Below are 72,089 nucleotides of genomic sequence, written 5' to 3'. Positions count from 1 at the left end.
AAAAAAAAAGGTTCTGAAGAACCTAGGGGCAGGACAGGAATAAAGATACAGACATAGAGAATGGACTTGGGAGGGGGAAGAATAAGCTGGTACGGAGTGAGAGAGTGGCATGGACATCTATACACTACCAAATGTAAAATAGATAGCTAGTGGGAAGCAGCAGCATAGCACAGGGAGATCAGCTCGGTGCTTTGTGACCACCTAGATGGGTGGGATAGGGAGGGTGGGAGGGAGACGCAAGAAGGAGGAGATATGGGGATGTATGTATATGTATAACTGATTCACTTTGTTATACAGCAGAAACTAGCTCACCACTGTAAAGCAATTATACTCCAATAAAGATGTTAAAAAATAAAAAGTGGAACAAGACAAGGAAAAAATAAGTAAATAAAGTCTATGTTGTAAAGTTATCCAAATCCAGCCTTCTTAAATAAAATAGTAGGGAAATAATAAAGGGAAAATGAAAAGGAAGTGGTTTGTTAATATATTATACATAAGTTATATACATATTATGTATATCTATATATGAAACACCTCCTTGCAAGAGTCATAATAATGAATATATACCTCAGACAAAGAAGAAAATGTGCATAGAAGCTGCAGCCCTCTTATCCTTAAGCAGCCCTGCGACTGGAGGTTTGCACTTGTGATATTCACAGCTTCCTCCATGACTCGCTGCATTATCATGCTGTCAGGGGCGGAGGTGGCCCAGACCTTGTGGTCTGAGTCCTTAGTGCTCTTTCTTTGGTTGAATTGCTATACTCATCTCTTCACTTTTACTGGGACATGGTTGAGACACTCCAAAGAATTTCTCGCAGTCTAGATACATCCCCCCCATCCCCATTGTGGGAGACAACTCTACTTTCCCTTGATAATTGGGACAACTCACCCCAGACAATGAAGTAACTCCTTTCTTTGACCAATGATTCAGAGCCACAAGAAGCCCCAAATGACAAAGTGGCCTTGGCAGCTTCCCGTTCAATGGAACCTTTGTTGCTCACGCTAGTAGAAGTATTTTCACTTTAGGGGATTGGTAATTCTAAACCAGGGGGACTTGAAGATCCAGAGGTACACAGGAGAAATGTTTTTAGTGGGTTATTAGCAGTCATCATAAGAGGAGTCACTCTCACTGCTTATCCTTGACGCCGAGATCCGTGTTTTCAGGGCTCTATCTGTTCTGGTTCCCAGGCATGCATCCCGTTCTGTAGGATAGCACCCTAGTCTCACAGGGAGCTTTCTCCTGGTTGAGTGTAACTGAGTCCTCAGTAGGGCATTTCCTGATTTCTGTATGATTTCCTGAATGACAGAGTGTGTGGTGTGATTGGGAAGGGACATGTGACCACTGCTGCTCTACTGTGCAGATCATTGCTTCCTTGGTGGGACCCTCTCCCCACTCAGAAATATGCTACCTCCAGAGCTCAGCCTTGACCTCTTCCATTCAGAGACTGGGGGCTCGGCAGCCACAGTGTTGTGGGTAGAATCATGTCCCCCCAAAAAATATGCTCAAGTCTTAACTCCTGGTACCTGTGCAGGTAACCTTATTTGGAAATAAGGTCTTTGCAGATGTGACCAAGTTAAAAGGTGGCTCCTACTCCAGTGACTGGTGTCCTTATGAGACGAGGGAAATTTGAGCCCAGAGGAAGGGACACCATGTGACCATGGAGGCAGAGACTGCTGTGATGCAGCTACAAGATGAGCAAAACCAGGAATGCCAGAAACACCCAAAGCTGGAAGAGGCAAGCAAGGACCCCCCTCCAGAGGGAGGGAGCGTGGCCCTGCAGACACCTTGAATTCTCACTCCGAGCCTCCAGAACTGTGAGCGAATAAATCTCTGTTGTTTTCAGCCACCCAGTTTTTGCTCTGGCAGCCCCGGGAATCTCACAGAGGCAGCTACCTGATTAACCTTGGTGAGAAGAGAGTCCTCTCGCTTTGTTGAGCCCATTTATGGTCTCATCCCCACCGCTGTGGTCACTCTGCAAACTCGCTCACAGAACAGGTGCCGGAGACTTGGGAAGGAAATGAACTGGATTCCGGGGAGCAGGCCACTCCCACCCCCAGTTATGGTGAGACCCCTCTGCAATGGTATTGTTGATGAGTGCTCACAGAGACACGAAAATCCTCACAAGCCCTGTGCACCCTGATGGGTCTTCTACACACTTTTCCCGCAGACCTTGTCACCCGTCCTCCAACCCTGTTCTCTCCATGTTCTGATCATCAGGCTAAACAGTGAGCCCCTGCCCATGAATCCATGCCCATCCATACTTCTGGCCATGACTCCTTCCTGATAAATAAGACAGCCTGTTGAAAGGTTTCAGTTTCTGCCCTTGGTAGGGTTTTCTTTCAGGAACTCTACAGTGAGGATCAGCAAGTGGCAGAAGCTCACCCCTGTCTGGCGACAGCACATGATATGGACCCACATGTGAGCCACGCCCACACTCTCTTACCAATCAGCTTGTTACAGGGACCTCCAGTGTAGACATGGGTGTGGGGTGAGGGGGGGTTTAGCCACACGACATGAGTGATTCTGTTGGGATTGGGGCTGCTGCTGCTGAAGCTGGCTGGAGCTTCCCACCCACATATACACACGATACGTAATAATTGTTTTCAGTCACATGCTGCTTGGGGTTCCATGCTGGGTGTTCTGTACTCATCACGGCCCAGAGAAAGCCAGGAGCTCTCACAGGACCGTGATTATTTGCAGGAGACGGCAGACTTTTTCTCACTTTCCAGGGACCTGTGAGATGACTTCCTGCTGGACATGGTCAAAGGCTCTACACAGTGTCCTTGTTTGTCACAGCTAATTGGAGCTCCACTGGATGGACCAGGCCATATAGGACCCAAGCAACTGGGCAACTTCCTTATGGTCTTGACTTTGCTACATCGTGATCTGAGTCCAACTCCCAATGGGCAACTTTATGGGTTACTTGGTAAATGGATCAGACACAAAACGAAATGTGGCATATTTTTTCTCCAGAATCCAACGGGGCCCTAAAAACGTTGTCTTTTTTGGTGCTGAGTGGTACAATGATTGTCTTCATCATTCAGGGGATATGCTGACAAGTCTTGGACCACTAGAAGATAGGAACGTCTGGAAGGTCCATACCCCTGTAGCCATGGGCTCTATCTCCCATCCTCTGACTTGCTCTCTTTGGGTAACTTATAAGTAATTCAGTATGTCTGAAGGATAGAATCTGCATGAGATATATATAAAATAAACTATATCTATCTCTACCTATATATAGCCACACAGATAAGCAGACTATAAACCAAGGCAAGTATTATATACTGTACTGAAGAGTTTAGAATGTGTTTTGAGGGCAGTGGGGAGCTGTTAAAATTTTTAAATAGGAATTTACATTATCTGGCTTGCGCTTAGTAGGACTTTGCCAGCATAGTATGAAGGAGGGGTGGGGCGTCAAGGCTAGGAAACCAGTTAGTCTGGCTGCTTTGGTCAGCTCTACGAGAGCGGAGGGGGCATGAATCACGGTAGTTCAGTGGGATGAAAGGAAATTAATGGATTCAAGAGATATTAATCATCATTAATTCCCTAGCATTATTCTAAGTATTTGTGGTAGTATGACGAAGAGGGAAGAAAAACCCCTTTATAAAGCTTATGGTAGTGGAAGAGAATGAATAAAATAATTACACAAATTATTGTAAATTATAAATATAGAAAGCTACATAAGAGAGGAGGAGCATCATACTTCAGAAGTATACATGAAGGAACTGGTCACTCTTAGGGAAATCACGGAAGGGGTCCCAGCTGGGGCTGGGTATGTGAGCACATACGAGGAACTGAAAGATCCCAGTGGCAAGGATGCCAGGAGAGGGGGCAGAGAGTCAAGGAAATGAGGCTAGTACGGGAAGGAGGCCAGTTCACAAGGACAATTGAGGGTCTGTTATAAATTTGTTCCTCGTCTTAAAGCCAATTGGAAGTCACCGGAGAGTTTTAAGTAGGGCTATGTGTTGGTTTGCGTTGAAAAAAGATTATTTTCACTCTCATTGCAAAATGGAAGCTGGAGGAGCCCAAGGGCAGATGCCGGGGAGACCAGTTAGCTGGTTATGGCCACCAGGAGAGAGGTGATGTCCCTGGAACATGGAAAGGAGAGTCAGATTCCAGTTACAGGAAGGAAGAGAGCTTATTCTCAAGGAAGAGTTTCAGGAGGTGGGGAGTTTCCTTGCCCGGAATGGAAAAACAATAGTGACAAATAGGAGAAAGAAGAGCTGTGTGGGGTTAGGGACAGGGTACAAGGAACACGAAGCAACCTGGGAATAAAATCCAAGATGGGATAAGGCAGGAGAACCCCTCAAGGGGGTGGTTCTGCCTGACAGGAAGCCCCAGCGGTGGGCTCACTCTGTCATGAGGGTCCTGAGAAACAGTGCTCAAGATGTCTTCTTTGGATGGAGTTAGAGACATCCTTTTAGGCTCCACATCTCAGTGTGTTTTATTTAGTAACTGTAGTTTGTCAACTCTCAACAATATTAACAACAACAACAAAAATCTCCATGTGAAGAAACTAAAATGTGTAAAAGTGAGTGAATGAAAGTTATACATGTGGTAGGGGTGTGATAAAGTCAGAGAGTAAGCTGATGAGAATAAATATGCTCTCTCTATTTTCTTTCTTTTTGTGTTGTGGGAAAGAATATCACAGGATTAAGGAGCTGTGATATTTTGAAGTATAAGCTCCAATTCGAACATGCTGGCATTTACAAACAAAGTTATAGTCTTTGGCATCATAATTCTATTGCTTATTTATTTCCTCTTTACTTTTCAGAGCAGTTTTAAGCTTAGAGAAGAGTGAGCAGAAAGTACAGAGAATTTCCCAGACACCCTCTCCACAAACTCCCCCTACAGCTTCCCCTATTATTAACATCTTGAATTTAAATTAGTATGATATGTTGTTAAAACTGAGGAACTAATACTGAAGCCTTGTTATTAACTGAAGTCCATAATTTACTTTAGGTTTCATTCTGTGTTGTACCTTCTGTGGGTTTTGACGAATACGTCATGTATCCATCATTATGGTATCACAGAATAGTTTCACTGTCCTAAAATTCCCTGTTCTCCACGTATTCCTCCCTCCTTCCCCTCCTCCACAATTGCCTGGCAGCCGTTGATCTTTTTCCTGTCTCCATAGTTTTGCCTTTTCTGGAATGTCATATACTTGGAATTGTACGGTACGTAGATTTTTTTTTTTCTGTACGTGGGCCTCTCACTGTTGTGGCCTCTCCCGTTGCGGAGCACAGGCTCCGGATGCGCAGGCTCAGCGGCCATGGCTCACGGGCCTGGCCACTCTGCGGCATGTGGGATCTTTCCGGACTGGGACACGAACCCGTGTCCCCTGCATCGACAGGCGGACTCTCAACCACTGCACCACCAGGGAAGCCCCAGGTACGTAGATTTTTCAGGTTGGCTTCTTTCACTTAGTAACATGCACTTAAAGTTCCTCCGTGTCTTTTCATGGGCAGATAACTCATTTCTCATAAGCACTAAGTAATATCCCACTGTCTGGAGGTACCACAGTGTTTTTATCCATTCACCTAGTGAAGTTTTTGGCTTCCAGTTTTTGGCAATGATGAATAAAGCTGCTATAAACATTCAGGTGCAGAATTTTATATGGACATAAGTTTTCAAATCCTTCGGGAAAATGCCAAGGGGTGTGAATCCTGGATCATATGGGAAGAATATGTTTAGTTTTATAAGAAACTGTCTTCCAAAGTGGCTGCACCATGCGGCATCCCCACCAGCCATGACCGAGAGTTCCTGTTGCTCCACATCCCTGCCAGCATTTGGTGCTGTCAGTGTTGGATTTTGGTCATTCTAATAGGTGTGGAGCGGTCTCTCAGTGTTGTTTTAATTTGCATTTCCTTAATGACAGAAACTGTCATGTAAAGTGTTTTTTCTCTCTTCATGCCACTTATGATACTCAGAATCATGTTATTTTTCTGCCTGCATCTTCTCACGTGCTTATTTCCATGTGTATGTCTTCTTCAGTGAAGTGTCTGCTCAGATCTTTTGTCCACTTTTTAATTGGGTGGTTTGGTTTCTCACAGCTGAGTTTTAAAGTTCTTTGTTTATTTGGGATACCAGTACTCTATGAGATATATGTTTCGTGAAGATTTTCTCCCAGTCTGTAGCATGTCTTTTCATCCTCTTAACAGTGTCTTGCAGAGCAGAAGTTTTTAATTTTAACAAAGTCCAACTTCTCATTTTTTTCTCTTGTGGACCATGCATTTGATGTTATAATTGTATTTTTAAACATGGTTTAATTTAGTGTTGTTATCTTAATTTATGTTAATTTTGACAGGATTGGCAGTTGTGAGTTTGATTTTTAAAAGTGACAAAATCAGCATTAGAGAGTGGCATGGACATATATACACTACCAAACGTAAAATAGATAGCTAGTGGGAATCAGCCGCATAACACAGGGAGATCCACTCGGTGCTTTGTGACCGCCTAGAGGGGTGGGATAGGGAGGGTGGGAGGGAGGGAGACGCAAGAGGAAAGAGATATGGGAACCTATGTATATGTATAACTGATTCACTTTGTTATATAGCAGAAACTAACACACCATTGTAAAGCAATTATACTCCAATAAAGATGTTAAAAAAAATCAGCATTAGTCGTGAACATATCCCTTTTGCTGTTTTAGTAAATTCACAGTATTTGTTTTTGTTCCTGTTGGTATTGGATGGATCTTTTGCCAAAGATATCAATCATAATCTCCTTTCTACCTTTGCTGTCTGATGCCTTAAATCCTTGTGAGCTGAAGGGAAACACTTGTTGTGTAGAAATTACTGATTTGCATCAGTTTTCTGCATCAGCACAGCCCATTGGTAGTTACAATATATCATCAATAAAGCCATTGTGAAAACTGATATTTTCACTTTCTCAGTTTAAACCTGAGTTATATTGCTCTCCTTTGTCTTCGCCTAGAACCACTACATATTAGGAATTACTAGTTTTTCTTGTTTACAATCCTGTCCTGCTTCGAGGCCATTACAATTGCCCGTCTTTCCACGTGGAGGTCTGCAGGCCCTTCACCTAGACAGCTACGGGGCGCACCACCCCCCATCATTCAGACATCTAATAGAATCTAAAAGGTACTATGTCCTCAAAGTTTCCCAAACAATCATGTAAAATGCCTCATACACTCTGACACTTCAGTGCCTTTCCTTGTTGTTTTCTTTTTCTTCATGCCACTTATGATATTAAGAATCATTTTTATTTTTCTGCCTGCATCTTCCAATAAAATACCATCTCCAAGAGTGCAGGGCTTTCTCTGCTCAGGTAGTGCTTGACAAATGTTTTTCAAATTAACCTGAATAAGCACTGGATGAAACATTTCATCAGATCCCTTCTATTGATCTATCAAACATATTTGCTGTGCCGGCTATTTCAGTCTATTTGGGATAAGGATGTAGTAAAAATAACACTTAAACTTTGATTTTGTTATCAACCGTGTGCATAGGCAAGCAGAGGTTTTTGTCTGATTTACAGAAAAAGGAAGTGTAATACAGAAGGTTTTTTTGTTTTGGAGTAGTTTCCTAATTCTATGCTGCCTCTTTTTTTAAAGCTAGCATGAATGTGAATATGAAAAACAGAATTAAGGAAAATTTATTCCATTGTTGTCCAAAATGTATGAAATGGCCAGCGCAGAAAGCACTACTTTCTATCACCGAGAATCTTGAAGAGGCTGATATCCTATGCCTCACAAGTCAATTACAAGCGAATGGTATAGCAAAGGCTCTGAAACATTCAGCAGAAAGAAAAAAAACACAAAAAACAGTTCAACTTTGCTTAAGCCTGGCTTTCACCAATTCATTTGATCTCTGTTTTACTTAAAACTTATTCCTTGGAACTAGCATTCCAAAGAACACTCTTTGGAAAATGTAGGGTTGTTTTTTTTTTTTTTTTTTGTAATTTTAAAAAATTTGTTTGGAGAACAAATGATAGTCAAAATTTTAGATAATTTTCCAGGCCAATAGCAATTAAAGTTATAGGTAATACTCTTTTGTTATTTGATGTTGTTAGCAAGAATTCACTGTCAAATGTCTGATTATAACTCATGGCAAAGAAAGCCTCTTTATTAGCACATTGAACAAAGGCAAAAAAGTGCAGAGCATAATGTAAATTATTAATTATCCTTGTGATTTCCCCCATCAAAGTGTGAATTGGAGTGAATCTCAATTAGATGCAGCCTTAACTGAAGATCCCTTCTGGAAAACATGCAGATGAATGGGCAACTGTCTCTCATGTAAAAATATGACCTCTTCAAAGAGGCTTTCTCTAGCCTCTCGGTCTTAACTAAACCCCTCCCAAGGCACTGTTCCAACCCTTACCTTATTATTAATATTCTTCTGGAATTCTTAGCATCTGGCAGCATCTCCTATAATTTTGTCTGGTTGTTTCCTTGCTCATTGCCTTCCTCTGAGCCCACCACCTCCACAAAAGTCTCCTGAGGGTGATCTTGTTCACCACATCCCACTCGGCACCTGGAAAATGGCTTGGAATGTACAGCAGAAGCCCAGTAGGTATCTGTGTGCAAACATGAACAGTAATTTATTACTCACAAGCCAATTATATCACAAGTATCATATGATGGATTAAAATGTTCAATCATTCATTTTAACTGGGCAAAGCATAGAAAGAATGAACAGAGCAGACAATCAGGTTTGTTAAATGATTGAATCCCATGTTCACTGATGTTAGTCTACTACTCCAGGACTGAGATGCACTTACTGGCAACACAAAGTGTCGTGTTAGTCATCTCACACTTTTTAACAGTAGAGGTGCATTTCATATTTTAAGGATTTTTGGTCTTTGAGTTTATCATCCATCACCCCAACAACTGTCACCTTGGTTAGACTTACATTGAGGTGATCAGTTTTGAATAGGTTCATTTAGAAAAATTTATTTTGGGGCACTCTAGAGATAGTTGCCTGTTTCGAGCAGACTCAGTTAAGTGGCTTTTAAAATATCAAATAAATATATCTATGAGTCTGCTTCTTTTTTGGCTATAGTCACTAGTTTGGTGTATTTTTTAGATTCCACATATGAGTGATATAATACAGTATTTGTCTTTCTCTGTCTGACTTATTTCACTTAGCACAATGCCCTCCAAAGTGGGGAGAGGGAAGGAAGGAAGGGGAAATACAGGAGGAGAGGAGTAAGAGGTACAAACTGTTAGGTATAAAGTGAGCTACAAGGATGTATTGTACAACATGGGGAATATAGCCGATATTTTATAACAACTATAAATGGAGTGTAACCTTTAAAATTGTGAATCCCTATATTGTACTCCTGGAACTTATATAATATGGTACAGCAACTATCCTTCAATAAAAACATGAAATAAATAGTCCCTAATCTAGGCTGTGTATTCAATGAAAGGAATTACAACAAAAACAAACTTCCCAAAATCTACTTTGAATCACTTAATTCTAAGCACATTTATTAGACAGTTGAAATTTTATCTATTTTAAATTAATCAAAGATGTCAAAATCTAGAGACAAATTCTCCCTCTCTTGATTTCAAGTACGAGCAAGCTTCACTCAATAGGAAGAACTCACTTGTGAACTTGGGGCTCTTTGGGGTCGGGACTCTGGTGTGTAAGCATGTCTGCAAGTATGGGGTGTGTGTGTGTAGGGGGCATTCTTTTTTATAAACAGCACCACTGAGATACATTTTACATACCATAGAATTTACCCATTTAAGGTGTTCAGTCTGATGTTTTTCAGTCTATCCACAGAGACGTGCAACCAGTCAAATTTTAGAATATTTTCATCACCTCAAAAAGAAGCCCCACGCCCTTTAGTTGTCACTCCCCTACCCTCCTATCTCTACCCCACCATTATCACTCAGTAGCCTCACATCTATTGAATCTACTTTATATCTCTATAGATGTTCTGCTCTGGACATTTCTGCCTTGGAGGCATATAATATGTGATCTTCTGTGACTGGCTTCTTTCACTTAACATGTATTTTCAAGTTCCATCCATGTTGAAATATGTATCAGTACTCATCCTTTTTTATGGCCGGATAATATTCCATCATATGGATATACTACTTCTTCTTTATTCATTTGACAATTGATGAACTGTTGGGTTGTTTTTGCCTTTTGACCCTTATGAATAATGTTGCTATAGACATTTGTGTACAAATTTATGTGTGGACATAAGTTTTAATTTCTCTTGGGTATATACCTAGGAGTAGAAATGCTGGGTCATATGGAAACTCTAAATTTATCATTTGAAGAACTGCCAGACGGTTTTCCAAAGCAGCTGCACATTTTACATTCCCACCAGCAGTGTATGAGGGTTCGATTTTCCGTATACTTGTCAAAACACTTGCTATTATCTGACTTTTTAATTCTAGCCATCCAATTAGGTGGAAGTTGTATCTCATTGTGATTTTGATTTGATTTGACTTAATCTGATGCCTGAAAATGTGGAGCATCGTTACACGTGCATATTGGACATTTGTATGTCTTCTTTGGAGAAATGTCTATTCAGATCCTTTGCCAATTTTTTAATTGGGTTGTTTGTCTTTTTATCATTGAGTTGCAAGTGTTCTTTACATATTCTTCATACAAGTCCCTTATCTGATATGTGATTTGCAAATGTTTTCTCTCATTCTGTGGATTGTCTTTTCATTTTCTTGCTTGTGTTCTTTGGAGTACAGATTTTAATTTTGATGAAATTCAGTGTACCTATGTCTTCTTTTATTTGTACTTTCAGTGTCATATCTAAGAATCCTTTGCTAAATCCAAGACCACACAGATTCACCCCATGGTTTCTTCTAAGAGTTTTAAAATGACTACATTTAATTCTTTCATCCATTTTGAGTTAATTGCTCCAGATGCGCAGGCTCAGTGGCCACGGCTCATGGGCCTAGCCACTCCGTGGCATGTGGGATCTTTCCGGAGCAGGGCACGAACCCGCGTCCCCTGCATCGGCAGGCGGACTCTCAACCACTGAGCCACCAGGGAAGCCCAGAGTTAATTTTTGTGTATGTTGTGAGGTAAGTGGCCAGTTTCATCATTTTGCACTTGGCCATACTATTGTCCTAACACTGTTTGTTGAAAAGACGATTCTTTCCCAATTGGAAGGTCTTAATGCTATTGTTGACAATGTATGGGTTTATTTCTGGATTCTCAATTCTATTCCACTGAACTACATGACAATTCTTGCACAGTATCTCACTGTTTTGGTTACTATTGCTCTGTAGTAAGTTTTCAGACCATGAGGTGTGAGTCTTCCGACTTTGTTTTTCTTTCTCAGAATTGTTTGGCTATCCCGGCCCCTTGGAATTCCATATAAATTTGAGGATCAGTTTGGCAATTTCTACAAAGGAGTCGACTGTGATGGGGATAGAAATTGTGTTTCTACTGAATACTCTCCAGCTCAGACACTCCTTCCTTGGTCGCATCCAGTCTGCTAACAAGGCCATCAAAGGCTTGTACCTCATTTCTGTGGCAGGCTCTTTGATCTCTAGCATTTGTTTTTTATTTTTTTCTCAGAACTTCCATCTCACTGCTTACATTACTCATCTGTTTTTACATGTTGTCCATCTTTTCCATTAAAGCACTTAGCATTTTAATCACAATAATTTTAAAACCTTGGTCTGATAATGCCAGTATCCTTGCTCTATCTGACTTGGTTCTGAAGCCTATTCTACCCTTTCAAACTGCCTTTTTTACCTTTTCAAATGTGCTACTTAGGTGAAGGCTGGCCATAATGTCCCGGGTAACAGGAACTGCAGTCAATAAGCCATTAGTGATGTGGTGATGGAGTGTGAGGAGAAGAGAAATATTCTAGGATTAGGTCTCTGCTTTCTGGTGAGTCTGTGCCTCTGGACAGTGGGCTTCACAAGAGATCTCAGTTTTGCCCCCTTCTGACGTGGGCCAGGATGGCTAGAGGGGGCTGGGGTTGAGTGTCTCCTCTCCCCCAGGTCAGGGACGTTTTGGTAAGCTCCAAATAGTTTAGAGTCTGGTAAAATAGTTTCTTCTGAGAGCAGAACTTATTAGGAACAGAGTGTTCTGGTGTTCTCTCTCCTGGAGAAGCACAAGGGAAGTTTTCTCCTATTTTCACTGTGAGAACCTGGTGGAGCTCCTGGAGTGGGAGCCCCGGGTTACTGGGTCCCCACTGGAGCTCTTACCTCTCAGAGCTGGCCTCCATCGATTTGTCAATTACAGTTTAGGATTTCCAACCTAGTACTGGTTCTTTGGAGGTTTCTGCTTCAGTAAGTTGTAAGTTTTCTGTGTTTTCCTGTCTTTCTCTCCAAAGTTTGGGGCAGTGACCTCAGCACTCAGCATTAAAAAAACAAACAAACAAACAAACAAACTTTTTGAAAAATTACTGATGAAAATAGTAGGTGAAAAAGGAACTTGTAAAGCATTTGGGCCAAAGAGCATTACAGAAATGGATCTAAATATCTAACTAGCTACACACTATCATATATCTCAGCCTCCTTTAGAATAGATAAGCCTGTATCAAACTCTATGGAACTTTCAGAACGCAGGAAGCCATAGTGCGTTTACTCTCTCTCTCAGTGGATTCATCCACATATTTATGAAGAACAAGGCTAGATGCTTTTGGACTTTTGGAATGACTCTGGTAAGCCACCTTCCTCCTCCTCATGAACTGACACTAATAACTATGAGAAGATTTTAATTATAATAATAAACTTAACTGAATATCTGGAAAGCCACACCTACAAGGAAATGACAATGTCTTAATCAGGGTCTGTTGGCACAGAGGGTGAACCATGATTTTTATGTGTGAAGCTAACCTCAATAGCCCTGGGTTAGTTTTCTCTTGTTTGAAAGTGATGTAAGAAGAAATAGAAATAGATTACAGTTTGAGAAAATCAAAGAAAAAAGTAAGGACAAATGCTATTTTACTAAGAGGATGTGGATGGTCTTAGGAAATCTGAAGCCAGAAAAATTTTAAATGGTCTATGCTGAAGCTATTCACTAATAAAGGATTTAACTGGTGATGTGAAAGATGAAAACTCAAATTGTATGGAAAGGTACATACTGACCCCAATTTGGAAGGCCAGGGTTGGAAAGCGTTTTTCTGAGAATAATGAGACTGCTGTACCAATAAGCATGTGTTGCCTTGAAACCTCAGAAAATAAAATGGCGAAGGAACTTTGCAAAGTGCTGAATCTGTTTAGCACTACTTTTTTAAGAAGATAAATTTCTAGTACAACCATAATTAGTGAAAATCCCTCGGTGTTTATGGTTATCAGATTTTCTGGTTAAATTAAAATTATTGAGAAACTTGTTTTTAGCAATTCTACATGTTTTGTTTTTAATCATAAAAGTTTCAGTGTAGGTAATATGATTTATTTTTCTTTAAGATTGAAAATATTTCAATTTTTAAACATTATATCTAGTTTGGGAAAAAGAAAATTGGAGCAACTGAAACACTCATACAGTGCCAGTAGGAGTGTAACCTCTTTGAATTTATCTAGCATTCTGCACTGTTACTGTCCACATGTGTATGTCATAACCCACAATTTTACTCCTGGGTGTATACTCAACAGAAATGCACTAAAAACACACAAAGAAATGTTCATAACTCCATTATTATAACCCCATACCCCAATCCAAGTGTCTATGAACTCTAGAATGAGTGAGAACTTTGTTATATATTAGTAAATATGCCATGATGTGATGTGACATGACATAGCATGACACACCATGATAAGGCATGATGTGGTATGCACTGACACAGCATAGCGTGGTATTATAAGATATGATATGATAGTGAAGCAAGAATGGGCACACTACAGTGCCCCTGAACATGAATGAATCTCACAAACGTAATGTTGAGCAAGGGGAACCAGACACAAAAGAATACATGTGTTGGTCTATGTATACAAAGTTCAGAAGCAGGCTGCAGGAACTCTGCAGTGAGAAGCCAGTAGCGTGATCTCCCCTGGCAGTGTTTGGACTCTAAGGGGGCCTCTTAGGTGTTGGAGATTCAATTCATGACTTGGATGGCGGTTACATGTAGCTTTTATTTTGTGATTATTCATGTAATTCATTGCTGTAGATTACATGATATGTTAACTTTAGGTTATGCTGTGGGTTTAAAACAACTATTTTTAAATGATTGGAAGGGTTCCACAAGTATGGAAAAGACTTTCAGGAGGTGAGGTCACAGGGACCCAGAAGGATCCAGATATGATGGACCCTTTGGAGAACTTTGGTTTCCCTCTGAGGAATGAGGGGACCATTGGAGAGCTTTGAGCAGAGGAATGGTCTGCTCTGATTTATATTTTGGGATGATCATTCTGGCTACTGTGATAAAAATATACTGTGGGATGGGATAAGAAGACAGCAATAATGTGAAGAGTGTATGCATTTCAAATTTTGATGCATTTTGGTAAATTGCTCTCTATAGAATCTGCACAAATTAAAAATCTCACAGGCACTTTTCCACTTCATTCCCTGCACAGTGGACTTTAAAACATTGGATTTTGTCCATTTGATGGGAAAAAGTGATATCTTATAGGAGTTTTATTTACATTTCTGATATGATGGATGGGGTTGATCTTATTTTCACATTTTTGAGAGCCACTTGCAGAGCTTTTATCAAAGGTCTTTGCATACCTGTGTCCGTGTTTCTGCTGGTTCACTGATGTGTTTATTGCACATTTGTGCATGTCTATTACATACCAAGGAAATGAAACTTTCTCTGTGATGTGAGCTCGAGCTACTTTTCTTCCTAGGTCATAGGTTCTTAAGTTAAAAGCTCTTCTGCACTAAAATATCATTATTAAAAGTCATAATAATAAAAATATAAAAATAAAAACTCACAGGTTTTCTTCCAGTACTTTTGTGCTTTCTTTTTTTCTTTTCTTTTAAAGCTTAGATCATTGTTCCATTTAGAATTTATTTTGGTATCAAGTATGAGAAAATCATCCAATTGTTCCAAGACCAGCCAAGTGTTAAGGGCAACAGTGCAGACATGGCTGCCCGGTCTGAGTTCTGTCTCTGGCCATTTACTACTCTATGACTTTGGGCAGCCCCTCTATCACTACACCACTTACCTGTCCACTCAGAGTGGATAACAAGACATACCACCTGAGGATGAGGGGCATTCAGGGTGAGCCACCAGGCTCATCACCGTCTTTCTAGGCTACTAGTGAGGGATGCTGTGGGGCAGGTGTCATCATTTCCATCTTGTATGTACCTACCCAGCCAACTCATCTGTAAACCAAGCATGGGCTTTTTCTTCCCATGGCAGCTGATCACATGACAATGGGTATGAGTTGCAGGATAGCTGTTGCCATGGCACTGATGGATGACAGGAAGCTCAAGACACCTGAGCACGCAGCCTGCATGTGCCCCTTAGTCCCACTAGGCTCATACTGGAAAAACCACTAATGTCACACAATGGCTTGTTGCTGGGTCAATCTCATCATATAACTTAGTGACTGATGCAAGGCAGGGAAAGATGGACAATTCCAGATGCATGTAATCCAGTGTCAGGTGTTCTCTCTCTACCAATAGCATACTAGGTATTAGTTCTCAAAAGGTGGCAATTCATCACTGCAGATGACATGGCTTTGCTTCAGACCTCCAGAGGCTTACATTATGATTTGACCATGGTGTTGGCTACAAAATCCACATGGCATCCGTTTCCCACTACTAACATCTCTGACACCATATGATCTGCTGGGTCATATGGCCTGAGTCTTGATTGCACTATAACCTGGACCTGCTACAGTACCATTTCCTGCCTGGGCCCCATTTGAATCTGGGACCCTTTTGCATTGCCTGGTATATGGACAGAAGCAGCATTCTCAAGTATGGGACATGCTGGTCCAAAACCCAAAGAGGCCTACCAAGTGGAGTAATTTCTTGTGGTGGGGGACAAGATGCCATAGCTTGTCCTTTATTTTGGGTAAGATGCCCTGACCACTGAACCCCTAAAAGGTTTCACTGATGTCATATAAAGTTTATCTACCTCACTCTGGGGTGTGTGTGGATTACCAAGGACTCCAACAGTCTAGTCACCTCTTACTAGCCAGATGAGCATGATGTCATAGGGAGCTGATGTCATAGTGAGTTGATGTCCAGATGGTCCAGATCTTTTGGACCATATCATGAGAGTGGGTGGAAGAGATAACATAGCCCAGGTAGAAAACTAAATATATGCTATTGTCAGTTTCATGTGAATGCAGACTTTATGATCTGCTGTTCTAATCAAGATGAGAAAGAGCACATTCATTAAATCGACAGCCTCAAGCCAAGTGCCTGCAGTCATGTTAGCTTGCTCTGACACAGGTATAGGTAGCTCGTGAGGGACTACTGGCCCCTTCCCAGATAGACCTGAATTCCCCAGAGAGTCAGACTGGTGAATTAAATGGAGACACAGCGGGACCATTACCCTGGCATAGTTTAGCGCCTGAGTGTGGCACTAATTTTTGCCATCACCCGTGGGATGATATTTTGATAGGTATTTTCTATCTTGGCTGGAATGGGGGCAGGGTTCAGTTTCAGAGGCTTCTCTTTGGCTTTCTTCCTCTGATATCTCTGACCCCACAGGCCAAAGACCTTATGTGGAGTTTGTACCATCTACCCAATGTGTCTTCCCCAAAAATGTATTAGGGGACTAGAAAATGACAACATGGTGAGTCTACAGACCCAATGGATCCATTGCAAGCTGGACACTAGCCGTGATTCCATCTGTAACCTGATCCCATATGCCCCAACTCTAACTGAAGGGTAATAATGACCCCACACGTCTCCAGGTATAATTGTCAACTCTGAACCTGTGTCCAACAATCCTGGAAGTGATTGGGTATTCCCCTTTACCTGATGTACAGTTACCAAAGGAAATGGCATACATCCTTTAGTGGAAGGTCTGGGGGGTTGACTGCTATGTATACTTGTCATGGTTCTTCAGGATCCTTCCTCCAGGGAACATGGCCTTCTCTTCAGCTAATGGGTCTTGGGTCTAAAAACTGACTCAGGTTCAGGGACTGCACAAGGGGTACTGCTCTGACTTTCCAGCTCGTCCATCCTTGATTTCTTCTGATGATGTGAGCAGTACCCATCTATTTCCCCCATAAGAGTGCTGTGTTCTGTAAACCATCTTCATAATTCTGAAGGTCAGGACTCATTGGCTGCCAATCCAACTTCACCAGTCATGATGATAATTGCATCCACCTGGCTTCTGATATGGACACACTGCCAACTGGCCTCTGCTTGGCAGAGTCTGCCATCCCTGTACTTAGAATCCCTGATTCTGTGATGACGACACCCACCATCGATCTGAAATTTTTGTGGTGCTGGTGCCTCTCCTCCTGCACATTCCTCCTTGTTTTGGTAAAGGGTGAATCTTCCAGACCTTCCCAGTGACCACCCCATTTGGCGGGTGCTCTGTCCTTACAGAGCATATTCATCTCTGCATGTCTACCTCCGTGAGCCCTTCAGTCCCTCCTTCCACAGTCTGCCATGCAATTCCAGCATTTCATCTCACTTAGCATGGGCCATTGATTTTTCCATGCTTCTAGGAAACACCCAAGTGGTGATTTCACACCATCTCCTAAGACTTTGCCAGGATGCTGAACCTTGTATCTCGAAACTGCTTCCCAGTCAACACACTTTCCCTGACGCAAGCTTTTTCCAGGGTCTCCTGATCAAACATTCCTCAGAATCTAGTCCCACACCTTCTCCTCTGACTCCCGCCAGTCCCTATTGGCTGAATCTTATAACTCCTTATCTGACTCACGTCATCTCAGCCGTGACGTATCCCTAATTATGATCTAATGGTCAGAAGGGGTGGAGGTAGCTTTACCAGGAACTAGCCCCTGAAGTTTCTTTAAGTAAGAATGGAGTTCTTGTCCTTAACAGAGAGAAGTGGGACAATTCTGCAGGACAAACATCTCAGAGGAACATGGGAGTTCAAGATTTTCACACACCGACCTAGATGTGCCCAACCCATGTGCCAGGTTCCATTCTTTCTTAATCAGAATTCTAACCTGCATTGGTTGGGAGCTTGACTTTCTTTTGGGCCTGGCTACACTGAAGATTGAGTGCAGTGCCTGTGTGAGGGGCTGAATAATGTCCATCCCTTGAAAAGATGCCCATGTCCTACCTTCAGAACCTGTGAACCCATAAGTCTCCACCACAAAGGGAACTAGGGCTGCAGGTGGAATAAGGTTGTTAATCAGCTGACAACACTTTCGGGGGTCCACCTAGCACATCTCGTGTCCATCACACTGTAACTACGACTGAACCATTTTACTATTTTAAGGGATTTTCCATCTATTCTTTTTTTAAAAGATTTTTTTGATGTAGACCATTTTTAAAGTCTTTATTGAATTTGTTACAATATTTCTTCTCTTTTATGTTTTTGGTTTTTGACCATGAAGCATGTGGGATCTTAGCTCCCAACCAGGGATCAAACCCACACCCCCTGCATTGGAAGGTGAAGTCTTAACCACTGGACCCAAGGGAAGTCCCTCCATCTACTCTTATTTAATATTTTTCACTTATGGATGTTGAGATATGCAAATATCTTTCAGCAAGGTCATACAAAAGCCTTTTTATTGACCTCATCTGCAAACAGTATATTCCTGATACAGTGGAAGAATATTTTTAAAATACTGAGGGAGCATAAAAATCAACTTAAAAATTTGCCTTTCAGAAGTGCAGATACACTAAAGACTTTTTCACATAAATAGCAGGAGAAAGAGTTTCTTAAGGATACATTTTTCTAAGAAAGAAATTTTGAACCCATGAGGAAGGATGGGGCACACGGAGTAATGATGAACAAATAAATCACTATAATGAATGATTCTAACAGAAAAGACAAATGCTGGAAGATCTAAAAAACACTCTCTGAGAGCACTAATAACTGATAACCTGGATGACACATGTAGAAAGGATTAGATTTAAATGGTTCAAAAATACTTTTACTCCTTGATAAAAAGATAGAAGTGTTTATTAAAGTTGGACACTGCTAAGTATGTGATTAATATTTAATGGGAAAAACTAAGAAGCATAGAAAGAGAATGTGTAACAATCCAGTGGAGTAAAAATAAATCAAAATATATCAATAACCGTAATAAATGTAAATATTTAAAAGTTTTCTATTAAATAGGGAGCCCCAGAATACTTTTTAAAAATGATATTTCCTTTATGAATTTTATGAGACACACCTAAAATATGAAAGAAATGTTAAAACAGATGGATAAAGATATGCCAAACAAATATAAACAAGGAAAACAAGAACAGTAATGTTAGTACTAGAAAAAATACAGTCAAAGAGATGAAGCTGAAGACCTCTCTTAGGTCTTACTATAGTCATAAAAAGTCATAAAAGCTTAATTTTGTATGTTCCTAACAATATTATCTCAAAAACGTAAACTAAAAATTGGCAAAATGGTATCAATAAGTGGAAAAAATCTAAAAACCTTAGTTAGATATATTTCTCAGACTATTCTCAGAAACAGATAAATCTAGAAAACTAGACAAAAATTTATGCAAACTTATGAGTTTGATCTGATATTGATCTAACGGATATACACCCAACAATGAAAGAGCACACATTCTTTTTAAGCATACATAGAACTTCCATTTTAAAGAAAGTATATTAATCACAAAGGAAGTTTCAAAAGATACCAAGAAAATTAATGTCAGACTGACTATATACTTGGACCACAATTTAATAAAATTAGAAACTACAAAGTATAGTATAAGAAAGTCTTCCATTAATTTATAAATTTTAAAGCACCTGTCAAGAGCATTCACACATCAAAGAAAAAATTACAATGGAAATAAGAAAATACTTACGTATTAGTCAGGGTTCTGCAGAGAGACTATACTTACAGAAGGAGAGCCAGTGGGGTAGTTTGAAGGCCTGAGAGCCAGGGAGCTATGGTGCAGGTTCCAGTCTGGGTCTGGAGCTTGAGGACCAGGAGTGCTGAGAACAGAGGACTGATGTTCCAGCTGAAACTGTCAGGCAGACAGAGGACGCATTCAGCCTTCCTCTGCATCTTTGTTCTGTTCAGGCCCTCAACGGATTGAATGATGTCCACTTACATTGGACTGAGTCCTCTGAGCTCTATGCTAATCTACTCATTGATTTGATTCATGTGCATATATTCCTATTATCTCAATGGAAACATGTATTAACCAAGATATCAGGACACATCTCAATCCTACCGCTGGCTAAGTTCTTGAGCTGTATGTTCAACCAAATATCTCACTTTTCTGTGACTTTTTGAAAAAATGAAGACTTACAGAGAAATATTTTGAGTTACCTTTGGGAAAATCGTGGTATAAGGTTATTTCTGTTCGCTTACTAATTCACGCATAAACATTTGTTTAGTGCCCATTATATTCCAGACCTTAGGTCATTGACAGATAATCTCATTATAATAACAATTTGTTATTTGTTTTGTTATTCTCTTTGTTACTGAGATATCCATCATCGGTTCACAGCAAGGCTTTCACAGGAAATGTCAGGATGGGTTTTTTCTCTTGCCTCCCCTCCTTGTTCCTTCCTCTTATCTGTCTTCTACGCCCACCACTCCTTTGGTACTTTCTTGACAAGGTCTCTGGTGATCCTCATTTCCCCAAATCCAATAGTCAGTGGTGAGTTCTATGTTTTCAACCTGCTTGACTTATCTGACAGAGTTGGAATGTCTTGAAACAGTTTTTTTTTTTGATACCACATTCTCTTGCGTGTCTTCTAACCTAATTAGCTCTTTTCTATCTTCTTCGATGGCTTTTCCTCTCCACCCAAACCTTCATCTTAAAATCACTCGGTTCAAACCTGAGCTCGATTTCCACCTCTCCATACAGTCTTCTCTTGGGTATTTCATCTATTCCAAGAACTTTTTGACATCATTTTATGCTGATGACTTCCAAATTAGTATTGCCCACCCAGATGTCTCCTCTGAGAAGCAGTTTATACATATTCAACTCTTGATACTTACCTGATATTTCAACATTAACTCCCCGCACGAATCTCAGTTTAAACATGCTCAAAATGGTTTTCTTGATGTGCTCTGAAAATCTGCTCCGTTCCTGGCCTCTTCTACACAGCACCACCCCTCAAATTGCTCAAACCAGAAGTCTATGTGCTTCACCTGCATAGGCTGACAATCAGCACTTGTTGCACATTCTCCTTTAAAGAATATCTTGAAACTTTCACTGCCATCCATCGATTCAATCTACTATTACCTCTGATCCAAATTTCCACAGCAGGTTCTATTTGTTTTTCATGTTTCCACTCTTTATTGGTAACATATGCAAGTTTTGAAGCATAATAATAAACCCATTTACCCCACACCAACCCTCATAACCTACAAATATTAGGGCATGTCCCCTCCTCACAGAGTCAGTGTCATCTTAAGTTGTATCATCTTATTTTTAAACAGTAATTTTATGACACAGGTGACATGTCTAAGCTATATATTGTTTGATCTTGATTGATTTTGTGGACAAATTACACGTCATAAAAGGATGTTATAGTCTTTAAGTGTACAGCACAAATCCTAAGTGTACAGTTCAATAAAATATCACAAATTATCACAACTGTGTAATTAGAACCAGATCAAAATAAGAAACGGCTTTTACATAACTGCCAATCCCCTTCTCATCACCCACTCCCCAAAGTGAACCATATCCGACTACTAACACCACAGATGAACCTCACTTTCAGTTTCATGTAAGTGAAATCACGTGGTGCATATGCTTTGTGCCTTAGTTACACTGATCAACATTCTGTTTGTGAGATTTGTCCATGTAGTTATGTGCAGTTGTAGCCCACATATTCTCATTGTTGTATGGGATTGCACTGTGGGAATGTGCCGCCCTCCAGTTATCCATTCTACTGCTGGTGGTCATTTGAATGGGCTTCAGTTTGGGTGTTAGGAATAGCCCCGCTGTGAACATATCCATGCTTGTGTCTTGGTGCGTATGCCCACATTTCCCTTGGGGCTCTACCTTGGGGAGGAATTCTGGATTGTAAATTTCTGGAAGATAAATGTTTACCTTTGGTGAATACTACTGATGTGTCTGCATAAATAATTCCCACCAGAAGGGTAGACGAGGTTGGTTCCTCCACATCAGCACCCATGCTTCTCTAATTCATTCTGGGAAGGAATGCAAGTGGTATCACCCTGTGGTTTAATTTGCATTTCCCCAATGAAAAATTACACTGAAAATGTTTTAAAATGTACCTAGTCAAGTCTTTTGCCTATTTTTCTAATTGAATTCTTTGCTTTTTTTCTTGTTTATTTATTGATTGTTTTGGAATGTTTTATATGTTATATAAGATTTTTCTATCAGGACACAAATCATAAATCATATGTAAGTATATGTATGTCCATATATATGACTTGATGATAAGAAATTCTTCACATCTTCCAAACAGTTCATTTTCCCTTTTTGCTTAGCACTTGTGAATTTGTCTATTTCCCTTTCTTTTGTTTCTGTTAGTATTTATTTCTCTATTTGCAGCTATATATCTCATATGTAATTACTGAGGTATACTTCACATACCATGCAGCTTTCCCACTTAAAGTATACAGTTCAGTAGTTTTTAGAACACACTCAGAGTTCTGCAACCATCATCAGTTAATTTTAGAGGATTTCCTCAACCAAAGCCATGGGTCTTACCCATTCGTGGTCACTTCTCATAGCCCCTCAACCTTCCTAGCCCTAGTCAACTACCAATATATGGTATTTTCTGGCTGTTTTTTTTCATCAGACTCTGCCATCAGACTCTTTCAGATATGATTGGCCAAAAGTGTGTCACATGCTCATGCCTAAACCCATTGCTGGCAAGGGGGGTGAGTGAGAATGATTGGTTTAAATCAAAGAGGAAGTTTTGTACCTAGCAAAATCAGGGTTCTACTCCCAAGAAAGAAGTGAGGAAAGGGTATCGAGTAGAACCAACAGCAATTGTTACAGTTGTCTACCTACATGCATGCAATCCCATGTAGTACATGTCGTGTATCTCTTTTCCTCAAATAAATACTGATATAATATTTTAAATGTATTTCTTTCTTACCTGGAAGTTTAACTTTTATTTATTACTTTTCTGACCCTTAAAAATATGAGTAATATGAGCCCTTGGGGAAAATAATGCACGTACTAGAACGAACTGGAGCTTTGTAATAAGAGTAGTTTCATTTATGGGCTAGATTCTCAGTTAACAGGTGTGGTTGCTATCCAAGCTCCTCTTTTTCACAGGTCTCTCCCTGGGACCTCTTCTGATTACAGCAGTCATTTTCATATTAAGTCTTCATTAAACATGAAATTTCAGCTGTTAGAATTGAACCTTCCTCCTCCTGACAAGATTGCAAAAAGCTTAGCAGAAACCGTTAGGATCAACATGAACAGACTCATAAAATGGGTAATGAGTTCACATGCACAAGGCAGAAAACTTCAAAAATCTGGAGGCCACTGAAACAGGTTAAATCCCCAGAGTGTCATTGTCAGATACAAAAAAGAATCCAAGAGAAAGCTCTAGATCTTCAGAGAGGCCAGGAAATGTCCATCAGAAACTGGTCCTGTCACGGGGGCTGGCCCCCACTGGCCACTCAAGGGTTAAGACAGACCTCTACAGACTAGAGAAGTAGTAGTAGTGTAGGGGACCCCATAAACGAGGCCTTCTTGACCTTCTCCTTAAGCATATCTCAATGTGCTGTCACACCCAAAAGAAACTCAAATTTGACTCTAAAAACTTGAAAAGTAATATATATTAACTAGTGAAAGATTGACAGAGACAATAACACTGAATAGCATGCAAAGCTTCTTTGAGACTCTCTTCAATACCTCTGTCTTCTCCCACTCTACCTGGGGGCTTCTCCAGTCTCATTCTTCTGGTGACTAAAACCTAAAGAGACCTGTCCGAGAACGTGCTGTTTTCTAAAATCTCACAATCTTCCCACTGCTTCCCTCCCCTCAACCTGCAATTCTCTACTCAGGGTTTCTCAGCTTTAGTACTGTTGACACTTGGGGTCAGATAAGTCTCCTCTGTCAGGGGCTCTCCTGTGCACTGTGGGATGCTTATCAACATTGATGGCCTCCACCCACCTGAAGTCAATAGTGCCCCCTAGTATGGCCACCAAAAGTGAGGGCAGGCTTTGCAGAATTTCCCCTGGGGGACAAAATTGCCCCTAAGAACCACAGTTCTCAGTAATTCATACCTTCTCCTGGGTTTTTAGATCTACTTTCCCTAACATATCCCATTTGTATTCCCATCTCCCAATCTTCCAAGCAAAAACCAAAAAGAAAAAACAACAGCAAAAGCAAAAAAAACCACCCTTTTCTTTTTTTTTTTAAGAATCAACATTGATTCACATGTTTTATTTTATCATACATTCTTCTAGGACCAGGTTTATTTTTCCAGTTTTGTAGAAAATAGATGTCTCAGCCACCACTTACTTAACTGTCCGGTCTTTAAGACTAATCAATATGTTCTCTGGAAAGATTAATAAACCTTACGACTAACTCATTTTCTTAAAATTCTTTAAAACATAGAAATAACTCTCTTTTTCAATCTCAAAAGACAGTATTTCAACAGCAGCCAACACAGTGTTTTAGCAGCCTAAGTTTACCCCCTAAATAAAGCTTTGATTTTATTTTGATAGACCAGTGCTTTTACTATAAAACATTCCTTGAAAGAAGGGAGTGGCATGTAGACATCAATGCAAAACTTGGAATGATTAGGTCATAAACGTTACCAAACCAAACCTGGGTCCATTCACATGTGCACAAGAAAGCCATCTACTGACACCAGGTTTTGATGAAGGAAAGAGCAGAGTTTATTGCAGGGCCAAGCAAGGAGTATGGGCAGCTAATCGTCAAAAGACCTGAACTCCCCATGGCTTTCAAGGAAAGGTTTTTAAAGACAGTGTGAGGGAGGGTGTTGCATGGTGTGTGTTTGGCTCTTGGACATTCTTCTGATTGGCTGGTGATGAGGTAATCGGGAGTCAACATCATCAACCTTCCAGTTTCAACTGGTCTGGTCTCTACTTGCTTGTGGTCAGCATACAGTTAAATTCTTCCACCTGGTGGGGATTTCAGTATCTGAAAAACAGCTCGAGGACATGTCTCAGAGTATTATCTACAGCCCTTGAGGAAGAATTAAATGTCCTTGAATTTGTGTAATGGCTAAACTGTTATTATTTTGTCTTGCTTGACTCTTTTCCTTTGTTTCTGCATCATCTCACTGCTCTGTTTAAATTTATTCTTTGGAACTTGGGGACGGCCTAGGAGGCTAAAGTTTTTCTACAAACAAGAGGCAGGCAGAGGACATGACGGGGGCTTCTGTCCCAGGAACATCCCATAGGGTCCTGCTTGGTTACGAACATGGCACTTACAAAACATAGCTTATGAGAATAGTCCAATTAATAAGTGGTTACTGTTCTGTCCCTCTTTAACACCCTCAAAAATAAAAAAAGAAAAGAAAACATTTCCTTTAAATTTTCCCCTTAAATGTCTCATCAGAACATTCTACTTAGAAGGTCATGGATGCGGGTTTATGCTTACCCTTGTCAGATGGACAGGTGGATGGGAATCAAGGTTAGAAGAAAGCTTGAGACTGACACTAGAGGACCAGTGTGTTCAGATATTCAAAACCAGGGGCCAGGGTAAGAACACCAGATGCAAACTGAAAGGTACAGAATCTTACAGATTCGGAAAAATGGAAGCAAAGAGCAAGATGGAATAAATGAAAAAGATTCAGAGCTAGGTTCTGGGGGAAAAATGTATTGTGTCTGTGGCTTACTCTTTTTGATTCTAGTGTAAGGAGTAGGTACCAGTGGTTCCTTTGTAGAAGACCAGGTGGGAAAAGGCAAAAAAAAAAAAAAAAAAAAAAAAAAAAAGAAAGAAAAAGAAAAAAAAAGAAAAAAAGAAAAAGAAAGCTAAGAGCAGAAAAAGCAGCAGGGAGAAGGTGCAGACAGGCTGGGCCAGAAATCAAATCAGCGAAAGTGCACCAGAGCCTCAATAAGGGTCTTGTTAGGTGTTGTGAAAATATTAGACATTTATACTATTAAGCTTTTATACTTTGGGGATGCTTTACACTTAAAAAGTATTATATAGGTATGTTATAGGTCATAACTGTTAGTATTAATTTCATTTTAGAAGGAAAAAAACTTAGACTCATGGGAGTAGAGCAATTTCTGGCCTCCAGAAGATGGAAAAAGCAAATGAATAGTATAAGAAAAAAATTTAAAAATCAAATAAAATATAGAATATCACAAGGCAATGAACGTTTTAGAGCAATTGCAGAAAAGAAGGATGGCATCGTTTTGAAGAGGGAAATAAGTGTTCCCCAACACCTGGCTTGGAGTATAGGTTACCTGGAGAAGAAGTAAGCCATGGGCTGGAAGCTCATTTAATACTCACCGAACCCCATGAGATACTATCCTCCTCACCTCACAGTTGAGGAAATTGATGAGATTAAACATGTGACTGACATGATGCAAATGTAAAGTGACTGAGCCAGGGCTCAAATCTTTGTCCTCGTCTCTGCCCTTAACCAGGACTACTCATCTCAAGAGGGTTTCTTGTTTACAAATGTCCTGTATTTCTACATTGCATAAACTCGACTCCTTCAAGTGGCAGGGATGATATATTTATTAAGCCTATTATTTTAAAAATTCAGTTGAACATGTATAAAAAGTACACAAATCCCAGGCGCACAGTTCAGTGCATAATACCCAGGTGATCACACTCCTGCCCACATTACCAAGGTAAAGAAACAGAACATGATCAGCACCCCAAACCCACCTCACACCACCTTTCCCTACAACTTCCCTTCCCCTGGGAGGTAGCCACCATCCTGACAGCTAAAATCATAGAAGAGACAAAACAAATAACTTCTACAAAACAAATCATTAAGTGTCTATTCCTTTCACCTGACTTCATTTTTCAACATTCTGTGTGTGAGGTTCATCTATGTTCCTGTTTACATCATTACACTACATAAAGCATATTCTACTTCATGAATATACCTCAATTTATGTATCTACTCTAGTTTGGAAGGACACTTGAAGTCATTTTGGGGCTAAGGCATAGAATTCTTCTATGACCATTCTTATCCTTTGTTTTGGATGAACACTTGTTCCCATTTGATTGGGAAGCAGAACTGCAGAGTGTGTATGTGTGCAGTTTCAGGTAGATTCTGCTAGTTTGCCAAAGTGTTTCCAAAGTACATCAGCTGTATTTCATTTATCTTACTTGCTGTTTAGTTTTTCATTATATGATATGCCATAGTATACTTATTTATTCTACTCCTCATGTGTTTTGGTGCCCAGGTACCACCCTTTCTATCACATGTGTATGTATGGAGCTGATTGGCCAGACCTTTTCTAAAACAGCTGCACAACCGTCGGCATACACGAGTTCCCAGTTGACGGGCATCCTTACCCACCATCTTGGAGGCGATTTATTTCCCTTTATTGCTATACATCCTCATTGATTGTCTGAAGCAATCTACTACAGTGGTTACCAGCATAGACTCTGACACCAGAGTGCTTGGGTTGAATCCAAGTTTTGCCACTTACTTAGTTTTTTAATCACTATCAGTTTCTCATGTAAAAATGGAAATGATGATAGTAAAAATAAGTCACATAGTTACTGGAGTGGCAAGTTAATAGGTTAGAACACTTCCTGGCACACAGTAAATTATGAGATAGGTATGGAATTAAATTTGCTTGTATTCTTCTGATATTATCTCCATATAAATCAATCTCCATATAAATAAACTACAGAGTAGACACTCAGTAATGTGTGTTTAATGTGATTCCACTGCTATGTCGTAATTTATCAAATTATTCTGTAATTCATAAGGATGTAGCAGTCTTACACCACTATCTCTGTGTCTCTCTGCCAACATGGTTCTAGAATAATTTTATTAAATTAGCAAATATTGATTATATCATATAGTAACATCATCGATTATGTTATGTGTTGATTACATAACATGTTCTCATCTCCTAGAGCTGCTATACAAAATTGCCACAAACTGGGTGGCTTAAAACAACAGAAATATATTGTCTTATAATTCTGGAGGACAGAAGTCCTAAATCAAAGTGCCAAAGGCTAACTCTCCTTCTGAAACTCATAGAGTCCTTTGCCTCTTCCTGGGTTCTGGTAGTTTGCTGGCAATCTTTGGAGTTCCTCAGTTTGCAGCTGCCTTAACTCCAGTCTCACAGGTGTTCTCTCTGTCTGTCTTCTCTTCTTGTAAAGACAACAGTCATATTGGATTCAGGTCCACCCTAGTGACTTCATCTTAACTTGACTACATCTCCAAAGAGTCTATTTCAAAATAAGGTCACATTCACATGTACCAGGGCTAGAACTTTAGCATGTCTACGTGTGGGACACGATTCAACCCACAACACACAATTATGTAAATATTTCATGGCAATACCAGTAGAAAATTATGCCTATGCTAATTCTTCCATATATTTTTCTTGATTTTTCTTTCAATGATCCACCAGTTGTATTATACTTGTAATAATTTCTACGAAATGATCTGTTATAGCCAATACAGCCATCCCTCCATCCTAATGGGGGATTGGTTCCAGGACTCTCCCATCACACTAAAATCTATGGATGTTCAAGTTCCTTATATAAAATGGCATAGTAAAGTCAGCCCTCCACATCTGCAGGTTCTGGGTCTGTGAATAGGGAAGGCCAACTGTAATCAGTCCCTTTATTTCCTGAATACTTCCTTTCCAGAGCTTTCTTATCTCCTTTTCCCATTTGTCCTGGTTTTTGTCTAGATCTACTCCATCACTGACATGCAGAGACTTGGTTCACAGTGCTGCTGTGTTAGTGCCTCCTGCATTCTATACCTGACTTTTCCTTGATTTACTTTCACCTTTATTGAAATAAATTCTCTGCTATCTTCCAAAGGGAGAACACATGATGGTCAAATTTTCTAAATCCTTGAATCTTTGAAAATTAATTTATTCTATGTATTTCACAGTTACTTGATAGCTTGGCTAGGTATAAAATTCTTTATGGTAATATTTTTTTTCCTTCAAAATGTGAAGGTAAGTCTTTGCTCTTATCTAACATAGAGGACTTCCTTAACAAGGTACTTCCTTAACAAGGTTAATGGCCTTCTAATTCGTGAACTCTTCCATGGAATTAAATTTTTTCATCTCTCTTTCTGTGGAAGTCATTAGTAAATCCTTTCCTATGTTTTCCATTGCTATATATATATATATATATATATATATATATATATATATATATATATATATATATATAATTATTTATTTTATTTTACTTTTATATTTCTAATTTTAATGACTTTTTCTTACCCTCTGTTCACTTTTCACAGTATACTGCTCTTAGTTTATAGAAGCAATGTCTTTTCTCATCACTGTAAGATTTAGAATTTCTAAATGTCTCTTTTCCTTCTTGTATTATCTCTATTTCCTCCATACTCTTTTATTTTGTTTCAGTTGCATTTTTTCCTTTCTCAGTGAAAACTGTTTGCAAACGTTAAGTGGTACCTGACTTTATATTTGTGAATTATGTGCTCACAAGCTGATGAGAAGTTCCGATGCATGAATAAGACTCGTTGGCTGCTTGACCTCACTATAGAGATAGCAGGTTGGCAGTGTGTTGGGGAGCAGCCATTTCATTTTGGGATCCTGAACACACTTTGATGGAATGGGCTTTATTTAGTTTCTCCAGAGAATGATCCTTCAATCTCTTGACTGGATCTATATGCCTGGGGGATATTTTCTAGTAGCTGAATAGCTAATCATCTTAGAGTGTGTCTTTTTTTTTTTTTTTTTTTTTTTTTTGCTGTACGCAGGCCTCTTACTGTTGTGGCCTCTCCCGTTGCAGAGCACAGGCTCCGGACGTGCAGGCTCAGTGGCCATGGCTCAGGGGCCCAGCCGCTCCGCGGCATGTGGGATCTTCCCGGACCGGGGCACGAACCTGTGTCCCCTGCATCAGCAGGCGGACTCTCAACCACTGCGCCACCAGGGAAGCCCTAGAGTGTGTCTTTAATGTAATATTTATAAGACCACCGTGTTCTCAGGTCCTCAATCTACTTCCTTGTACTTTAAAATAAACTTACATTCTGTTCTCTAGAGATGTGGATGGGGTCATGAGGAGGCTGGTTACATTATCCTGAAGACAGCAGGTGGGGAAGTGTAACTGAGGATGTGGCTGCCCCCCCAACCCCTCCACACACACACAGATGTTCAGCCAGTGCAGCTTTTTGCACCTTTTCTCCTTACCGCCTCACTTCCATGCTACTGATAACTAACAATTCCTGAGATCTCAGAGGTTTTGCCTGGAAAATTAGCTTCCTTCCTTTTGATATCATCCTATACCAGTATTTTATTTGTAGCTTCTTCCTCCCTGCTAAAAAAATGATGATTCTCCGTCCACATTCTTCCATTTTTCATTGGTCTTTTCGGTTGCTATGGATATCAAGATTTTTTTCTAATTTCCCACTATTTTAAGAAGAAGGATATGTAAATACATGTGGCCAATCTGCCATCATTAACCGGAAGACTCAACTAAAGTTTATTTTTTTAATATATATTTTTAATATGACTGGAATGTATTTTAGTTCATGATGTGAGGGAAAGACCTGCATTTTGTTAGTTTGTTTGCTTTATTTCAAATAACTATCCATCTCTACCAGCAGCAATATTGTTGAATAATGCTTTGCTTTCCCAATGATATATGAGGTTTCTCTTAAAATTTTATATGCTTTTTAATATATGTTAGATTCTGCTTCAGAACTTTCTCTGTGTCTTTTTAATAGCATTGCTTTTTTTCTTGATTCTAAAATTATACTTTTTTTTTTTTTTTTGTGGTACATGGGCCTCTCACTGTTGTGGCCTCTCTCATTGTGGAGCACAGGCTCCGGACGCGTAGGCTCAGCGGCCATGGCTCACAGGGTCTAGCCGCTCTGCGGCATGTGGGATCTTCCCAGGCTGGAGCACGAACCCGTGTCCCCTGCATCAGCAGGCGGACTCTCAACCACTGCACCACCAGGGAAGCCCAAAATTATACTTTTTTTAAATTTGAAAAATATAGAAAATTACAACAAAGAATATAAAAACTACCCTCTTCCCACTCCTCTGCATTTATTTTTCCACATATTATAATGCACATATGCACAATTTAAACACAAATTAGAATTTGTTACATATATTATTGAGCAATCTTCCTTAGTCACTTAACACTATATAGTAGACACTTTCTTATTGCATTATATTTTACAACAAGATTTCTAATTGCTTAAGAGTATTTTATCTTATAAATACATCATAATTTGTTTCTTTAAATAGTTTCCAACACTGGCTATTATGTAAATTTTAAGTCATCTGTTTCCAATTCAAAACTGATTCTTCTTTAAATCTGCACTTTTGAATGGCTTGTGAATTAACTTTTCCATCTCTGTTTACTGAACATATTGTTCTTGCTTTTCTTCTGAGCTCTGGAATCTTCTCAATGATGGACCAGTGCATGCTATGTCAGAGACACACTGATTCAGTTTTAGAGCTTTCTTGAATGTATTCCACTGTCTTTTAACCAGCCATCCACACTGGTGTCCTTGTTATACGGCCAGCAATCTTCAGCCTTCGGCCTTTGCAAGGCTGTTTTCTCTCCTGGTCATCACTGGGTTCTTCAGTCTCTGCTCAGATAGTACTTTCTAAATAAGGCTCACCCTGACCACTGGTTAAATTTGCGAACTGTCTCTCTCTCTCTCTCATGACTCTGAATCCTCTTATCCTACTGTACTTTTTGTCTTTTATTCCTATAGCAGTTATCACTTTCAAACATATTATATGATTTTCTTATTTATTCTGCCTTATTTTTTTATCATCCTCTCTGCACACCAGAATGTAACCTCCATGAGAGCATCTTTGTTTAAATCACTGATACATCTGAGTACCTAGAACAGTGTCTGATACATAATAGATGCTTAATAAATCTTTTCTGAATAAATTCATTTTATTCTTTTTTTTTTTTTTTTTGCAGTATGTGGGCCTTTCACTGTTGTGGCCTCTCCCGTTGCGGAGCACAGGCTCTGGACACGCAGGCTCAGCGGCCATGGCTCACAGGCCTAGCCTCTCCACGGCATGTGGGATCTTCCCAGACTGGGGCACGAACCCGTGCAGGTAGACTCTCAACCACTGCACCACCAGGGAAGCCCCTCATTTTATTCTTTATTTTTATTCTTTTATCCAGTTAAGTATTTACTGAGCACCTAGAAAGAGGCCTGTCCTGGGAATAAATTGACATCTGCTACCAATGCTGACTCATAAGGACCTTCCAATTGGGTGGGGGTAGAGAAAGTATGAAACCAGCATCACAGTGGGGTGCACTAGGCGTCCTCATACAAGTACACAGGGTGTTACAGGAGCCGGAGGGCAGGGCTCAAGGGGAGAAAACGCTTGGTGTGTGTGCAGAAGGTGTGCAGTAGGGAGGGTGTGAATGATGTCACTTGTCCTGAGTCTTGCTGGAGTGAGGATGTTCCTACTACGGAAGCAGGTGGGGCAGGGCAGGATGCTCATGGCAGACCACGAAGCACTTACCTAAGGGGTTTGTACTTCCTCTGAAGGTAGCTGAGAAAGATTGAGGGATTTGAAGTTACCGATCAAATATGATTTTTTTTTTTTTTGCAGTACGCGGGCCTCTAACTGTTGTGGCTTCTCCCGTTGCAGAGCACAGGCTCTGGACGCGCAGGCTCAGCGGCCATGGCTCACAGGCCTAGCAGCTCCGCAGCATGTGGGATCTTCCCGGACCGGGGCACAAACCCGTGTCCCCTGCACCGGCAGGCGGACTCTCAACCACTGCGCCACCAGGGAAGCCCATCAAATATGAATTTTAAAAGGTCACTTTGAAGCTGTGTGAAGGATGAATTGGAAAGGAGACAGACTAGAGACAGGAGATCATTTTGCAAGGTATTGCTGTAGCCGAGGCAAGAAATGATAAGGTCCAAACCAAAGTCATAGCAGAGAGCATTGAAAGAAAGGAAAATATTTCATACCAGTTAAAGAATACAGCTGACAGGGCTTCCCAAGCAAGTGATTAGAAAATAGATTAGAGAAAGTAGAGGGGGACAATTCTAGGACATACTCTTGGGTTTTTTATTTTAATAACAAGTTAGATAGTGATGTTTCTCTATAAACATAGGAGATGGGGCCAGAAAACAATAATCAGCATTTTAATATGCTTGTCTTAATGCATATAGTACATGTCCAGGTGAAAGTATCTTATGGGCAGCTAAGAGGGTGTGTCTAAAATTTTAATACAGCAACATTGAACGTAAGTCAGTATTTGGGAAATGTAGCCTGTAGGTGCTGATTGAAGCTATGTCTGAATACAATTACCCAAGGTATATATAAACCATGAGGAAATATAAAAACTCAGAATAAATCTTGAGAATATCAGCAATTAATTGTCAATGAGGAGTGGAGAGCAGAGAAAAAAAGAAGCAACCTAAGAGAATGAGGATCTAGAAAGGAAAGAGAAAAATGAAGAAAGAAGGAAATAAAGCATCAGAGGTAAGGAAAGCTGTCAACTCCCAAGAGGGTCTCCATCCTTTAGGTCGCCCATGACCTTGGGGAGGGTAAATTCCATGAAATGTGGAGAAGACACTAAGGTGCCATCAGTGCTCTTATTTTGTTTTAATTTTAAGTGACTTGAACATTTTTTAATAAAGAGGGAGAAGAAGTAGAACAGCAGAATCAGAAAGGAGTCATGGCCCATCTCGTCCCCATTTTAAAGAAAACATAAAGTCTCAGAGGTGTGAGATGCCTCATCTAAGACCACACAGTCAGACAGCTCAGCTCCCCATCATGTACCTGACCGCTGGCAACTGTATTTGCTCATCTGGTTGGGATTCTGAGAATAAAATACAGCTTCTTGAAACGTCTTTCTTATTCACTTACTTAAATTGTATTTTAGAAACAAATCGTATCAAGGTTAGCGTCATCGTGTATTATTGGAGAGGATGGTCTTGGTACCAGACATTTGTCATAGGATCCTAAACTTTTTCCTGGATCAGCTGTGTGGTTGTGACAGTGAGACATGAAGCAGGTGGCGGAGACACAGATGATCTCCGGCCAATCTGTTGTCTGGAGATCATCGTTTTGCAGTTGATGCCAGGCGTGACCTAAATCCAGTGTGAGATAAGTTTAACTCAAAGCTACTTTTCTGAAGTTTTTGACAAGCCTCTGAGATATTCACCAGCTCTTTCCTCATGGGTCAATGTCAACATAAGGATCCCTTTGATAGCACTGATATGAGTCTGAAGACGCAGCACCAGTGCTTTTTTCTGTCTTTATGAAGTCTTAAGCCCCCGGGCCTCTTCCCGTCCACACACACTGTTGAATTATATCTGAGTAGCTCTCTGCTCCTTTCTTACCCCTGTTTCCTGCTATTCCATGTGCAGCCATTGTCAAGCTGGGTATCTGATTGGCTAAAATTTGAACTTGCACTACAGGTGGTGCTGCAGGTAGCTGAGAATAAAGGTGTTACATTGTACTTCTGTGATGAGGGTGCAACCCAGGCTTCTGTGAGAAGTGAAAGAACACAGTGTCTGCCAAACACTTGACAATGCCGGGTTCCCTTCTACGTGATTGACAAATATCAACTCATACAACCCTTAAGCAACCAGATACGGTGCTACCGTCCCTGGTTGACACAGGGTAGAACAGGGCAGGAGTGATGTGGCGTCAGATCAGCTCTGGGAGTTCATCTCCACGCCAGCCTGTGCTACGTATCAGAAGGAGTTCTGTGCACGTGGTGACTTACTACTGAAATGACCGCTGTATACCTGTTCCTGTTCCTCTCAGGGCACCCTTCATTTTTACCCTCCCGATAAAAATAAAAACACTTTTTTACACTGCTACTGATTAAAATCATCTCTCGTGTGCTCACCCCAACAGAGTTTAGCAAACTATCTCTCTTTAAGTATTTCCACATGGTGAGTGGCATTAATAGCAGTTAGTGATGGATCTAGACCATGATTAGTAAAGCTTCCAAGAAGGCAGCTCTCATGTGAACAATGCAGAAGGTGTGAGGAACTTCAAATTCAGAGTGACAAAACATCCCGCATGCTTAGGTGCTGCTATGTTTTCACTACATGACTGGAGTGTCAAAATTCCAGCTTCTTGTCGGAATATTAATTAGTATTTGAGACTCATTAAGCTGGTTTTAGTGATTTATTTCATTCTGTAATTAGATATTATAATTAGATTATCTCTATCAGATTTTCAACTTTCCTTTAATAAAAAAATGTTCAATAAATACAGATCAAATTATAACACACCATTCGAACTAAGTTATAAATCTTGTTTTGAAATCGTTGAACAATAGCCTAGTGATGGGGTGGTACTTTTGTGTTTATATGAATACATATTTCCTAGGTGGTCAGTGTGTCCCAGTGGTATTTGGGGACCTTTGTTAAGTGACATAACTGCCTCATGGTATTAAATTTTGACCTTCAGAATTCAGAGGAAAATTTATGGAATGGTACCACACACTGCTAGGCTATGTCATTTATAGCCATTCTAAAGAATGGTGCCTTCCCATACAGAAGTAACTCCTTATGGAAGACAGCATAAAATGAGATATATGTAATAAACTGGAAGGAGAACCGGTTAATTATTCTCTGTCCTTTGTTTTTGTTGCTGTACAGTTATGTGGACATGTGTGTATAAGCCATCCCAAAAAGCAGGAGTAGGTAGAGGGATTGTGGCCATTTATAGGAGATATTCAGATAATTCTGCTTAAGAAGAGATTGAATCTCTCTACTTTGCTATAAATTGAGCAAAATGTCAAGGTTGAGTCCATGGATAAGGTAAAGTAAAAATCATGAAACGGAGAGAGAGAGAGAGAATTATTTTGCTCTGCCTCCTGGGACAGCTGTGCACTGGTGTTGCTCTGACCAGTACTGGCTCCGGGGCCTGCGTGCATTCTCTGCCTGGCCCTGCCTCTGGTTCTCGTAGACGCTGCTCTCAGAGCCGCCCCGAGGGAACCCTGAACGTTTTCACTTGCTCTTTAGCGTGGGGAGAGAGGCAGGGTTTGGAGCCAGCAGTGGTTCCCCGTGATTTGGGTCGACTTTCTTGCTAAAGAAATGAATACCGTATTTTCTTAAACATAAATGTGGACATATGGTCTGACACATGCTCTGAAAATGGGACAGAATATTTGAAGTCAGGTCTGTTCCAGTCAATCAGGACATATGGGCACCGTTCAGAGTGATTCTGAATCTGAATTTCTGATTCGTTCGGAAGCCCAGTAGCCCCAGAATCTTTGGCTGCACGACCGACACTGGGGACCCACCACTGCCTGCTTGCTAAGTGCCGCTCTCGGGTCCGGCCTGCCGTTGCAGACAGAGTAAACAAACCCTGCCCTGTGTATTCTTGCCCAGAACCTTCTGCTGATGAAAATATACTGAATTTGATAGAAATTATTATTTTTCCATGTTTTTAGAGGCATCTTATGGGGCTTTCATGTGGGTTAATATTCTCAGCCTTGGGGATTTGGGCAAGAAGTTACCCGTGAAAGCGTGCCCTGCTGTTCGTTTGGCACCAGGAAGGGCCAGAGGGAGAAGCAGAGCCTCCCCACGAGACGGGGGCTCAGGAGTGATGGGTTTGGGGAAACGGGTGAGGAAATTCAGCAGAAAGCATGTGGAGTTAAGGGCCCGCTTGTGATACAAGAAAGAGGGTGAGTGACCCTAAGGAAAGAGGAAAGTCCAGCATTCTGGAACCAAGGAGACAACCAAGGGCTGATGTGTTGCTGGTCTCGAGGGTCTGGTCTGCACACTGCACCTGGAGCAGGACTTGTCCTTGCACCTGAGGAAAGAAGGAAAGGACAGGTGAGGACAGAAGGACCCCTCTCCACTGTGTGCTGATTGAAAGGGGCCGTGGGCCAGACTGACGGTTGCAGCGTCACTAAGAAGGTGTGGGTTCTTCCCGACACCAGTCGGGGTTTGAAGCTGAGTGATGTTGGTTTGGCTGGCACATCATAGGAAATCACTGCTGCCGGGCTAGGGTGTCCGGGGCTCACGTGCACAGTTGTAAGAGACAGGACACCCCCTGGACACCACTGCTGTCTGGACTGAATCCCAGAGAGCGATTTCAATGACTGCAGAGTCTGAACCCTAAAGTTGATATTTTTGAGGCTGTATGTTGCCCTTTTAATTTAATAAAGTATGATAGGTTTTCTTTTTCACCCAGTTTCACCTTTACTTTTTTCTCACAGCCAGCTCTGCAAGGCGGCTGTCCAGCTTCCCTGCGCAGCTCTCCTGGGGAACCTCGTCCACCATGGTTTCCGCTTCTGTCCACGCACAAGGCTGTATCCCTTGATTTATATGTCCCCGCTCCTCTGAGCTTCACCCCCATAACTCCCTATTTTACTCATCTCACTTGGATGTCTAAAAAATGTATTATTTTAATTCAAAATATTTACACAACCCTCTCTACGCACCAGTACTAAGTATGAAATCTCTTACACTCTTGTGGGGGAGAAAGCATTGGATATGATTAAAAACATGAATTTATAATAACACGATTAGATGAGCCCATGCCTCCGTGGAGCTGCCTAAGTCATGACCGGGAGAACCCACTTTATTTCGGGTGGACAGGACGCACTTGGAGAGCAGTGGCATTTAGGCTGAAGTGGAAGAAAGAGAAAGAGAAACCACTCAGTTGGTGAGTAGGCATTCCAGGCCAGGAGGGAGCCTGTGCAAACATCGTTAGGGCTGAGAAAGAGCTGCCAGCTCAGGAATCGCTTGGAAAGGAGAGAGCTGCCCGGAGCGAGCTGAGGTTGGAAAGGTTGGCAGGAGCATGTCACTCAGAGACGCGGTACTGTGTGGGCTCTTGGGTAAGATTTCCTGGACTCAAGATCCCAGTACTGCAATTTAGGCTGAAAAGACTTGGGGAAATGTCCACATTCTCTTGGCGTGTGCTGTCCAGTAGGACAGCCTCTTCCATGTAGGACTGCTCAGCATTTTAAATGGACCAGTGCTGCCCAGGAACTGGATCTTCAGCTGTATTTAATTCTAATTAATTTAACTTTAAAACCTGAGGCTCAGTTCAGTTGTTGGAAAAGTAGTAAATATGTTTAGAACAACTTGGGAATGTGAATCAACTTTTTCAACTGTCAATTTTATGAAATCTAAATACAGATCAACTATTTCTAAGAAACTGGCCTCCAAATTGCAATGTGCCCTGCGTGTAAAATACACCATTCAGGGCTTCCCCCCTGGTGGCGCAGTGGTTGGGAGTCCGCCTGCCGACGCCGGGGACACGGGTTCGCGCCCCGGTCCGGGAAGATCCCACATGCCGCGGAGCGGCTGGGCCCGTGAGCCATGGCCGCTGAGCCTGCGCGTCTGGAGCCTGTGCTCCGCAACGGGAGAGGCCACGGCAGTGAGAGGCCCGCATACTGCAAAAACAAAACAAACAAACAATAAACAAAACAAGCAAACAAAAATACACCCTTCATGTGGAAGACTTCCTGTGGAAAAAGAATGTAAATATCTCATTAATAATTTTTATATGGATTAAGAGTTGAAATGGTATTTATGCATTGGATTAAATGAATAGAATATATTTCAAAAATAAATGTCACCCATTGCATTTTACTGCTGTTAATGTGGCTACTAGAAAATTTTAAACTATGTATGTGGCTCACGTTATACTTCTCACGGGCAGTGGTGATGGAGACCTCAGTTTCCTCATCTCTAAAATGGGGGTGACTGTAGAGCCTGTCTTGCAGGTTTATGTTCGAGATGAAGTAGTGACGCGCGTAAGTGAAGCATCTGGCACAGTGCCTGGCACATAGCAGACGTCTGGAAAATATTAGGCGTCATCATTATTAGAATGAAAGTTCTTACTGCTGATGCTCTAAGTATTCTTCTCATATTCCTCCCTTGCCCTCTCCACATCCACTTCATCTCCAGGACTCATCAATTTTTCCTTGTAAGCATTTCTCTCCACCTCGTAGCATCGCTACCTCCTCTGCTCCAGCGGAAGTCACTCTCATCTCCCACTCAGAAGACCTCAGTTGCTTCCTAAATTGGTCTTCTTGTGCTTTGCCCCAATAATTCTGTATGTTACATCCAGAGACTCTGCTAAAATGAAAATGTAAAACCATTCAGGACCCCTTTGCTCTGGGGTGACATACCCGTGTGTTCCTCACTGCCTTTCTGGCTCCACTGGCCACTGGGCTCTCCGTCTGCTCAGCCAGCCTGGACTTCCCACTTGTTACTAGAAGCTGATCCCACTTTTCTTCTCCTGATTAACACCTGCCTGCCTTTCAGATCTCCACTCAAGTAGACCTTCCCACGAGTTCCTTCCCTGCATCTTGGAGCAGAGGTCTCTCTGCTGGAAGGCTTCCCAGCTCTGGGCTTTTCCTTCCCCGCACTGTCCAGAGGGGGTGATGGCGCCTGAAACCACGGAGCCCCTCCATCAGAGTTTAAGGGGGGGAGATGCCACTGATCCCCAGAAGTGAGTCACCTGGCTGTAGCCTGAGAGCCACTGTCTGAACATCAATTTTTCATTGCCGAGTGATCAATTTGCCAAAAGCCAAACAACTGAAAATCAATTCAACAAATGACCAGTTCACCGAATGGGTTGTTAACCAAGAGATAATTTGCCAATATACTGGGGAATTTCTGCACGTGTCTGTTTTGTTCCTGTAATTTTCTCTATTTCAATCCCAGCCCAGTCTCTAAAACCCTCAAATGTCCCAACCCTTAATCTGGTTATGCCAGTTTGTGGCAGCCACTTTGCCACTGGCACAGGGGCAAGGGCAAGGTGGTGACAGAGAAGTGACAGGATGGGGTGAGGCTGCAGTTAGAGTGAGAACAAGGAAAATCCCCTCCGAGAGTGGGCGGCACACAGGGGTGGGACAGCGGCCATTGGATCTAAGACAACAGTGACCTGGGAAGTCAAAGGGATTGAAGAAGGGTCGGGGGATGGGATGAGTGAATTGATAGATAACTAGTTAATTAATTCACGTAAAACACGTAGAACAGTTCCTGGGTCATAAAGTATTAGCATTAATATGTAAGACTTTAAAATATTACACCTTTATGTTTTTCTAAAGAGCTGCTAATAACTTTGCTATATCAGTTAGAAATGTCTACCTGATTTTTGTGGTTTTGTGCTTGATCTCTTCTTTCTCTGGAAGCTTTTCAGAATTGTCTTATTTGTAAATATACACTTGCAAGTTGTGTCTAGGGATGTGTGTGTGTTTCCTTCATTACACATCTCAGGGTATTTCAATCTGAGATCTTCATCTTCTGTTTTGTTTTTATCTTAGAAAATCTACTGTCATGAGTTCCTCAACTATTTCTCCCTCCAGAGTTTTCTTTCTGAGACATTTCTTTTCGATTTTTAAAGATTTTTCCCCCTTTTTGTTATTTATTTATTCATATTTTTTGGCTGTGTTGGGTCTTCGTTGCTGTGCATGGGATTTCTCTAGTTGCGGCGAGTGGGGGCTACTCTTCGCTGCAGTGTGCAGGCTTCTCCTCTCAGTGGCTTCACTTGTTGCTGAGCACAGGCTCTAGGCATGAGGGCTTCAGTAGCTGTGGCACATGGGCTCGGTAGTTGTGGCACGTGGGTTCAGTAGTTGAGGTGTGCAGGATCTAGAATGTGGGCTCAGTAGTTGTAGTGCATGGGCTTCAGTAGTTGTGGTTTGCAGGCTCTAGGGTGCACGGGCTTCAGTAGTTGTGGCACATGGGTTTAGTTGCTCCATGGCATGTGGGATCTTCCTGGACCAGGGATTGAACCTGTGTCCCCTGCATTGGCAGGCAGATTCCTAACCATTGAGCCACTTGAGCCAATATGAGACATTTCTTATCCAGATGTGCATGCTTCTCTTCCCAACCTTTAAATCTCTTAGCATTATGCTTCTATTCACTTCAGACTTTCCAGCCACCTCTGAGAAGAGTTCTTAAATATCATTTTCCACCTCAGTATATTTTCCATTAGATGCATTATTCCTCCCATGAATTCGATCTATTTTTAAACAAGCATGTTAAGTATAATATACATATAGAAAAGGGAGTGAAACACAAATGAACATTTTGTTTGTAAAACAAACACCCAAAGCTCCATGCAGCCTCCTCTGTAGTAATCTCTCTCCCCGTTACTGGTAGATACCATTTTAACTTCTGTTGTAACAGTTTATTCAATTTTCTTTATATGTTTTTTCTCTTGTTTCTGTATCCCTAAGTAAAATCATCATCATCACTAGGTAAACGTCACCCAGGCACTGTTATAAGCTCTTTACCTGTGTTAATCAAATTACCCTCACAACAAACCTACAAGCTAGCTTCAATTATTCACCTCACTTTACAGATAAAGACGGAGTCTCAAGTATCTTGCACAAAGGTGCCTAGAAAGTAGCAGAGTTGTGAGGCTACTCAAGGGGCTCTTGTTCTGAGCCCCATGGACTCAACTACTATGCTTTCTGCATTCTCATCAGGACATTAGGTGGTCAGCATAGTGGGTGTTGTTGCTTTTTTGTTTTTGTTTTTTTTTTTGTTTTAACTTCTTTTTGCTCAATATTATGTTTGTAAGAATCATCCATGTTTTTATGTATAGGTATAATTTATGTTTCATTTTCCTCTAATGGACACTCAGATTGTTTCCAGCATTCGACTGGTTTGGAAAATGCTGCTGTGAATATTCTGCACATGTGTCTGAGGTACTAATAATGGGATTCTCTAAGGTTTGTACCCAGGACTGAGATTGCTACATCATAGGAGATATCTATCTATCTATTTCTCTCTCACTCTCTCTATCTCTCTATCAAGAAAGGATAGATAGAAAGAGACAGACAGACTGAGAGAAAAAGACGGAACGACAGACTGTATCCAACTGTGCTGTTATCCACCCACACTCACACAGGCAGCATATACAAGGGCTCAGTTCTCCATCTCCTTACCAACATTTGTAATTATTAGATTCCTAAGATTATAGGGTTTGTAAAGATATTTCATGTTGGTTCTAATTTGAATGTCCATGATAACTCATTAGGAGAAGCTCTGTTATATGCTCTTAGTAATCAATGAACATTTTTCTTTTGAGAAGAAATATTTTGCCCAGTTTATATTTTTCCTTTCTGATTTTCAGGATTTCTTTATGTCTTCTAGGTGATGTTTCGTTAGTTATATGTATTGGAAATGTCTTCTCTAATTATGTGCTTTATCTTTTCATACTGTGAATGGTGTCTTTTGGTAAGTAGTAGTTTCTTATTTTACTGCAGATAAATTTATCAATGTTTTCACTTAGAGCGTGTGCTTTGACTGGCTTATTTAAGATATCCTTACTTCTCTAGAAGCAATGAATATATTCTCCCATATAGCATTTTAGTTTTCCTTTCACCCATATTAGGACTTTCATTTATCTTGAAATGATGTGTCTCTGTGTGTTTTTGGTTAATTTTTATATATTTTAAATTTTTTCTGTAAATATTTTTAGAAATACTATTCTTTCTACATTGAATTGAAGTGTAATCTCTGTCATAAATCAACTGTCCACATTTGCATACATTTGTTTCTGAACTCTCTACTCTGTTTTATTGCTATATTTGTCTCTGCCTGCACCAATTTTACCCTTTTGTGATTATTATGCCTTTAATATCAGTCCTGATGCTTGTAGAAGAAACACCCTCATTATCCTTCTTCAAGAACACTTGGCCTCTTTTTGACTTTTGGAAATCCCATGTAAGTGTTGCATTAAGCTTCTGAACACACACACACAAACATACACATGCACCACAACTGTTGGTATTTTAATTGAGAAAATGTTAAATATCAAATAAGTTTGGAGAGTATTAATATCTTTGTTACATGGAAGCTTTCAATTCATGAACATGATATATCTTCATATAATTGGGTCTTTAAAAATGTTATCAATAAATTTTAGAATGATACCTGCTGAATTCCTGCACTTCTCTAGCTCTATTTAGATTTAGAAGGAAATCCAAAAAAAGAGAGGATATATGTGTATGTACAGCTGATTCACTTTGCTGTATGGTATAAACTAACACAATATCATAAAGCAACTATACTCCAATAAAAATTAAATAAATAAATGTGGTTAATATTTTTGTTGATATTTTAGAAAATATATATTTTTCAATTTAATTCATTTTTTTCTTAATAAAATGTAATTGATTTTTATATGGAATTTTATTTCAGCAACTTACTTGCCTAACATTTTAGTTGTTGTAAATTAAGAGATGAATCTTTAGGATTTTCTATGCACACAATCATAGAAAATGTAAATAATAACCTTTATGGTTTTTTCTAATACAGATACCTTCTATTTGTTTTTCCTGACACACTACCTTGGCTAGAATTTCTAGTAAGTTGTTGAACAGAAATGGTGATAAGCAGAAATTTTATTTTATTTCAGATCTCAAATGTACATGCACATTGATTTCACCATTTAGTGTTAGAACAGAAAATCCCCAGGGCAGTGCAACTTCTAGCTACATAGACTCCATACTAAACTCCATACTAACTCCATAATAAAATTAGAAGGAAAGACATACACATTTCCAGGCTAAAAAAACAAAAAACAAAAGAACTATTTACTTCAGGCTCTGCGGTTCTACACAAGATATCTGGCTTTCAACAAAATATATAAAGCATGAAAAATCTAAGAAAAATCCACAAACTGCAAAGAGACAGAATAAGCAACAGAACCATACACAAATCTGATTCAGGTGGTGGAACTATCAGAAAAGAAACATAAAAAATAACTACATTTAATATGTCTCTTTGTAAAAGATGGACAGCGTGCAAGGTGAGGTGGCTGAATTTTAGCAGAGAGATGAAAAGTATAAGAAAAAATATCAAATGACATAAAAACTCACTAACAGAGATGAATAATGCCTTCAACTGACTCATCAGTAGAAGTGACACAGCTGAGGAAAGAATCAGTGAACTCGAGGACAGTTCAATAGGAATTACATAGCTAAGACACACAGAGAAAAAGGAGTGACAAAAACAAATCAGAATGTTCAGGAGCTGTAAGATACTAACAAAAGGCCTAAATATGTGGAATTGAAATTCTAGAGAGTGAAGAGAAGGATAATGGTACAAAAGAAATGTTTTAAGAAAAAAATGGTTGAGAATATTTAAAAATTAATAAAGACACCAAACCACAGATCTAAGGAGCTAAGAAAACACCAACAAGATAATAACCAAAAATAAACCTTCCAGAAGAAAAAAAAACTGAAAAGAGAAACAAATTCATAATCATAGTGTAATATTTAAGCATAATTTTCTCTTTCAATTCTAATTAAACAAGCAGATTATTTAAGTAGGAACATAGAAAATTACTACACACAACAATCATAGAATACATGTTTTCTTTAAAGTGTTTATGAAACTTTTACCAAAACATACCAGTTATTGGACAATTAAGCAAGCCTTATCATATTTTATGTAATTAATACCATACAGAATGCATATAGTAGCCATAGTTTGTTTTATTACTAATTTTAGTCTATTTATTCAGTGCTCTGTAATTTCCTTATGCACCAGAGATACACATGGGATCTGAAATGAAAAAGTTCCATTAGCTTAGAGTTTTCAACTATGCTCACCTTAGTAGTTAATCTCTGGGAGACGGTCCTTCCAGAGCACTACTCACTCCCCCCACTCCAAGAAAAATTCTCACATTCTGTTACTTTATTTGGTGCTCTTTCCCTTTTGAAACAGCCCAATCACCATTTAAGGAGTAAGATCTCCTCACTTCCTTTTGTGGCTTCTTTGTGACATTCCTTCTGGCTCCCTGGAGCCACTGCAGTTAATGTTAATTTAGATCCCTGACCCTGTGCCTTGGGCTTGTACCTAACTGCTTACATCTATGGAGCTTGGCCACTGTCAGCCAGTGTTCTAGTTGGCTAACATCTGAGAGAACTCAGAGATGGTCTCACATAGTCTGTTCCACCCCTAGGTCTCGAACACCACCTCAGGGGTATAAGCAGGTCCTCAGATTCACACAGCCTGTGACAGGACTTCAGGCTCTTCACAATGAGCCCCACGCTGGGGTCATGGTGTATACTTTGCACTGACTTCATTCCCATAGTTTTTACAAGGATATAAGAATCAAAAGATACTCACAAAATGATTAAAATCTATTAGTGACTTAGAACATACTTCCTGGCACTGCTTACCAAGAACCTCCCTTTATTTCCACAAATAGTTTTTGCCTGACTGCCATCAGACTAGGAGAAAATGACCGGAAACTTTGGTGCATGGGTTGCTGTAGAAGATGCAGGCAGTGACTTGGATGCCTGAGCCCTGGTGGGGCCACCTCCATATCACTCAGCCCTTCCCACACTTCCTCGTCTTTTGCAACATTAGGGAGTTATCCCGGTTGGATGTCTCCTGGCAGTACAGCCTTCCCACAGTGATAATAAATGTGGGGTCGATTGCAGGACAGGGTTTATCAGCTCAACCTGGAGCTATCTCCATGTAACCCCTTCCTCCACCAGCGGCAGCTCTGGGTGCCCCAGCTCCCTCTGCCTTTGGTGTGGCCCCCCACAGTGTTCTTGTGATTAACTGCGTCCAAGAATATGTGTGTTTTCCCCCCAGTCACTCCATTCTGTTTTTGTTAGTGGGTGTGCTCAATTGTTCGTAGTTAGTGCTTTCACCTTCTTTATCCAAACTTTAATAGCATCCCAGCAGCCTTCAGACTCTGGGCAGCCTGAGAGGAGCAAGCAGAGCCCACTGTAAACTTAACTCCCACCAGAGCATGTCTGAGCCCCCGTCCCCCCCACTTTCTGATCTACCTGCCCTCTATGTAAACCTACTTTTCTCATAATTTCATCTCTAAATTCAAAGTCATTTTATAGTCTTAGTCAACCACTGCTTGGTGTTTTGAAATGTAGCATTACTTCCTTTGCAGATTTACTCTAAAGCCTGCAGCTCATCCAGAACAGGGGCAAACCCACCATCGGCATTCATCCTCTGCCTCACACCTAGGATGGGACCCCCCTGGACTTCCTGCAGCCCGTCTCTGATGCTCCTTCCCCAAGACCATTTAATCTGGGTTTGAAGTCTACCTCCCTATGGTTCCCCCAACTTCCACCAATCTCCTAAGCTTCAGCATGAGAAAGTGACCATTGCAGAGTGCTTTTCTCATTCTATTGTTATCATGATGCAAGCAGTGCTATTTCCAACGATGGTTTGAGTCCTTTCATCAGAGCTGTCCCATCACTCACAGATCACCTTACCCTCACAGACATGTTCTTATTTTTAGTCAGTTATATGTCATGAAATTTAGATGTATTTATGAACCACCAAAAATTCACTTTTCATTCTTATAAATGACCTTTATTAAATTCTCTGTTCTCTCTCCCTGACGTTTCAATGGAAGAGCTTACGTAGAGCACAGAGGGAAGGCTCCTTTCCTAGTTCTGGGTTCCTAGAGGCTTCCACCCAGGAGGTACAGTCCTGCACAGAACAGTTGAGACAACTTTGTTATGCAGTTGCCTGTGTTACCTGGTCTTCTTCAGGTAACACATTTCTGGTGCATTATTATAAAAATGTCTCTGACTATTGTATTCTCCTTATTAACCTCTTCTCCTTCTTGTAGCCTGTTTAATATGGGCTTGGAGTCCAGAAGGAAATAAGGGGATAAGGAAAGAAGATAGGCACAGCCTCCTGAGAAAGGGTTGGGAGAAGAAGACCCACCCTGTTAAGTATTATCTTACTGTAGACGAATGTCTCCTCCATCACTACACTAAATTCCACGAGGATTTAGCTTGCCATTAGTTCTTCAGTCTCTAACCAGTATTACTCGTAGGAGAAGTCAAAAATATTTGTCACATGAATAAACTGGTATGTCCAGAATTCTTGAGAATTATCATTTGTTAAAGATAAATGTTTTTGTCTCCATGGTAACTAATCCTCTTCTCTCCCTCCACCTCCTTCTACAAAACTTATTTAAGATGTATTACTGGAGTTAGGCTGCACTCTCCCTAATTTTCCAGTTGCAGAATCCCTACAGGATGATATAAAGCCTCCTCTAGATGTAAGAAGTCTACGTGGGGACCCCATAACAGTTTTCTTTCCCTGAAACATATTCTGAGAAAACTATGGCACAAACATTGAATAATGGCTCCTGGACACCTAGAATGTAATTGTTTGGTTCTGACAACTTACACCATTAACCTTAACAAATAAGGGAATATTTCCAACTTTCTAGAAAATTCAGCTAGTTTGATTTTCTTCTATGAAGACATGTTAGTAGAAAAACTAAGAAAGATCAATATTACTACAAACCTGGATTAGGTTGTCATGTGGGCATGCACGGAGAGTCCTTGGCATTGGGTAAACATTTGATAAATGCCAGGCACCTCCTGCTTCTTACCTTGTTTCACTGGATCCACTAGCTGTCTAGAAGTGCTTCTGGGTCCAGAGAGCTAGAGACCCTGGAAAAAATCAGGTAGATAGTGGACCCATTTGGAGGAAATAAAACAGTTAGTCACAGAGAGGCCACACCCACCATATGCCTCTTTACCTGGGATTTCAGTCTCTTAGGAAATCAACTGATAAAATGTGTATTGTGTCATTCAAGGCAAGTTCCCTGGCTAATAAAGGTCCCTGATCAGCCATGATTGAATTGTATAAGGAACCTTGGGCTAAGTTTATCCTTCTGGAACCTCCCTAAATGGCAGGCGAATTAGGGTGGGTTTGCAGGCAGTTCCCCATGGTACCCTGGTGGACTTTGGCTTTTATAAATTAACCCAGTAAGTTTCATGAAAGCCAAGAGTTACTGAGATAAGTTCTAATTCTGTTCATGTTTGATTCCTTTTTGAAAAAAAAAATACATACCCTTTATGCTGGAAATACTGTTAACATCCACACAGCCCAAACTTGTCTTTTTATAGATGTAGAAACTAGGCTACAGAGGTCGATGTACCGGCTCTAGTTTATGGCTAACCAGAAGCAAAGGAGAGTTGGAACAACAAGACACCTGGCTTGTCCTCACTGCTGGATCCACCCCATATGCGGCCTCAGGGCCATGGTGAGGGAACCCCCTAATACAAAGACATTGTGTCCCATAAATTTGTTTGGAAGCTGATGGCTTGGTATTTAGGAAAAGAGTATCCCATGAGCACCATGTTACAAATGGTAAACACATCCCACTGTCTGTCACCAAAAGCTCATCTCACCTGAAATGTGGCCAAAGTAGAATCAGGATGCTGAAGTACAGTAAGACTGGCAAGGATCTCGTGCAGTACATTGTTCTGCAAGCTGGGTTTTCCAGGGAGCCCAAGATTTATTACTTTAATTCTAAATTATATTTTCAAATTTCTTTCCTTCAACAGAGATGTTTTGAGTTCCTACTGTGTGCTCACCACTCCTGTCCTGTGATGCAGGGGTGAACCTCACAGATGTCACCTTCCAACATGGAGGGCAGAAAGTAAACTGGGTTATATACAATATGTTAGAAACTGAAAAGTGCTGTGAGAAAAAATAAAACAGGAAGAGGGTGTGGGGCTGACAAAGGAGAAGATGCGATTTTCAGTGAGCTGACTGTCACAGGGCATCCGTCACTGTGAAAATACCCGAGTATCTGAGGAAGCGGATGAAGGTGAGAGGCTGCCCTGTATTCCTGTGTGTGGAGGAACTTCTGGGGGAGCAGCCAGGAAGCCAGGAGCTGAGGGAGCAGAGAGTGTCTGGTGTGAAACCAGAGAAGGAAAGAGAAGCCCCACCATGCAGGGCTTTGTAGACCAAGTGTGAGAATTTTGCCTTTTATTTTTAATAAAATGGGGGTCATTTCATGATTTTGGATGAAGATGGAACATGGTCTGTTGTTAGTTTTTAAGAGGATCATTCTGTTTTTCGTTTTGTTACAAGTAGACTTTGTCTGAGAAAAGCAGGTAGGAAGACTCTTTACAAAGCTGTTGGGATAATCAAGTGAGACATGATGGTGGGTTTTCTAGGCTGGAAGTACTTGATGTGGGAAGAAGTGGTCAGACTCCGCATGTGTTTTGAAAGTATATTTATTGATATGGACTACAGGAGAAATAGGCTTTTTGGTGTCTGCAATAAGAAAAAGCAGAGGTGTCCCTCAGGGAGCTGTGGAAGCAGGTCTGTGGGAGGAGGTGAAGAGCACCCTTGCTTCTGGACGTGGTGGTTTTGTGATGCCTGTCAGGTGTCCAAGTGGAAGCAGCAAGTTGGTCACTTGAAAATATGGGTGGTGAATGTGACCAGTTAGTGCAAACATCTTTAAAAACCCTAGGGCATGCATTTCAGTCTTTGTAAGCAGTGTTCCTGAGATGCTCTAACTTCTTCCTGATGACTCAGGGTGATCATCACCCACATCTCTGTGACACAGGAGATCCTCACTCTCTTATTATGTGGAGAGCTCTTCATTCTAACGGTGATGCACGGCTGCGGTTATGGAAGAACTGACTCAACAGGCATCTCAACTGGTCTTTGCCGCTTATTGTCACATCCTGGTGCTATCAGAGCATCTCCCTCTGGAAATCCAGAGCAATATTTTAGAGTGAGAACAAATTAAGGACTAGGCCCTACAGCAATATTTGGGGTCTGGAAAGAGAGCAATTTCCCCACAAGAGACTGAAAAGAACTGTCAGAGAAGTTGCAGGAGATTAAGTAGACTGTGTCGTCATAGAATTCAGGAGAGAAAGAGTTTCACAAAGAGGGAAGGCCTAGAGGGGTAAGCGCTATGAAGAGTTAAGTAAGATAAGAAATGAACGGCCTCTGTCTGACTCCGAGATGAGGAGTTGTTGGTGATAATTGCCAGGAACAATTCAGTGGCTTCTCTGGGTATTAATTTCCTAACTGTGAGAGCTGGGCACACAAGTATTCCACACCTCTATACCCCAAATCTTTCCTTATAAGCACCTACCCCAAAATCCTGAGGCATGTAAGCCGGAGGCCCCCTCTACAAAGGGGAGGGCCACTTACAGGAAGAGTACCTGATATGTAAAATTTGTATGATAAGCACCATCAGTGGTCATTTTTCTCCTCACCACCCCAGATACCGGCAACAATGTCTAAAATTACTCTTATTTTTGCCCCTTTCCTGGTTGTTTCAGATACTCCTGGTGTGGGCCTTTGGGTATGACACTAACAATAATGGAATGTGAAGTCATCACTTGTGCTATTTCAATGCTCCAGATGGTAAATTCATGCTCATCACATCTCCTTGAGGTAGGTCAGCAGTATTAGCTCCATTTAACACATTAGAACATTGGGAGAGATTCAGTGATTTGCTAGAAACCATATATGCCCACTTGCTTATTTAAGGGCTGACTCTCTGGTTGGCTCCTTTGGGCCACCTGTTTCTCCTCTTCATTGTTTTCTCATTTTCTATGTGATATCTCCACTAAGTGAAGACCAGGAGAAATGCAAGTCACTCCTTCATCAATAGCTCTTGTCAACTCAGCTTCCTTTGCCAGGTATTTGCGTGTGGGCACCTTCCAAATCTGTTCTCACTTAGGTGTCTTAGGGTCGCTTCAAACCCATGTCCATCTACCCTCTCGGCCACGTTCCTGTCTCTGTGAGTGGTGCCACGCTCCCACAGCTGTGTGGTCTCCTGTGGCCACTTTCACCCCTCAGCCCTGTATCTGCTCAGTTCTCTCATCCTGTTACTTTCCCTTCTTTAATGTGTCTCCTCTCATCCACTTCCTTCCATTTTGGGTGGAGAAACCATTGTCTACCCCCGGACCTCGGAAATAGCCTCCTCTGAGCCTCTCCAATCCACTCTCTGAGCTGAGCCAGAGTGCTCCTAACAAGATGAAAACCTGATTGCTACTTAAAAATAATCAGGGCCTCTCCTTGCTCTTACATAAAGACCACGATCCTTAATAAGACCTTAATGGATTATTATAGTCTGACTGCTTCCACCTCTGTTTCTAACTTTCTTCTGTGATGAGGACCCAAGTCTCAGATGAAAATGCCAGGAGGCTAACACCTTGATTTTAGCTTGGAGAGGCCTGAGCAGAAGACCAAGCCCAGGCCCTGACCCACAGAAACTAGAGATAATAAATTTGTGCTGTGTAAGCTGTTAAATTTGTGGAGATTTGTTACACAGCAGTAGAGACCTCACACGCGAGGGTACCTCTGCTTGGCTCTCTCCAGAATATTGATTTCCAGTCTTTGCCAGAGTCGAAGGGGACCAGGGTTGGGAGGAATTCTGGGGGTGGGGAGAAGGGGATGCTCTTCCGGTTCCTTACTCAGGTTTCACTCATTCAAGATACATATGCAAAAATATTAATGGAGCCAATAGTGAGCATCAGACATTACTCTAGGCTCATGGGATACAGCAGTGAGTGAAACAGAGACTCCGGCCCTCCCAGAACTTACACAGTAGTCAAGGGAGACAGATGATGGATTATAAACATATTTTAAAAATTCAGTGTAGGCAGAAGTTCTAAGTGCCAGGGACAACAAAGGACACCAGGGTAAGGGCAGCAGGAGTGTGCATGTTGGAATGCGATTTTAAGTGGGTGGTAATAGCGGGGCTCATGGAGGCGGTGTTTGTGTAAACACCTGGAGGAGGTGAAGGAGACAGGTTACCTGTGGCCTTGGGGAGAAAGAACATCCCAAGCAGAGGGACCCTGTGTGTGTCTGGTGTGTCAGTAAGGAGGCCAGTGTGGCTGGGGAGAAGTAAAAGGCTGAGGAGAGGTGTGTGTGTGAGTGTGTGGGTTTGTGTAGGGAGCAGATCGTGTGGAGTTTTAGAGCTTGTCTTAAGGCTTTAGGCTCTCATTGTGAGTAAAATAAGGAAACATTTCAAGATTTTAAGATGAGGACTGAAATGATCCGACTTACGCTTTATGAAGATCACTCTCATTTCTCTGTAGAGAACCGACTCTGGAGGGAAGGGAGAAGACTGGTTTGGAAGCCCATGTGGTGATGCAGGGGTGAGCTGATGGTGGCTACACTGGCTTGGTACAAGAGAGAAGTGGCTGGCTTCTCGAATCCCAGTAACCCCGCCTGCTTCCAAAGATAACTCGTGTCTCCACTTCCTGAGACTCCTTGAGAATCAGCAGTGGAAATTGTGTTAGTTTTTCCCTTTCCTCATTTCTGCCCGGAACTTAGTTTTCTCAGATAATCTTCTTTACCTGCTTATCTTAAATCTGCTTTCCAGCTCACACAAGTTTGCTTGGCCTAGTAATGCTTCTATAACTTGTCATCCAAACCAAGGCCCCACTGATGGGAAGCTGTTACCAATTGTGCTGGAACTGCAGGCATAAGCCTGTACTGTCATTCCTGGTGTGTGTTTAGATTCCACATAGAAGTGAGATCATATAGTATTCTTCTTTCTCTGTCTGACTCACTTCTTTTAGCACAATGCCTTCCACCTCCATCCATGTTGTTGCAAACGGCAAGATTTCATTTTTTTTCCTGAGTACTATTCCATTGCATATATATATTCCAGGTCATATATATATATATCACCTCTTCTTTATCCATTCATCTACTGACAAACATTTAGGTTGCTTCCATATCTTGACTATTGTAAATAATAATGCTATGAACATTGGGGTGCATATATATTTTTGAATTAATGTTTTTTATTTCTTCAGATAAATACCCAGAATTAGAATTGCTGGATTATACAGTAGTTCTGTTTTTACTTTTTGAGGGATCTCTGTACTGTTTTCTATAGTGGCTGCACCAATTTACATCCTCACCAACAGTGTACAAAGTTTCCCTTTTCTCCACATCCTTGCCAACACTTGTTCTTTGTTGTCTTTTTGATGATAGTCATCCTGACAAGTGTGAGGTCATATCTCATTGTGGGTTTCATTGGCATTTCTCTGATGATTAGTGATGCTGAGCATCTTTTCATGTGCCTGTTGAACATCTGAATGTCTCCTATGGAAAAATGTGTATGCAGGTCCTCTGTTCATTTTTTAATTGAGTTATTTTTTGATGTTGACCTGTATGAGTTCTTTTTATATTTTGGGTATAAACCACTTATTGGATATATTGTCTGCAAATATCTTCTTCCATTCAGTTGGCTGCCTTTTCATTTTGTTGATAGTTTCCTTCACTGTACAAAAGCTTTTTAGTTTGGTGTAGTTCCATTTGTTTGTTTTTGCTTTTGTTCCCCTTGCCTGAGGAGACAGATCCAAAAAAATACTGCTAAGATTGATGTCGAAGAGGGTACTCCTTTGTTTTCTTCTAGAAGTTTTATAGTTGCAGATCTTACATTTAAATCTTTAATCCATTTTAAATTTACTTTTGTATATGGTGTGAGAAAGTGGTCCAGTTTGATTTCTTGCATGTGACTGTTCAGTTTTTCTAACACCATTTATTGAAGAGTCTGCTTTTTCCCCATTGTATATTCTTGCTTCCTTCTTCATAGATAAATTCACCATGTAAATGTGGGTTCATTCTGGGCTCTCTCTTCTGTTCCCTCTTGTTGATCTATGTGTCTGTTTTTGTGCCAGTCCCATGCTGTTTTGATTAATTTAGCTTTCCAGTATCATCTGAAATCAAGGATCATGATACCTCCAGTTCTGTTCTTCTTTCTCAAGATTGTTCTGGCTATTTGAGCCTTTTATGTTTTCATACAAATTTTAGGTATATTTGTTCTAGTTCTGTGAAAAATGCCATTGGTATTTTGATAAGGATTGCACTGAATCTGTAGATTGCTTTGGGCACTATGGTCATCTCAACAATATTAATTCTTCCAATCCATGAACACAGTATATCTTTCCTTTCACTTGTGTCCTCTTCAATTTCTTTCATCAGTGTCTTATAGTTTTCAGAGTACAAGTCTTTCCCCTTTTTGGTTAGATTTATTCCTTGGTATTTTATTCCTTTTGATGCAAATAGATAAGAATATGAACGACTCTATGCCAATAAATTTGAAAACTTCAATGAAATGGCTGGATTCCTAGAAAAAATATATCAATAATTTCCAAAATTGACTCAAGGAGAAACAGAACACTGTAATAGTTCTACAACCATTACAGAATTGAATCACTAAATATTCCACCTTTCATCCTAAGTAGAGAATATTATTATACACCTGCTAATGTCTATTATACATCTTTGGGTTACTTTCATCTTCTATCAATAGATTAGATGCCCCAAAAGGGCAATTTACTCAGGTCTATCCCCAGAAAGAGCTTTTTCAGGCTTTGACAATTTTAGTGGCTTAGTCAACAAATATTAATTTAACTGGCTGAAACATCAAGTTCTTTAATACAATTAACTAATGTTCTCATTTCTTATTTATACCTCTTCTCTAGAGCTTTAAAGAACAAAGTGTTCTCTTTCCATTCTTCAACACATGTTATCTTGGAAACATCTTTGTTTGAAGAACAATAGAGGGGAACCAACTTCCTATTGTCAACCCCACCCACATTCAATGGCCCTGAAATTTAACTTTGATAGCTATCATTTTACCTTCATATTTATAATTTCAATATAAAATATATATACACACATGTATATTTATGTAAAATAACATAAAATGTGACTTTGGCTTTTATAGACTATTAACACTGATTTTTATCTTTAATATTTGATATTTTTATCTGGGTCTATGTTACATGTGAGATACTGATTATAATACTGGAATCTGTCTTCTAAACCTGCAAACAATTCCTTCACTTGACTCCAGGTCTAATACAGTAAAGTGAGTACAAAAATCAGAAAGGCTTGGAGAAGTCTAGGTTACCTATCTGGGTCTTCACCACAGCTTTCACTTCTGGAAGCAGTGATTTTGTGTACACAGGAATCAGAGGACTATTCTGGATTGAGACACAGTCTTACTCAACTTTCAGGGGAAGTTACAGAGCCTTTCCCTAAACAAAAAGAAAAGAGAAAACAAGAGAGAACAGGATGTCCTTTTGAAAGATTGACACTTGTGCAGGAGGATGATCACAGATACACCAAGTGATGCTGAGCTGTCGAGTGTGTCGAATAACACAGTTTTGCTTTTTCTTTATATGAGTGACAGCACCTTAGAATTACAGATGAAAATTATTCAACTAATCTGCAAACCAATCTGGACCATGTACATCCTGGAAACATGAAGATTTACCCCTGGCAGGAATGAGAGTGTCTTTGCCAGTGGGCGTCCCAGGGAAAGTCGATGACACACAGCGCCGTGTGTGCTCTTTGCATTGACTGACTCTCCTTTCTATCTGTGATTAGCACGGTGTCTTTCCTCATGAGAAATGCAGTAATCTGCACTGTTTACCCTCCACGCTCCCCTGGCCACCTGTTCTGCCTTGGTAGCCCTCGGGTCTGCTGCATACTCCCCGTTCTTTGTAGTTCCTCCTTTTCATTTTGCCCTTTGGGTTTTCCAGATGGTGTGTCTAGCACTCCTTTTAGTGTTTTCAGCGGACCCTTGCTTCCAGCATTGCTTCTCAGTGCACTGCATTTTATAACAGAGTTAAAAATAGTTTAAAAGCTGAGTGGAAGTCACGGTATTGGGCCAAAGCCAAGTTTACTCCAAACTCACGGGAGCTGAGTGGTTGCTTTAAATTTTCATGGTTGTGTTTGTACAGGACTCGGGTCTCTGTGAAATAAATCTGAAAACCGAGCTCTCTGGGTCATGAACACAGAGATAACTTGGTGTTAGAATATGGTGAGCTCTGTCCACTCTTGAGCCAGCATATGAAAGGCAGCATATGAAAGGCCTAGCTGTCCTGACCATAACTTACTATTGGAAATTATTTACAATGTTTTCTTTTGCTTTCCTCTTTCCTGTGGTTTTCTCCTATGATCAAATCAGCTGATACTTAACAAATATTTTGATGTAGAAAATTCCAATTTTATTCACAACATTAGTTAATTTTACTGCCCTTCCCCCCTCCTTCTCAATAATTAACTCACATTTGAAACAGCAAATAACTATCTGGTCCAAACAAAACTATCTGGTTTTGTTGGTTGGTTTTGTTTTCATTTTACTGGTTTGAACTAGTGGCAATAGGTTCTAGAACAGGCCAGGGTAACCCTAACATCTAATAATTTACACAGTTATACTCTATTTTAAGTCCCTATTAACCAACTGATCATTAGACTATTTTTCTTTTGTTATAGTTTCATTCATTTGGGGGATAATCATGCATACTCTTAAATATCCTTTATTCTTCTGAAGCAGTGGCCACTAAGTTACCCTAGATTCACTTCTTGTATAAATTGGTACAGCTAAAATAGAGTTCATTTAGTTGAATTTACATTTTATTAGTCTCTGAAGTCAATGACATCACTTGACTCTTTTTAGGATTGCTTTAATCATTGTCTTTTGAATAATAGTGTTTGTAGGACAAATACTCAACAATTTTTTCGTGATTTCATTGACTTTGCCTCCTTCCCTTCTTTAAAAGTGTTTTGGAACGTAAGATGGATACCTCACATATTAGTTCAGTTCTTTTTTTTAAGTGTCTTTCACATACATAGTGGCAATAAAAATATGGGTCTACAATCTGTCGTCTGCGATTCAGAAGTCCAAAACACACTGGAAAACTATTTTTTGTGTGTTTGTTTAGCTGCCATTTGGAGGCAAACCTGCCATGCTCCAAAGGTGACAGCCAGCCACACCTGCCCTGGGCAGGTGGAAACCTCCGTCATCTTCATCCTGTCTTCTCAGTGTATCTGTCCTCATGTCTGCAAGGGTGGCTTTTGATTACCTGGGGCTCCCCAGACCTTCCAGGATGTCATGTGACTCACTGTGTACATGCCTTGTACCTTTTCTAAAATCTGAAGGAGGTCTGAACTTGACACATATGTAATTCAAAGGGTTTGGGGTAAGGGTTTACAGGCCTATATTTTGAAGAAAAATAGAATTTGAGATTTTTTAGACAATGATCATGTTGGGTTAGTTAGTTTCAGTATAAAAGAGGAATTGTAAAAATTTGGTCAAGATCAAAATCATTTCTTGAGCTCTGATAAGATGCTGACTTTGCTTTTTCACTATTTCAGAAAGGGTTAAATAATTTTAGGAATTCAGAAATTCAAAAATAATATTTACTAGACAATATTTCCCTCTAGAATTAGGGCTTTGTCTTTAACTGACAATCTTACCTCCTTTCAAGTCAGATGATGGCAGGTACCAGAGGGACCTGCATTTCATTTGAGTCCCCAGGTGAAATCATCATTCCAGAAACAACTGAATGTTCCGAGTGGGGAAAGAAAAAGGAAACTTGGTAGTTGTTTCGGACCGCAGATGTAGGGCTAGCCTTGTGCAAAATTATGAAGGGGAAACCTCTGACTTTGATCCCCTCCCAGTGTTTCTCTCAGCAAACCCCAAAGCCCCATCTTGCTTCTGGAGTAATTTAATATTTCTTAGCTGGTGATTAATTCCTCCTAAGGTTTGTTTTCCAATAATAATGTTAGCTTAGAGGAGACTCCATCTAGGGACAATTTACAGGGTAAAAGATGGTGCTTGGAGATTTAAAAATGAAGTCCTCAAGGAATGAACCAGTGACGATGGAATGACCAGAATCAGGTGGATGACATGGAGCGGGACTCATATCTGTAACCTCCTAATTATTCCATCAGGCAGCACAGTCTCCTCTGGTTTATCATGCCTGCTCTGTTTTCTGGAAGCAGACTTGACTCATTTGTGCTGTTTTGGTTTTTTCCTCTCCACATGCCTAATATATATTATATATATATTTAAATATATACTATATATATTTATTTATATAAAATATATTTATATTTATTTATATATTTAAATATATATATATATATAGATAGATAGATAGATATAGATGTCTCTAGCTTTGCTTTAATGGGCTACTTAAAAAGATTAAATGAGCAGCAAGAGGTGGTTTCCAGCAGGTAAGTTGGCCCTGGAATCCAGGTCAGATAGGCGCTCTTTCCCAAGGTTAATATATTATTCTGAAAATCCATCTTTCAGACTATCTTTGTGCTTCATCTAAGTTATATAATTAGAGGAAGAGAAGGTGTATAATAGTAGCCCAGGTGAATATTTGATTTCTGTCACTTTTCATATTCAGTTTCATTTGTCTTTCACATGCTAACAGTTTGCCATCTGTATAGTCATAGCTGTTGTCCAAGCCAGTGCCAGGGTTCACTGACAAACTGTAGCACCATCATAAATTCAGGGCATGGCAATGGTTTTAGGCAACAAAAGGGCACAGGGACATGCATGCAATACAGAGCTTTGGATTAACAGGCTTATAAATGATATTCTTAAACTAGTTTGAGAATTTAAAGGAGTTCCTTTCTATTTGTATAATTATTTACAAGTGGAATACCCAATAATTGGGAAAGGAAAAACAATATTTAATACCACTCTGTTTCAGTGATGACCTGTAGCAGCTATGAAAGAGCCCAAAATTTCTAAACTGCTTTTATCTACATTATGGATTCATATCATATGCATGTTTAACTTGCAGGCAGTCATACAATATCCATGATTTAACAGAAGAGAGAACGACAGAAAATAATTTAAATCATGTAAGCAACCAAGTCAGAGACTTGTGTTCTTGTCTGCAAAACCCAAATGAAGCCTTAGGAGGGGAGTCACATCAAAAGCAGGAGAAGAAATATGAGCAGCTTCTAAGAGCGACGTCTGACCCCAGCTGACAATCAGGGAAGAAACAGGGACCTCGGGTCCTAGCATGACAAGGGCGTGAATTCAGCCACCAGCCTGGAGGAGACTGGGAATGAACTCATCCCCAGAGCCTCCAGAAATGAATGCAGCCCTGTACACACCTTGACTTTGTTCTTATGAGACACACAGAATTAATAGGACATGTTTAAAAAGGAGACCTTTGGGGGGAAAGAGAGGTCTTTTTGCAGTATTCTGTATTAGGAATAATACTTAGGGATTTTGGTGGTGGCATGCATCTCAATGGGACTATTTCCTACAAATGGGCAAACAGTCTTGTGGCCATTTTTCATAAAGGTGCTAATTGTGAATATTTATTACACTCCAAAAATTGTAGTTGTAAAAGTTGCACTTTGAAATCTGACATTATCATCCTGGATTCTTTTATTTCATTTTTATTGTTTATCACTAGACTAGAAATATGCTAAAATGAAAGAGATGGAAAATTAGAGATTTACCCAGACGAGGAAGAAGGATGCCTATATTTGGGGAGAAAATGAAGATATTAACATAAACCTAACTTCAGCACCTTCAACATATATTACTTTAATTTGTTTAGTTTTATCAAAATTATACACTCACTTAGATTTAAAAAAATGAAGCAGTTCTACAAGGTGAGGAAAATGGTATTCATTAGTTATTCTACCCTCAGAAGTAGCCACTTACAATTTTATCTCTTTATTCTTATATTTTGCTATTATTCTATTTGCCTTTATATTTGTGAATTTTTTCCTATATTGCTGGTGTTTTTTTTTTTTTTTGGTTTGCTTATTTCTAGCTAAGATAGCATCTATTGACTTTCCATTTTTGAAGATGAGGTTTAGATCTCTTATCCACACTCCAAATACACCAACACTTCCCCACCCAAACTCCAAAACCATCATATCATAATTCTGAGAGAAAATATCCAGTGTTTACTTCATAATTGTTACAAAAATATATTCATGACTGAGGTTTATAGGTACAATGACTGTGTTCCCTTCTAGGACACTATTTGTGTTTTTTTACCATATTAGTGTAATAATTATCTTCTTTGCTTATTTACATAGTTTGTTCCAATCTCTAATTCAGGTCCAAGCTCTCTACAGAGGATTCTCTCCATCAGGTAAGCCCTTCATTCCATGCCCCTCCTGCAACACCCCTACTGAGTCCAGGTCTTCCTAATCTATCATGGGCCAACTTCCCTCTAGGCTTGGGGCCCTGGGCTTATCCAGGGATCTGCATTCATTATTGTGTTGGAAAATCCCTTATCAACTTTCCTGAGTCAAGTCACTTGCCCTTTTCCTACTTTGGTCACTACTTAAATTTGGATGGAGCTCATCCTGCAGTAGCTTCATAAGAAAAAATGGGTAGAAGGAGGCGAATTATTGACACATATGTATCAGGGTTGCACTTGACTGCTTGTAACAGAAAACCTAACTCTCCTCTTACAGCCAAAGAGCTTAGTTTTTGTTTTTGTTTTTCACGTGGCAAGAAGCATGAAGGAAGGAAGTTCAGGTCTGGTGTGTGGTCTGCTGTGTCATCAAGGTGTGCAGTCCAGTCTGTGATTTCATCGTGCAATCCTTGGCTCCGCTTCCAACCTCACATCTGTCTTCTGGAAAGAAGGCACCAAACCTTCTCCTTACCTGTCTTTGTCCTTTTATTTGAAATGGGAAGGAAAAACCTCTTTGCAGTAGACTTCTACATACATCTCGTTGGCACATTTATGTGACATAAACATTCTTAGGTGCCGTGGTTGTTTTCTGGGCACTTAACTGTTAATAGGAAGATGGGGATGGACAGTGTTATGTGAATAATGAGGTCTATCACACTTGGCATGTTTATAATTTTTTTCTATTCTTACTCTCGTTAGTTTAACTGGATAAAATTCTAGGTTGGAAGGCACCTTTCCTCCGAATTTTGGAAGTCTTTTCTCGTGTGCTGCCACAGAAAAGCTTGTTGGACTTCTGGTTCCTGGGGATTCTGGAACGCCCCACCACCTTTCCAGTGTATTTTGAAGTTCAGGGTTGTGTGTCTTGATGTGGCTCCTTTTGGCCATCAGTTGGGGTCCTCAGTGAGCCTTCTTAATCTGTGATCCTCAGTCCTTCAAGTGTGGGTATATATTAAATTTAGGTCTTAGATAATCTCCCACTTCTCTTTTATTTATTCTCTTTTCCTGGGTCTCCTATTGGCCAGGCACTGGACTTCATGTACGGATCTTGTAACAGTCTTATCCCTTTTTTCTTTTGTTTTCCATCTTTTTTTTTTTTGTTCTACTTTCTAGCAAGTTTTACAAGATTGTCTTCCAATCCTTCTATTGGAATTTTTGCAGATGCTGTCAAATTTTAATATGCAAGAGATCTTTCTGGCTCTTTGAATCCCCTTCCTTTTCATATAAATTCTCATTCTTATTTTAGGTATGCATTATCTTCTCTTATTGTCCAGAAAATATCATTTTTTGAACTTTTCTTCTGTAACTTTTGTCCTACAAGTTTCTGAGTTTTTCTTTCCTTTTGCTTGGTTTTGTGTCTTTTTTTTATATTGGAGGCTATTCACAGATGTCTGGAAATCCTTCCCCTCAGAAGCTGATTTGAAGCTTTGTGTAAATGCACAGGCTTGTCAACACCTGGGTTGCACTGTGGGCTTGTCTGGCTGAACTATTTCATTAGGTTAGCCCCAGATGCACCATCAGTACGTCCTTCTCTTGAGATTCTCATTCTTCTTAGGAAAAAACCTACAAAATTCTACCTGTGGAGTTCAAGTCCATCTGTCTTGCTTCTAAGAAGGGAGTTTGGAGATTCACTTTCCGTGTGTGATCTCTTCCATGCTCCCTGTGCTGTCTCAGGTCTGTGCCTGCACCCTGAGACTTGGGACACAACCTCTTCTAGAAACAAACCCCCGGAGTTCTGACTTGCTGTGAGTGGGTCCATCACCCTTCCTCTTACAGCAAGGGACGAAATGAATCTACAAGAAACATGACTGTTTCTCATCTCAAACAAACTTTCAAAAGACACTTCTGACCTCAGCCCACCTCCACCCCACCTTGCAAGGGCGTGTGGTCCCCAATTCCTCTGCATTTCTGGGATTCTGTGCCCCACATCTGCCTGCCTCTGGGCCTCCCATAGAGGGTCATGGACAGTGGGTGCAGGAACAGCTGCCCTTCATCCACATGCTTTCCTGCTTCCAAAACTTTGTCGTTTCTCCTTCTGCTTCATTGGTCTTGTTTCCTTGGGGTTAAGCCTTCACGTGATCCCTTGACTATCAGTTCTGTGGCCTTTGAGAGGAACCAGTGATCCACCTTGTTTAATAGGGCCCGACGTCATTACAATGTCAGAACACACTACCCTCATTCCCCTCCACCCCTGCCCTCGGCACAAGAAGCAAACACTCAGCATTTGCCAAAGTAAGAACTGCTTCTTCCAACTTCAGAGTAAAGCAGCCGTCCCCAACCTTTTTGGCATCAGGGACTGGTTTCGTGGAAGACAAATTTTCCACGGACTGGGTGGGGGTGGGGGATGGTTCAGGTGGTAATGAGAGAAACGGGGAGTGACAGGGAGTGACGGGGAGCGACGGGGAGCGATGGGGAGCGACGGGGAGCGATGCGGAGCGACGGGGAGCGACGGGGAGCGACGGGGAGCGATGCGGAGCGACGGGGAGCGACGGGGAGCGACGGGGAGCTACGGGGAGCGACGGGGAGCAGCAGATGAAGCTTTGCTCTCTCGCCTGCTGCTCACCTCCTGCTGTGCGGCCCACTTCCTAAGGGGCTGGGGACTGGGACCCAGTTAGGACCCCTGGCGTAATTCCAGGAAGCCTCTGTGTGAGGTTAGAGAACAGCATTCTTATGATGGGTCCCCCAAATCAGGAAGCATTTCCTACCCACTATATCAAGAAATGGGATAGAACATTTAATGTATGACTGACCTGAAATGTCATCATCTGTGAGAGTCTGACTAATGCCATTTTGTCCTCAAGAAATGAGCATCTCCTAAGCTGTTTACTTACGTCTGTAGACCTTGGTCCACCCTCAGCCCTGGGACCCGCTACTCTCTGTCTCCCAGATCACACTCTGTGCCAACTCCTGTGGTCCTAGATGTTCCTGGTTTCACACATCAGCTCTTACTATTCCAGGAGGTATTTTCCACCTAACAATGATCTGGAAACTCCTCAGAGTTTCAGATGGTTTAGCAGATTCTACCTGAGTAATGAAGGCCATCTGAAGATTCACGCAAAAGACACCTGTAGTCTTAACGTTTGCTGTAACACAAACAGTAGATCAATCTTAACAGGCTGATCAAATATTCATTCATGTCTATAAGTTCTGAAGAAATGATCTTAAGGAGTACTAAAGAGTGATAAACTCATTTAAATAGAAAATTAAATAAAGCCTCTGATAGTAAAGAACTCATTATTATTTACTCCAAAGCTCACACGATGGTGACAGTAGATTATCTAATTGCAGCTAAGCTGTCTACCAACTTCACTTATTTAGAACTTATCTGAGGACAGATGTGCAAACATCAAAGTTCTCTAAATGGCCTCCTGAGATGATAAAACTTTTTATCTTGAAGCTTTTAATCGTGAGTGCCTTTCAACTCTTGGAGTTGGAGTCAACTCTCTTTTACTTTGCACACAATTCAAACAAAAATGTTCATCTTATTCTAAAGCTGCACAAGTGGGAAGAGAAAAAGTGAGCTGCTATGGGTAAGTATTCTAATAAGAGAACACTAAATGGCTAAAAAGACAGAAGGCAGAAGATATTTTCTAAAATGAAACAGAAGAAGACTAGAGTGGGCCAAGTGGTTCTGAGTTAGGCTTGGAGACATCAGTATGAGCTCATGTTTAGCTTTTAGAGACAGATGGACAGACAGAGATGTAACTGTAGATATGTATGTTTCTTCAGTTAAGATGCATATGTTTATTTCCTACATTGTCAGCTGAGAGGGCCTAGAAGCAGTGACGCCCAGTAGCAATGAGCTCACCCAAGAGGCAGATCTTGGTTTCTAATACTATTCACCAAAAAAGGAACCAGGCTCCCTAGGGAAGTGACTGATTTCAGGAGTAGGACAGAGAATATATAAGATGAGCTTAGAGCATGTCATGGTTCCAGAATGAAAGAAGGTGCTCAAAGAACACAATTATGGGGACTCAACAAAAGGACAAAGGGATCAGCCTGAAAAAGCTCCCAATGGCCAAAGGTAAAAAAATTTAAGCAACAAAACAAATAACATAATATTGGATTAAAATCCCAGATATAAAACAGTGATGAGTTACACTTATATAGATAAGGGATTGAAGAAATAAATGAATGGAGAAGAAAAAATCTCCCATGCAAAAGAATTTCAGATAGATTATGTAGATGGTCTAGACTCAAGGAGGTGGAGCACTACCTCTGCCCCTTAAGTGTGGGCTGAGCGTGGTCATTTCCTTCCAAAGAAGATGGAAGGAAAGGGGGTGGATGTACCTTACAGTGGAGAGAGAACTTGATAAACATGACCTCAGCCAGGTGGTCAAGGTCAACACCAACAGTCACAGATCATGTTGATAGCATGGACTCTTGATATGGCTGATGAGGATGGAACTTTCCCTCTGTGGTCTTCCTCCCAGAAACACATTAATGCAGTCTGACCATGAGAGAAACAGCAGGCTAATTCAAACTGAGGGACATTCTACAAAATATCTGGTCAGTTCTTCTCAAAACTATCAAGGTCGCCACAAACAAGGAAAGCCTGAGAAACTGTCACAGCAAGAGAAGTCTAAGGAGACACAACAACTCTTTTGGCTATTCAGGATCTTCCATGTTTCCATACAAATTTTAAAATTATTTGTTCTAATTCTGTGAAAAAATGCCATTGGTATTTTGACAGGGATTCCTCATCAATGAATTTGGTAATATTGCAGGATACAAAATTAATATACAGAAATCTGTTGCATTTCTACACACTAACAATGAAGTAGCAGAAAAAGAAATTAAGAAAACAATCCCATTTACCATTGCATTAAAGAGAATAAAATACCTAGGAATAAACCTACCCAAGGAGGCAAAAGACCTGTACTCCAAAAGCTATAAGACACTGATGAAAGAAACTGAATATGACACAAACAGATGGAGAGATATACCGTGCTTTTGGATTGGAAGAATCAATATTGTTAAGATGACCATACTACCTGACTATCAAAATATTGATGCAATACTATTAACTCAGCTGCAGACCTTCTTCAAATTTTGCCCATTTTTCTCAGTGTTTAATATCCTAATAACCAACCCACATTATCTACAGCTCCTGTGTCTCCCAGGTCTCCTCCGATCTGTGTCAATTCTTGTTCTTTCCTTGTCCTCCATGATCTTGATGAAAATGAAAGTTGTGCCTAAAGACATGTGATTACTTATCACGCAGTGAAGCAGAACATTTATCTTAGGTCAAAAAAGTGTTCTTATAAATCAGTTTTTCTCGCTTGAATCTGTTTCCTTGTGCAAGCACAAAAACTACAGCAGTCACCACTCTTGTGCTTGTTCGAAAAGCTGCAGGTAAACCTCACAAACGTCTGGAGACCAGTTTTGTTTCACTGCCATCAGATGCTTCAAAGAAAGAGCTCTATTAAATCATGGAATCCACCAACTCTTTTGTGTCAGAAGGTGAAAGATCTGACATTATCATGGAGACCCTAGTCAGTTTGGTTAAGAAGTTTAACACTCAAGATAAAATTGTTTATTTTTGCAATGAAATTAAGAAGACACATTTTGATAGAGCCTGGCATCATGGAAACACTGTACTAAATTAAGAAACCTATGAGACAGAAATGCATTTGGAGTTGGTTGTGGTAGATACAAATGTAATTTATATTTCTGTCTAAACACACTGCAATATTCCACAGTAGAGACAGAAAAAATTCTCAAATACACACACACACACACACACACACACACACACACACACACCCCGAATAAGTGAACTGCAAAATTTTTGTGATGATGATGATATTGAATACAAAAAGAAAATGTAACCATACACAAAAAATAGATTTAATTCTTTAAAGAATTACTTTATAAATAAGCATAGGTCATTTTCTGGAATGAAAAATTTGATAGAGCTCTGATTTTTAATTGGATGAATGTATACTCAGTGAAATATTCAAAAATATTGTGAATACTGAAATGTTATTCAGTCAATCTTGTCTTAGAGAAATATTTATCAAAGCAATAAAAGCTATGTGGAACTGGTTTTGGATGAAGTGATCAGTCAGTGAACTTATTTACATTTTACAATTTCTCACTGTTTCTGTCGGTGGTCACGTGACTGACATCACACAACTCAAGGGCTATTTGTGAGGAGGAAGTAAGATAATGAATATATATGTAACGCCCCCACCCTAATGTGCAGCACTTAACACTGTTCTGTAAATCGTTGCTATTATTATTTTTCCATATCCTATCTAAATATCTGGCCCATTAGAGGGGTTCAATAAATCGATATTGTCAATTAAGTTTGGTAGAAGCACCCGACTGGGAAAGAACTTTACCAAATTGCTTTTATACCCACCTACAGATTTATACAAGTCAGGAAGTACTTTCTTCTTTTCGGCATGGCCTAGATTCCATCTTCTGTCCCTTTTTATGGTAGCGGTCACATGGTGGCATTCTCATTTGCGGTACTGGAGCTGCTTCCTTTGCAAGACTCCAGGTGAAATCAAACAATGATCCTTGCAGACATGGGAATGGTCATGGGAATACATGGGGCCAGGGGAAACTTTCTTGAATATGTAATCTTCTTTAGCGTTATTATTATTATTGAAACTTACAAATACAAGCATTTAATGAACAACAGCCTGGAAAATAAAATGGGGTAGAAGTTATGAAAGTAGAGAGGTGGTTTCAGAATTGTCTTTCGAAGTTGCTTAGGTGCAGAGAGATGGAACATTTTTGCCTAGGATGTCTGACCCCAGATCATCATGATTGTGACCTGCTGCTGAAAAGTGGTTCCTGACAACTGTCTCCCTGACAGTGCCCATCCCCAAGTACCCAGCCACGTGGACAAGCACTTCACTCTACTTGCCAACTGCAGACAGAAACACTGCCTGTGACAGCATCCCGAGACCACGGGGAGAGGCATTCGGTCCTGTCACCAGGGGCCACCTTCCACAGAAGAGACAAGGACAGAGATGGGAATGTGGGCATCCACTGAGTAGCAGAAATCAAATTATATGTAAGAAGGAAAGGAAACATACCTGTTGTGTTTTCTTTTCTATTATTCTTTATAGAAAGTGTTGGATGCCTAGGGGATAGGCTCTCTTTGAAGGAACTGGCTGGTAGAAAGAACACCGTGTAGTTGAAACAGAATACATAAAAATCAGATGGGAGACCCAGTGTAAACCATCTGGTAGGAAGGGACCTAAAGAAGTGTAACAACTGCCAAGAAAAGCTGACAATGAGCCTGAAAGGAGACCTCAGGAGAGGGTAACGAACGTGACAAGACACTGAGGCAGGCGGGGCAGGAAGGCCTCAAAGTCACAGGAGGAATAACCAGCCTCAGAAGGCACAAAAAGTAATTTATTACCAGTGAGAATATTGTGACAAAAAGAAAAATTCATTTTGCTGTGGTCAGAAAATAGATGAGGAAGAGAGAAAAGAGATCCAGGCACCAGAAGAACACACTGTAGTTAGTAATCAAGCAAAGCTGCACTGCTGCTGATGCCAGGAAGCCTTGAGCTCAAAGTCCGAGAAACAGGGAAGTGATTAACACAGGATTGGAAAATCATTATGTGTGAAATCTCCCATGTCAGGCAGGAGGCTACATCAACATGAATGAAGGTCTCCATGATTTTTAAGACTTTGGTGCAGTAACTGTGAGCATAACACCCAAGAAAAAGTTTTAACGTTCATATTTACTAATTTCAAAATTTATTTTAAAAGTTACACAGATAAAAAACCCCATCAATACAGTTCAGAAATTTGCTGAACATGGTGGAAATTATTGAGAAAATGAAAAAACCGGAGAACAAAGTTTCTCCTCATTGCTGTACATCATAAGGTTTAAGAGTTAGAGCAAAAGAAGTACTAACTACATCCGGAACAGAGTCAAATTATACTTTAGCTACAAAATATAAGGACTAAATCTCAATAGGAATTACTAAAAAGAAGACAAATCTACTCAGAAAAAAAAGATATCCTGTGGTCATAGGTGGATTCCACCGCTGGTCCCATTCTTCTTCAATGAAATTGATCAAATCTACTGAAGACAATAATGGAAAACATGATGTGGTATACGTATGGTGATACAAACAATATGGAAGAAACATGAAACTACAAGAGGATCTTTGTATTTAAATATATTTTATTATTTTGGAGTGGAACACAAAATGTGTTTGAAAGTTAAACTTGGGCATAGAATCATAACACTTTATTCCTAAGTCTTTTTTGTTAATCTGTTTTTGACATATTATAAGCAGTTACTTATTCATCTTTTCCCTAGTTGGTCAAATACCCCCCCCCAAAGTAATAATTTACTGTAGATCAACACCAGCAAAATAACCATATTATTCAAGACTAATAGTAGGCTGATTAAGATAAGGGATTTCTTCTCTTTATTTTCTTTATATTATTTTTTGGTGCTCTAAATTGCCTGGGTTTTATTTTTATAAAATGTTTGTGTCTCCTTTCTAAAAAGTGGACACTCTGGAGTTAATTATTTAAAAGTGTCCCAGTGGAGAGTTGAGGACCTATAGTGTCACTTCTGTGTTCAAAGGAGTAATGTATTTTTCCTAAATCTCCTTTAAAATCTCGTAATCTTGAGAAAATCTTGTTTCTGAGCTGTTGAGTGTCTAAAGAGTGTCTCTATGTATCTTCACACAGTTTTAAAGTATCATATATGTTTGTACAGGTCTGAAGCCAGACTATCGAATCTTCTAGTCAGTGCTTACCATACTTCCTCAAATATATTTTATCTTCTAAGGATAATGAGACAATGATTAGAATGAAAATTTCCCCCAATTCAGTACATCTTTGAGCATTTATTTTGTGTAATACATGATCCTTGGGTTTATAAAGGACTCAAACATGAAGTATTCCCACTCTGGAGAAAATCAGGCACCTGTGAAATCATTCTAGTACAGAGTTGTCTATGGAAAGGGTTAAAATAGAGAAATGACCCAAAAAGGTGACAAGATGGGGAGAGGGTCAGGAAGACCTTCACGAAATTTGTCCAGGGCATTGAAGGGTGGGTAAATCCTCTGTTTATAGAAAGTTCACTTTCCTCTTTGTTTTCTTCGAAGATTGAGAACCCAGAGGTGAAAAAAGGTGAATCAATTAAGATGAATTGGAATTAAAATTAGGATTCTAAAATCTACTCTTTAAAAAAAAAGGTACTTCAGATTCCTTTCCTTTTGGGTGTGAATTTGCATCAGGATATTATGCAGCATGAATTGGTCACTTGTAAGGTAAGTACTAGTTATCAGTGTCAGGGACTGTTCTTGCTCTGAAAATTATTTTTTCTCCCATCATTTCTTTCTTTCTAAAACTGTTTTGGTTTCCCTATGTACTTAGATTTTGCTTGCCAAATGTACTCATTTGTTCATTTATTCAATCCACAGAAATTCATCATGCACCTAATTATTGCCATGCATGGACCTAAGCAGTAGAGGCCCATCAGTGGACACCTCATTGGTTCTAGATGCTGAGAACCTTGTCCACTTGAGAGGACAGCAGGAAGACGAATGTCCATAAGGAGAGCCAGCTTTTAGTCAAGGCAAAGAGTAGGGGGAAAGTTCAAAGAAAACATGATGAATTTGGGATATTGGTTTGTCTGGAGGAAAGGAGAGTAGGAGTGTATTCATGGACATGGTGTAAAAGTAGAGATGTGTGATGCCTGTCAGATTTACTTGGTGGGAATTTGTACATGAAAATGGAGTAATATTTTTAAGGTGCTTGAGGAAATATGAATGAAATTTTTTTATATTCAGCAAAAGAATCCTGAAAAACTTAGGGCATGTGCTCTCATGAGTCTTTCTTGAGTGTATATGTGAAGATGAGCATCAGTAAACCAAAATGACTAGACACCTCTGAATAGAGAGACTGTGATGGCCAGTGAGCACATAGTTCCTTGTGAGAATAACACTGAACAAAGGGGTAAGAGGGAGAGTTTAGCCTTTGACAGATGTATCCTTTGGCAGTATAATTATAGTTCTACTATGAAAATGGAGAGAGAATGAGACAACCTACTGTAAAAACAATTTTTAAACTTTTCAGTAATTTTATCGGTAGCAGTAATATGTAGTATTGTTATTTTGAGACTAATATGTTTTCTGGAATAAAGCAAAAAGTAAGTAATTATGTGATATGCTAATTCAGTCATCTGCTCAGTCCTTGATAGATTTCTGATGTAGAAGAAAGCTAGAGATGTGATAGGTAAGAGACAAAATAGAAAGCCTATAGTCCTGGATTCGAGTTGTTAAGTATCAGAACAAGCTTATATGTTGGTTGATCCCCTAGCTAGGCCCTGAAAATGCCTAAAAACAATACCAGTTTGATAGCAAAGACCATTCCTAGCACCCAGGTGCTGTTATGGAAATATTATCTCCCAGTAAAAGAAACCAGAGTTTCTAAGAAAAATGGAGCGGGAAAGGTACAAAATGAATCTGGAAAACATCTCAACGTATCAGACAGAAAGAAAGGTATCAAAGACTATGAGAGTCACACCAAAATGATTCAAGATTCAACTTGAAGAGGCTCCCATTGGCCAAAGATGAACTGTCTGAACTTCAATAAATATAGTGATAATAGTGTCTAGAAACCTATTGAATATGTTTAAATCTGCTTATTAACAAGAAATTTTAGAAAACCTAATTGGTCTCCTTTGGAGGATGATAGGGAACAAATTAATTACTTTGACAACAGTAAATAAAATAATAATATCAAACCCTATTCTGCCTCTCCAATATGAAGTCTGTTGAGAGACCAAACAGTAGGTGAGTGTGAGCTTCTTCTTACGAAAATATTCTAATATAGCAAGAATAAATTATAGAATTAGAATACCGTCATTTTGCAGATGTCACTGAATCCCTGTATCTAGTCATTGAGCATCATCGTCTGGTAACATCACAAAAACATAACCAGACATGGTGTACTTCATGGTGGAAACACACAACCCCACCGGACCTGCCACAGGCAAGTACCTGATCGGCCCAAGCCCTGCCATCCAGAGGCAGTTTGCAGGATGCAAGGGACAGAGGGGCAGGGTGAACCGCACCGTGCGTGAGGTTAGGAAAGCTATGGGGGCTCCACAAGATAGCGGTGGACATGGGGGAGGACAGAGGTGACAGCATTGGGACAGAGCGCACAGAGAGGCTTCTGTGGCTGCAGGACACTAGCAAAGTCTTGCGTTTTGACCTGGCTGGGGGTCCACATGGGGTTTTCCTTGTACTAATTCATTAAGTTCCACATCTGTTTTGTGTCGTTCCTGTATGTGTCTTATTTTAAAATTTTAAAAGGTTAAAAGACAAAATAACGAAAAATACCTGTGTATTAATATTGTTACATTCGGAGGGGATGCAGATTGAACCAAAATTAATATTAGGCTATGCTGGAAAAGGTTATCCATATTTTAAATTATGAACAATTTCAGATGTGTAGAAAAATAAAGGAATACTCTAGGACACCAAGTGCACACCAGTCAAGATTGCCTAATGGGATCATGTTGTCACTTGGTTTCAAGTTTTAAAATAAAAAGAATATTAGATATAAGTTAGGTTCTTTTTGCTTCTCTCCAAATTCTCATTCCCTTTCTTCCTTCCATTCCTTCCCAGAGGAATTCACTATCGTTATTTACAGTAACAATAACAATGACGATAATATCCTCCAGCATTGATGGAACATGTACTACATGCCAATAAGTTGTGTCACAAAGTTTTTACACTTTATCTGAATAAATTCTTTGAATCCTCAGAACAACCTTTTGAAGAAGTTGCTACTATTTCCCTCATTTTGCAGGTGAGTCCTGGAGTGATCCAGGGTCTCAGAGCCAAGAAGCAAGGAAGCCAATACTCAGTCTTGAGCAGCATATAACTATGTTTATAGATATATAAGTAAATTGCATGTAGTAATATACAAATATATAATTTCTTCTTTTCTCCTTTTGTCCTAGCACATAAATTAGTTAGAACCACTAGCATAAAGTCAAATGCCAAGATATAAACTCCAGGCCAAAAAGAGACACATTTTAAAGACTGTCTTGCCTCCTTTGTGGTACTTGGATTGCATGTAAATAGCCAAGTTGTCTAATGTTCTGGCTAGCCATCCCGATTACTGAAAAGCTCTTAGTTGAGGTAACACTCAATTTCTTGGGGCCTCTGTCTCCTCAACTGTAAAGGTAAATGAGGCTATAATATTCTAGGGGTCTTTTAGTTTAAAAGTTCTATGATTCTTCAATCTCCAGTTTTCGCAAATATTGTTGAGTGAATAAGTGATGATTCAGTTCTCTTAATTTTTGGTAACTAATGACTAAAAGTTAGAGGATA

The sequence above is a fragment of the Leucopleurus acutus genome (genome assembly GCF_964270905.1).
Source record: "Leucopleurus acutus genome assembly, chromosome: 12".
Lineage (NCBI taxonomy): Eukaryota > Metazoa > Chordata > Mammalia > Artiodactyla > Delphinidae > Leucopleurus > Leucopleurus acutus.
Note: the sequence above shows the minus strand (reverse complement) of the source record.